This window comes from Ostrea edulis, chromosome 2 (genome assembly GCF_947568905.1).
Source record: "Ostrea edulis chromosome 2, xbOstEdul1.1, whole genome shotgun sequence".
In the NCBI taxonomy this organism is placed as follows: Eukaryota; Metazoa; Mollusca; class Bivalvia; order Ostreida; family Ostreidae; genus Ostrea; species Ostrea edulis.
Window position 1 is genome coordinate 101533640 of NC_079165.1, and position 62082 is coordinate 101595721.

Here is a 62082-nt window from a genome sequence, read left to right on the forward strand (position 1 = left end):
CTATTCCAATAAATGTGTGTCAAAGTGAAAATCAAAAGTTACTTTTTTGGCTTCCTTTGCAAGAATTTCATCATGAAACACAGGCTCTGTCTTTCTTTTCTCTTTGCGTCTTTCTGGCTCAAAAGCTGGCTGAAGTCTCCTGTATGAAAGTTATATTTATAAAGCGTTCATTCCTGCTCATGAAATAAATTTACATATATTTTGTTTTCTTGTTTCTTAACATATCATGTTGTTTTTATCTTTGAATTACTTTTGAAAAAAATACCTTGATGTAACTGACTCTTCAGTTTGAGGGGCTTTCAGTCTTTCTTCTCGTTTGACTGAAATCTCCGCAAGAGACTTTTTTGCCATGTCATCCAGCTCTTTTCGCAGTGTGAGCTCCACTTGCCTATTTGTTCCAAATCTAAATGAACTCGTTCCATTTTTGTTAGTGGGCTGTAACTCTCCTCCTCCAGGCATGATGAAACTGAAACAATATAGTTGGTAGTTTTTAAAAAATATGATTTCCCTTTAGTGAGTTTTTATCAAAGCCTGATTTATCAAGGATAATAAACCAAATAGACCAATATACGTGTTTTTAAAAAGCTGTTTCTATTGCAAAAGTCTTGATTTATGCTTACCAAATTTATGGACGTGCGTTGAGCTTTCACCTCATAACCGCCATATTGTTTACATGTTCGTTGACGACAGGATGCAGATGAAGTCGGAAAAAAATGTAGGAGGATTACGGCTGAGTACAACGTAATAAACAAAACTATATACTATAGAGAATAATTCGGTGTATATCAAAGATAATGTTTCAACAACTTTTTACATCGTTTCTTCAATTTTTTCCACGTCTGCTATTAAACAGGTTGTACATGAAATATTCGTATAAATGTTATAAGTACATTGTATGTATTTCAGGATAATGTATTGCAAAAGTGGTACGATTTTAAGATATAGTTTGTATTTCAAATATGATGGGATTGTAGATATGTTGAAAAGCTAGAAGTACCTGTGTTTGGAAATCTCAGTGAACAAATTATCAAATTCGTGTAACATGTCTGCGCCCTTGCGATAGACCAAGACTCGATAACAATGAGTTCTTCAAGGACTGCAGCGTATATTTTACGGAACAACCGTATCAAGAATATGAGATTTCCCAGAACAAGTATGTGAAATATGTATATATTCTAATTTAATCGCAGTTTGAACGTAACTCGTTTAAACTCGAATAATCTCTGCTGTACGCAGCGCGATGGTCATGGTCAGACTGCCGGTATTCTGTTTTCCAGGGTAATATGTGAGCACTGAACTTCACACTTTGGACATGTAGAGGTCAGATAGTGTAACTATAGCACCTGACACATTGAGTTATTTAACAGCTTCCTACCCCCCCCCCCCCCCCCCCCCCCCAACATGTAACAAGAAATAAGGACTCTGTTTGGGGTGATACTTTCGTACCCAGAAAAAACCTTATTTCAAGTAGTGTTTACAGCTTACCCTGAGCAGTGTTTACACCTTCTTAATTCAGCAGTAGTATGTATAGTATACAATTAAACTGCGTGTGTGTCTACACATTCTTTATAGTGTCTATACCTCCTTACTCTGTACTGTCTTATACCTCCTTACTCTGTACTGTCTATACCTCCTTACTCTGTAATGTCCGTACATTCTTACATAAAAGTGTGTACACCTCCTTTGTCCAAGTAGTGTCTACACATTCTTACTCTGTGTTGTCTACACATTCTTACTCTGTGTTGTCTACACATTCTTACTCTGTGTTGTCTACACATTCTTACTCTGTATTGTCTACACATTCTTACTCTGTGTTGTCTACACATTCTTACTCTGTATTGTCTACACATTCAAGTTAACATGAAATTTAGGTTGTCAGAATGGAAAATGTACTTGTCCGAAACTGACCAACAAAAAACTGTAATGTATATGCATTGCATTCTCATGAGTGTTTTTTTATTAATAGTGTTACCCTGGTTTTCTTGTGATCTCCATGTGAAATCATTAATTAATAATAATGTATTGAATGGTTTCAAAACTCCTGTCACTCAGACAGCAATCTATGTATATACATTTTTACCTTAATGTTTGCAGGCAGAACACTTAGTTACAGACAGAAGTTGAGCCATATTTATGTACTTCCAGATCTGCAGCAAATTGCACAGTGACTTATTGTATTTTTCATTTTGGACATGTTTTTCGTAAAAATTATTCAATTTTAACTTCGGAAAAAGTGTTCTATATCTGTTTGTTCACTTCCAAGAATCACGCGACAATAGAGACATCTGATTGGCGCGATTAAAATACACCGTGAAGCTGATTGGTCGATATTAATGAACAATCTAAATTTAGATCAGGGAAAACCAGAAAAACGCCATATTGATTATCAGATTATTTCTATCGACGAGATGTACTTCAAAAACTTTAAGGACTCTTTTCACGTAGAATTTATTAAAATTTCACGGATACCCTTCATTTATTTTTGGTTGTCCCATCGGACAGGTAAACTACAGAACTTAGTTGTCCGACCACCGTTTTAAGTTGTCCCGGACAATCGGACAGCCGTTAGTGTCAGTCCCTGCACATTCTTACTCTGTGTTGTCTACACATTCTTATTCTGTGTTGTCTACACATTCTTACTCTGTGTTGTCTACACATTCTTACTCTGTATCGTCTATACATTCTTACTCGGTGTTGTCTATACATTCTTACTCGGTGTTGTCTACACATTCTTACTCTGTGTTGTCTACACATTCTTACTCTGTGTTGTCTACACATTCTTACACTGTGTTGTCTACACATTCTTACTCTGTGTTGTCTACACATTCTTACTCTGTGTTGTCTACACATTCTTACTCTGTGTTGTCTACACATTCTTACTCTGTATTGTCTACACATTCTTACTCTGTGTTGTCTACACATTCTTACTCTGTGTTGTCTACACATTCTTACTCTGTATTGTCTACACATTCTTACTCTGTGTTGTCTACACATTCTTACTCTGTATTGTCTACGCATTCTTACTCTGTGTTGTCTACACATTCTTACTCTGTGTATACACATTCTTACTCTGTATTGTCTACACATTCTTACTCTGTATTGTCTACACATTCTTACTCTGTATTGTCTACACATTCTTACTCTGTGTTGTCTACACATTCTTACTCTGTGTTGTCTACACATTCTTACTCTGTGTTGTCTACACATTCTTACTCTGTGTATACACATTCTTACTCTGTGTTGTCTACACATTCTTACTCTGTATTGTCTACACATTCTTACTCTGTGTTGTCTACAAATTCTTACTCTGTATTGTCTACACATTCTTACTCTGTATTGTCTACACATTCTTACTCTGTGTTGTCTACACATTCTTACTGTGTTGTCTACACATTCTTACTCTGTGTTGTCTACACATTCTTACTCTGTATTGTCTACACATTCTTACTCTGTGTTGTCTACACATTCTTACTCTGTATTGTCTACACATTCTTACTCTGTGTTGTCTACACATTCTTACTCTGTGTATACACATTCTTACTCTGTATTGTCTACACATTCTTATTCTGTGTTGTCTACACATTCTTACTCTGTGTTGTCTACACATTCTTACTCTGTATTGTCTACACATTCTTACTCTGTGTTGTCTACACATTCTTACTCTGTATTGTCTACACATTCTTACTCTGTGTTGTCTACACATTCTTACTCTGTATTGTCTACACATTCTTACTCTGTATTGTCTACACATTCTTATTCTGTGTTGTCTACACATTCTTACTCTGTGTTGTCTACACATTCTTACTCTGTATTGTCTACACATTCTTACTCTGTGTTGTCTACACATTCTTACTCTGTATTGTCTACACATTCTTACTCTGTGTTGTCTACACATTCTTACTCTGTATTGTCTACACATTCTTACTCTGTATTGTCTACACATTCTTACTCTGTGTTGTCTACACATTCTTACTCTGTATTGTCTACACATTCTTACTCTGTCTTGTCTACACATTCTTACTCTGTGTATACACATTCTTACTCTGTATTGTCTACACATTCTTATTCTGTGTTGTCTACACATTCTTACTCTGTGTTGTCTACACATTCTTACTCTGTGTTGTCTACACATTCTTACTCTGTGTTGTCTACACATTCTTACTCTGTATTGTCTACACATTCTTACTCTGTGTTGTCTACACATTCTTACTCTGTGTTGTCTACACATTCTTACTCTGTGTTGTCTACACATTCTTACTCTGTATTGTCTACACATTCTTATTCTGTGTTGTCTACACATTCTTATTCTGTGTTGTCTACACATTCTTACTCTGTGTTGTCTACACATTCTTATTCTGTGTTGTCTACACATTCTTACTCTGTGTTGTCTACACATTCTTATTCTGTGTTGTCTACACATTCTTACTCTGTGTTGTCTACACATTCTTACTCTGTGTTGTCTACACATTCTTACTCTGTGTTGTCTACACATTCTTACTCTGTGTTGTCTACACATTCTTATTCTATATTGTTTACACATTCTTATTCTATATTGTTTACACATTCTTATTCTATATTGTTTACACATTCTTACTCTGTGTTGTCTACACATTCTTACTCTGTGTTGTCTACACATTCTTACTCTGTATTGTCTACACATGTATATGTATGTTAATGTTTCATTACAGTTATAAAGATGCTTTGTAAATGTATGTTAATGTTGTAGAAAAAGCAGCCTATAGTTATGTGTGGGATGACAAAGCAGATAAAATTCTGCCTGAACACTACAAGAAGCGATGTTTAGAGTTCATGACTAGTGAACCAACCCCAGTCCATTACGTACCGTCCTCTGGAACATTTGGCATTCACAAACTAACCAAGTTACCGTAAGCTATATTCTATGTAAAGTCAAATATCATGTTTTTTGTTTACAGTTACTAGTATGTCAAAGATTTAATTATTTTAAGTTTAGACAGCATGTATGATTACTCAGTCTTCAATATTTACTGTTACATTGAATGTTAGATGGATCCTACAAATTCGTTGTACATCAAAATGTTTATTATCCTGTCTCCGATAAAAATCCTGAAATTTCTTCGATTGAAATTAATAATATATACAACAATATTATGACTCTTACTAACTTAATATTGCCAATATGCCCCTTTCATGTGGTTTACTGACCACACATGTCATGTGTACTATGATGTCATGAGAATACTTATATCATGTCACTAGAAATTTTTCAGTGCATATTATGATGTCAAAAGTACTGTAAGAACATTTTAAAGTACTATTAACAAATGAATTTATTTGAAAATTTACACTTTCTTGAAAAACTTGTTTTTATCCCTTTGTTGTGGGGTTAAATGTTGCTGTCTTTTTTTCATTCTTATACATTTGATAAAGTATCTCAAGAATTGATATGTTGCAGTCACTGTTATTGTTATACTGTGCATTTAATGAAGCATCAAGACTGAATAAGGTCAACATGCCTTTAATTAATGTATACGTAAAATCATCGACAGGAAAAATTCATTTATGTAGACACTAGAGGGGTAATACAGAAATATATGGGCACCTCGCCCAATATGATTTTTTTCATGGATCCCATGTATTTCTGTATTACCCCTCTAAGTGTCTGCATAACTAATAATATTTTCTCCTTGATTGGTATATGTAATCAGGGTTTGACATTAACTTTTTTGAGTACTAGACCATCAGACTACTTCAAATGATTTTTGCTAGACCTGACCTTACATCCACTAGCCCAGACCAACTTTCCCGAAAAAATCTGATAGATTCTCCGTATCTAAATACTTAATTTAAATGACAAACATTAAGTTTGAACTAAAATGCATTTAATTGTCTCAAAAAAATCTCTAGTCTCATCATTCAATTTGATGCTTTTATTTTCAAACACATTTTCAGTTTCTTTTAAATTCTTACCGGCACAGAAATTCTTTTGTCCATTTAGAATAAAATGACCTCAATCTTTTTTTTAAATTTCTATTTCATAAGCCCTGCTTTGTTTTTCCCAACCTTTTCCTTTTTTTCTTGTCTTTCTTGGAACATCTTTTGCTTTCCTTGAGGACAAGAAGTCGTATTTAAATATAGACATTCCCAAATATATGTAAACACCGAAAAATTGTTGTTTACAACGTAATTTATTAATTTGATAAACACATTTTTATATTCAATTCAAATGAACTGTTTTGTTTTTTTTAAATGAAAATGAATTCTATAAATCTATTTATCGAAAACATAGCCTTAATTAACATTGTGTAGATATCCTAGAACATCACTTCCGACTGCGACTTATTAGAACTGAAAATAGAGATTATATCATCATGCGGTTAAAAAAAAATTTTTTTTTAAAGAATGAAATATCTTACGGTTTAAAGTAAAGTTTCTTAAATTTGTTTATTTTTTTCAACACGACCAGTCGGACTAGTAAATCAACATTTTACCCGACCAGACCTATCATTTACTAGACTCGGTCGGTCGGACGTGCCTTAGTGTCAAACCCTGGTAATTGATACAAGGTGTACAATTTGTTTTCAAGTTACAAAAAACTAGTAGTCTTCTTCAACTCTGCTGGTATGGGACACAGGGGCTAAACCCGTTTTGGGCCCAAATTCTGTGATACCATAAATCCTTTCTATATCTATGGTATCATAGAGTTCAGGCCCAAATTGGGCTTAGCCCCTGTGGTATGGGACTAATATGCTGGTTTTGAGATATGTCTGAGTTATTTCCCTTTAGAGAACTCTCGTACATAATAAGGCACGAAATGATTTGTTTACATGCGGGAAGGTCAAATATTCATCACTGCATAAGTGAATCTGCTCAGTAAGTTTCTCCTATGCAGTTTCATCACCCAAATTTGACTGATACACAAACTAAGTAAGTGATAAGTATTCAGGGAGTAATTAAATACACAGAATTCTTATTATATCATGTTATTTTGTTGCTCATACGTATCATATCCAGGGTATAACTTGTAAATATGACATTGTTTTTATGTTTCCACTTCAGTAAAATATTTCTTTCGATAGTATTTTGCATTTCCAACATTTACATCTTTAAACAGAAGCAGCATTCCATATTTTCATAGTCTTCCTCACTGACTGTAGGTCCACTCTGTCCCACTTAGGCATTCAAAGTTCCACTAAATGCACTTCCTACACAGAAGAGCTCTTATCTTGAAACTGGCGTATTAGCAGGTAGTGTTGACAAAGTAGAGCTGTAATTCAGAATATACAGTGGTATGATTTAGTGTTTCATTGTATGAATTTACATGAAAGCTTCCTGACATAGTACAGATTCAAGTTTATAATAATCATGGCCTCCGGGTAGGATGGGGCCACAATAGGGGATCAAAGTGTTACAAACAAATATAGAGGGAAAATCTTCTTGTGAAGAATCACTTGGCCAGAAAGGTTTACATCTACATGAAAGCTTCCTGACATAGTGCGGATTCAAGTTTGATAAAATTACACCACCACCACCACCCCTTCCTGGGGGTGGGGGGTTGGGGTTGCACAATAAGGGATCAAAGTTTTACATACAAATATACAGGGAAAATCTTTAAAACCTTCTTCTCAAGAACCATTGGACCAAAGAAGTTTACATTTACATGAAAGCTTCCTGACATAGTGCAGATTCAAGTTTGTAAAAATCATGGCCCCAGGGGTAGGTTAAGGCCACAATAGGGATCAAATTTTTACATGCGAATATATAAGGAAAAACTTTAAAATATGGGTCAAGTTGACTCCGGTGAGTGATGTGGCCCATAGGCCTCTTGTTTACCTTAGTTGTTGATTAATTGCAGAAATAAGATACAGAATGTCCCAATTCCTATCGTGTACCCCCAAGAGGCGAATGAAGAGCTCTGGGGTGGAGAAGGAATCATCATGGGCTACAAGATGGACAAGGGTAAACTCCGGATGAAAAACAGGTCTGTGCTTCTTGTTTTTATGGTTCAAATCGAGTCCGACACAACAATTTGGTGAAATGTGAATATAAATGTCATTTTCTTCACAGACTACCAAAGTTGTGGAAGCCATTTATATGTAAACGAGCAGTGTATAGTGAAATCCTTGACAAATGGTTTGAGATCTCCGTGACGATGCGAGTTTTGGATTTAATTGATGAATGTCAAGGCTTTGATAACTACATCCTGAAAGTAAGTAAAATGAATTATTTGGCATTCCTTTTTGAAATATATATAGTAACAGTGTCTGCAGCATACCAAGATCACATATAATTGTAAGCATTCCATATTCACCACAATTATCTAAGATATTCATGTCTGATTTCTCATTTTTACTTCAGACACAAGAACGTGATTTAAACTCTCTGCTAGCCATGAAAATTCGTCGAGAAATGTTGCTAGCACTTGCCAACAAGACATGTTATTCAAATGACAAAGAAAAACAGGAAAAGGTTTTACAAAAGTACAAAGCATTCACCATACCAGTGAGTATGTTTGTGGAATTGTATGGAATTAATTACTAGAGTTATGTCAAAAACACATTGGTGCATCTTGTTTGGCACATCAATTTATGAATTGGAAACTTTTCTTATCATGAAATTATACATGTATATAACATTTCTAAACCCCATTTTATGCCTTGATCTGTTCATCAACTTATAAAGTATAAGCTGTTTTTACTGGTCCCCTACCAGTGAAGTGAAGTGAACAGGGACTACTAGTGTCTTCTCTGTCCGTCTGTCACAACTTAAGTTTTCTAGTTCTTTTTTCACTATGCTTTGATTGAGAAAGCCGAATATTGATACAATGTATATGCTTACAGATCAAGTTCAAGTTTAATCACAGTTGACTCAGTTTTCTGGATTTTTTTCCACTATTCTTTAACTTGGGAAACTGAAATTTGATATTTTTTAATCTAATCAGCAGATGCAGATTAAATTTCACTTTCGTCTCGGTAGACTTATTCTAACAAAAATTGCAAGACTTAGTTTTATTGTTAACTCAACTTCTTTAACTATTTATTGTGTGAGTTAGATCTACATATAATTTACTGAATAAATTATGAAATCATTTTTATGATATTGTTCTTACAAAATATTATGTAAATGAGTTAACTTGGGCAAGTAGGGGGATATGTATTGCTATGCAATACTGACAGAGTGCTTGTTAAACTGTGGAAACTATTCTTAAGTATACAAATGCAAATTATAGTAATCTAATAAGTTTCATGATTTCTTAATACAGTATACAAATTCTGAATGAGATCGTGAATTCAGATACAAATGAATATCATGCTAGTCTGGTTTTAGATGACAGGGCATGAATTTAAATTAAGTGATGGAGAAAAGTCTTTTGGTGCATACATGCATACCATATCGATTCATAGGTGATGAAATTGTTTTTTCTTTAAACTACTATCCTCGCCTCACAGGCTGAAGAGGCAGAGTGGGTGGGGCTGACTGTGTCGGAGGCCTTGGTCAAAGTGAAGCGATCAGTGGAAGCTCAACTGGAAAATCAACCCAAACCACTGAAAGAGATTTATGAGGAAAATTTGGTCCTGAAACTCCATTGTAAGTGACATGATTTTCTCTAAGTACTTGGGGGGGGGGGGGGGGGGGGCAAAATTAGCATGCGTTATGAGAAATAACTGTTTGGGCTGTGTTTTGGTGATTTAGCTTTAAGGTCAGGTGTATGTACAACTGGCTGTAGTGTCTGTCTTGGTTGACATACAATATAAGGAGAATGCTATCTGAGTTTTTTTTAACTTGTGCCTAATCCTTTTATGTTTCAATGTCAATAAGATATGTTCAATTCATAAAGGAGTTAGGACAGTGTGTGTCATTTTTTTTTTCAGTGAAAAAAGAAAATAAATGGGAACAGCTAATGGATGAAATTGATCAGACGAAAGAGGAGGCGAAGGAAGCCCCATCACTGATCGCCAAAATCAACCCCTTCTCAGAGTATAACAGAACTAAAAACAAGAAGTCATGACTGCAGTAGAGATTTCATGTTTACAATACATGAAATATTCTGTGGCATTTTAAAGAAGAAATAGACATTTTTTATGAATGAAAACTGCAACTATTTATGAAAATTGTATGAACTGATATCAACTCTGTCCGTGCTCTGAACTAGATTTCAATCAAGTTTTCGGTTGGAAAGAACAGACCAATAGCTTTCTTCAGAGATATCTTGGGCAATCACATAGTTTGAGTTACTTCCCTTCACATACTACGAATCATGCAAACGCTTTTCAATTACAGTAGAAGGGAGGCCGAGCTGTGTTCCCAGTTACTTACCCAATGTTGTACTGATTTATGTTCAAGTGAACCAAAACTCTCTGACCTGGATGGGCAGGCAGTCACTACTCACTCCCAACCCTCGTTACTTTGGACCAACAGTCCATAGAGGGCTAGTACCCAGCTCATTCAGGCATCATGAGAATAATGTCAGCTGTCATAATTTCATATTTATTGGTATGTTAGGTTTATTTTTTCAATAAAGAAGTACAAAATGTATATATACATTAAATTTGATGTTTCTGTCAGTAGCACCGATCTAGATGTACAACTGACTATTAAGCATTAAAGAAATGCGTTCTATAATTCGTACATGAGTCAGTCGTTTTTGTGTTTCCCTTTCTTTATGCGAGACGTGATAGTTTGTGTCCTTAGTTTCCCTCGTTAATACACACGGTTGTCTCCCCTTCCCCTCAGCAATCAGAATCTACAGGTCACCTATCATTTTCCCCGGTAGAACTCTTTGCAGGAATAACGACTCCATTCCGAAGGTAAATGGTAGAAATGTTTTGCATTTAAAAGATCAAGGCAAGACCACAAAGTATGAAATGTCACATGCTTTAATCCTACAATTTCTGGAAAACAAAATTGAATTTGTGAAATATTTGCTGTTCGAAGATGATATGTTTGATTTTCCCCCCATTATAAATGTGTCTGTCATCGGGCTGGGATGGTCCATGCTGTTGCCGTAATCAGAACTCGAAACATCAAATATGAGAAATTTTTTCAAAGGATAAAAAAAAATTAAATTGAAAAATGGATGTGTGGACGACTCTTGGCGCGTTGGGTATGCAGGGTGGGTCAAAACTAAATGCGTACTTTATGTCGTGAAGAATCTTGAATATGTAGATCTCTGACTCCTGCTTCCGGTTCAGTTCACCTTGAAACTGACGATTCCATAAAGTTATGCAAACAATTTAAATGGAGGTAATTCTTTGTAGGGCTACCCATCATGTTACTGGAGACTCTTGACTTGGGGGGACGTGCACATTCAGCACTTTCACGTAGACATTTACTATAGGCAACACGGGTGTCTTCCTTTGAGTCTGGTGGCGATATTGATGAACTGACACATCGAAAGCGCGTTAACATAGCGACCCATGGTGCATACCCGGCGCGCCAAGAGTCGTCTGAATTATAGACTGCACATTGTTCTAAATCATGCTGTTGTGCAAGAAAAATAATAGACCGCAATTGGTTGTGTTGACTTAGAGCATTAAATTTCATAAGGGCCTTATTTGATTCTTGAAAGTCTTGTGTCATCCACCTGATCTGGTAAGGTTGCTCTGACCCTCGACATACACAGTTTTTGCACTAGCTTTTTCAGTTTAAGAGCCCCTGCGATTTTTCAATCACTTTTTTGAGAGATTTTTTGAAGTATCACCTAGAAGACATTTACATCGTTAAAGTAAGTGAGGAATATCAACTATTCATTGCCGATTAGTAGAGCTGTCCCATGAATCACTTTCAGTACTTAATGAAACTATGGATAATTATATGTAATGAAACACACGGAGCAATTTTCGTCTTGTATTTCCCGTCTCTGTCTCGGAGGGTATTTTTTGCAATGGAATGCAAACAGAAAATAGACATGGGAAGTATATGGAGAAATAGTGTACCAACGTCGCAGAAATTAACATTTTGGTTAATTAATAAGGAAATGCTAATTATAAGAATTAGTATCGTGATAATGAATATTGTTAAAACACACAAATTTTGTTTTCGTGTGAATAATTAAGTTTATTATGCCAAACTACCGTGACAGAATATCTAGACTCGGAGTAGTGACTACGCGATTAGTCTTTAACAAAGTGGACTTGATTATGATATTTGGCAAAAAAGAAAGAAAACTCAATGGCTTTGAGTGTGTTGTTAAAAAGTGTCATTCATTTTAAGACATCGCCTTTCTAACGATCCTCTTACTGATGGGTATAGCCTTTCAGTGTTCAGCTGAAGTCCCATCGGGTATGGCTAAGGCGAATTGTCGAAGATGTTACACGTACTTCAACCAAATTCTATCTATCTACATCTATCGATCTAAATGAGAGAGAGAGAGAGAAATTCTTATTTTCAGTATGAACAATTGGGACTAAGTGAAATTTAAATTATTAGCTCATCTTTCAGCCACATACAGATATCTTTTAGTTTCCAGAACCAATCATCCATGTTTACATTTTAATTGTCACGAACAGACAATGAAATTCTCAGACTTAAATGTAAGGGAGCTGTGTGTGTGTGTAGTGCGTTATCTTGGTTCCTCGTCCATCGTCTTCGCTTCCTCTTTCTATAAACCTTAAATCTCACGACCAATTTTAACTAAATTCGGTATATGGGGGGGGGGGGGGGGGTAAAGAGATGGGTGTGGCCACAGGTCCCAACAACTCCATCAACGTTGGATATGTTAAGCAGAGTCGTAACAATGTCTTTGTGTTGGAGGACATATTAAATGCAGCTCATCATTCTCGGGCCAGGGAAACTATCCTCATCACTCGGGGACATCCACTATAGACAAACGTTGTGTATCGAAGAATCAGCTTGCCGTGACTGTGATGTGACTTTCCTGTCGAGTTTTAGAGTGAAAATCAATTTCTCTTTTCCTGTTCAAGCGAGTATAGAGTTGTTAGAATGGAATTCCACGCCCTCTGGTGTAGGTTGGCCATGTTTGGAATCGCATACAATCTTTTGATATTCCTGTTGTTACTATATGTCACTTGTTTACTGAAATTATGATTTTGGTGTAAAAAGATTTTTGAATTCGGAGTGGGTATGAACATATCGAGTTCAATCCTACATCAAGAAGAGTGTGCCTCTTAATTTAGTTTTGGAAAATATTTCTTCAAGTTTTTCATTATATACCGGGTAACCATTAAGACGTAGTACCTCTCGTTTAATATCCCGAATGGCGAAACTATCTCGATAAAAAAAATCAATCAACACCGAATCATATATATTGACATTTAAAGACAAATTATGGATACTGCGCAACGTTTCAGTATAAAATTTCGGAGTTTATAAAGAACAGTTTGTCTCTGGCTACGAGGTGTTTTCATAAGTTATACGACGTCATCTCCATTAATTGACAATTATACAATTATAAACGTAGAATGTAGAATTTAACTGTCAGTTGATTCATTGGTTAAAATAAAAGCCAAACACTAGTTCATTCGTACTTTGTTGTCTTACGTGTGTTCGTGTGTAATTTGACGGAAATTTCACCGCTGTGGAAGGCTTATACAATGACAGACTACATTATTTATCTATATAGCACACGTTTGTCAAAAATTAACAACTTGTCACAGGAAACTGAAATACGTGTATAAATCATAAATGCACTTTACCAAAATAACGCTGGATTTGAACCTGAACAGTTTCAATGGTTTGATACAAGATCAATCACTCTCACGGTTCCTGGAAGTAAAGTAGAAAGTTCTGATACAGTAACAGTGTGCACTGCAGTGGTGTCGGTGCAATATACGACATGTTTGTTTCCTGCCACGACAGAGATGACTCTTAACTGGAATGTTGGAACCGTCGGAACTTTTCAAAATTTCCTCATTATCCAGAGATATTTACGACAAACAGAACACGAGACTAATACCATGTAGGTTATATTGCCAAATAAGAACCTCGTTAACCGTCACATCGGATGTTTTAGTCTTCTTATTGTTCCAATGATCTCTGTCCACCTCCTGACACTTCTATTCTTTTTAAAAAGTCATTATATTATCATAAGGTGAAGCTTTGTGTGGCCAAAAATTAAAAAGCTGTTTGATGTACTATTTTTCCCAGTCTGTAAAGATTTTTTCATACCTATTTATCACAGTTTTCATTTTCTTTATCATCGTACTGCTAAGTTCTCCAAGACTAAAAAAAGATTTTGCCTACTTCCCTTCCCATACTTCTCGTATAAGGCGAAAGATGGCAAACATATTTTTAAAGGGTATTTTAACGAGAAAGGACAGCTATACAGTGACGGACGCTACCACTGAACAATTGCTGAAAGATGTAAAGGTGGTAAATTCTATGCGATGTAGATATCAACTGTCATTTATGCTGTACGCCCGCATGGGCGGATCCAGGATTTCAGTGTAGGGAATGCTTGATAAACGCTGGGGTATCTAATTCTTGACGAAGCCCTGCTGGGGACACTCGCCCCTAGAAGCTCCGATGTTTTGCTGTATTTTGATGACGAAATCTGGTGTAAAACTGATAGTATTTTTAGTATGAATTATGTTTTGTAAACTCGCTTCGTTGAAATAGTCACTTGTAAGGATACATCACAAAGAAGAAGGAAAAAAAATATGTAGTACATGTATGTACCCGATTAAATAATTACTTTCCGTCACTTACGGTCAGCAGACATAATTGGCATGAAGACATGGCGACTCTATAAATCGACGGGAATGGAACGCTGAAGATTCCATTTTTAGCTCACCTGAGCTGAAAGCTCAAATGAGCTTTTCTGATCACCTGTTGTCTGTCCGTCTGTCTGTAAACTTTTTACATTTTCGACTTCTTCTCCAGAACCACTGGGACTTGGCCAAAAGCAAGCAAACTTTTTTTTTTTTTTTTTTTTTTAGGTTCATACAACATTTATTCACATTATGACAGTCAGGGTTTTAACATCATGCCCTTACAAACCCACCTGACTAGGGGGTACAGGGTATTTTATCTACCATTTACTCACACATCCACTCTAATAGGCATTCATTCAAAGATAGGAAAAAAGGAAGAGAATTAGAAAGGAATGAAATTACTCTGGCTTATCATATGTACACTATACAAAATAATATTAATCTAATAGGTTGTCACAAACTAAAGGTTTTAAATGTATAACAAATGTACTGTTATGACATTGATAATAACTTCCGATGATATACATAGGCTAATTAATATATACAATTACATATTATATATTCTGGATGATCTAAAATCTATAAATCTTTTAATTTATGAAATGTATTCCACTTCTTCTCAAAAACATCTACATAATAATTTTTACATGCTAACTGCCTTTCTACTTTGTACACACTTGTCCAAGTGGTAATAAAGTGGTAATAAAGTTATTTAACAAAGGCGGATTGCCTCTACATTTGCATTTGCAACCATACACAAAGTACTTTAAATAATAATTAATCAAATTGATCATTTCATTTTCTGAGCAAGCAAACTGGACCAAAAGCATCTTTGGGTGAAGGGTTTTCAAGTTTGTTCAAATGAACGGCCATGTCCCTTTTAAAGGGGAGATAATTGCAAAAATAGGGTGCGGTCATTTAAAATCTTCTTCTCAAGAACCACAGTGCCAGAAAAGCTGAAATTTACATGAAAGCTTTCTGACATAGGGCAAATTCACGTTTGTTAAAATCATGCCCCCCGGGGGTTGGATGGAGCCACAATAGGGGATCAAAGTTTTACATACAAATATATCGGGAAAATCTTTTAAAATTTTCTTCTCAAAAACTACTGGGCCAGGAAAGCTGAGATTTACATGAATGCTTCCCAACATAGTGCAGATTCAAGTTTATTAAAATCATGACCCCCGGGGATAAGATGAGGCGACAATAGGGGATCAAAGTTTTACATACAAATATATAGGGAAAATCTTCTGAAAAATCACTGGGCCAGAAAAGTTTACATTCACATGAAAGCTTCATGACATAGTCCAGATTCAATTTTGAAAAAAATCATGGCCCCCGGGAGTAGGTTGGGGCCATAATAGGGATCAAAGTTTTACATGCGAATATATAGAAAAAATCTTTAAATGTGAGCCAAGGTGACTCAAGTGAGCAATGTGGCCCATGGGCCTCTTGTTTATAATCATTTATTTCAAACACCAAAATTCCTGAATTATATATGCATAAGTTGCTTTTAACTACATGTATATACGGTATTTTTGCTTCATTGCATATCGGTTTCAAAAATGACGTTTTAATCAAAAGAAACAAAATATGTGGGGGAAAAACACCCACAATTTTTACAGTCGATATCACTGCTGCAATCTAATTTGGAAATAAAAAGTGTATTTTCTAACTTCATCCAATCGTGTTTGATAATGTTACAGGCTCCCTGTGTCTACCATCTCTTTTTTTTTCATACCTAGATGTGGGAGAATACCGAAAGGTAGACAGGAGAAATAACTGATTTATACACCTCAGCTTGGCATCAAATAAAGTGTTAATCAGGCATGGACGCAAAGTTTGGTCGTCATATTAAACTAACGTAATCGGTCACCTATACATCTACCGAGATTCCATTTCTTCGTGAAATTTTAAACTGTTATCTACATCAGTTTTCACGAAAACTTCTGAGGCACTGTCATACTGGCTAGTTAATCTGACCGATTTACTTACTTACTTAACCCTCTTCGTGCTAGGAAGCACATAAGGCCTTCACTGAGGATCGCCATCTCTGTCTGTCTGCTGCCATGTTCTGAATCCGGCCCCAAGTCCATCCACACTCCTTCATCTCTTTCTCTACTGATCGCCGCCATGTTTCCTTTGGTCTCCCTCTATTTCTCTTTCCTGCTGGTGTCCATCTCATGGCGATCTTTGGGATTGATGTTGCTCCCATCCTGTGGACAGATTTAGTAGCCTGATATTGTTATGAAAATTTAATATTACAAAAACAACGAAGACATAGTTCACCAGGATGAATTTAAAACAGAGATGCCTTAACAGCATTGTGATAAATGGCAAATACAAATCAGATTCAAATGTCGGGAAACCCTAACGTAGATTATTTTCTTAAATCCACGCCATTTATTGATCGAAGATTTTTCAGTGGCCAGATAGGCTAGCACTGAGATATTTTCTACAAGCAATGAGTTCGTGAGTTTTGAGTAGGCTTGCTATATGGTACTGTAGGAATTCATAAAGTTCATCTTTCGTCAGTATTCATGGTTTCTCTTAACTCCCCCACATATACATGTTCTCATATTTTAAATCTTTTGAGAATCGTCAGGAATTTTAATATTTTGTACATGCATGTTATGCTGCATTTTTAAGCAGGTACGTCTAATTGAAACCTAAACCGGCATATTAACAGTGTGATTAAAACTTCCGATTTTGATTGCATTAAACTTTGATTTTTTTTTTTTTTAAAAAGTTTGGTAGTGCGCCCCCCTAAATCCTTCGGTGGCCCTATCCATTCTGATTGAGAAAAGAACTAGATGAGAAACCGATATGGCAAAACTTGGACCTCTTCTGAAATTTATTTTTGAGTGAAATTAATATAATGTATACGGAAACATTTCTAAAAATCCGCATCACATTGTCTCTTGTTTTAAACATATTTTATTGATATAATATATCAAAGGATTGATATATTTGATCCTTTCCTTAGATATAACAAATAGTTTGCAAAATAAAATTATATACACGCGTTTTGTACCAGTGAAGTTTGACAAACTACATGTACTTGAATAACCAGATTCATTATCTGTTAAATTATTTTATAAACTTATCAATTAGTTGTTACTAGTGAGCATTAGGTTTGTTTTTAGAACAAATTGGTGACTTGTAAATTGTTCAGAGGTGTGGTAGTGACGTGTAAAGCGTTCAGATATTTATTAGTGACGTGTAAAGCATTCAGAGATCTATTAGTGACGTGTAAAGCATTCAGAGATCTATTAGTGACGTGTAAAGCATTCAGAGATGTTGTAGTGACGTGTAAAGCGTTCAGAGATGTTGTAGTGACGTGTAAAGCGTTCAGAGATGTTGTAGTGACGTGTAAAGCGTTCAGAGATGTTGTAGTGACGTGTAAAGCGTTCAGAGATGTTGTAGTGACGTGTAAAGCGTTCAGAGATGTTGTAGTGACGTGTAAAGCGTTCAAAGATGTTGTAGTGACGTGTAAAGTGTTCAGAGATCTATTAGTGACGTGTAAAGCGTTCAAAGATGTAGTGACGTGTAAACCATTCAGGGGTGTGGCAGTGATGTATATAAACGGTTTTGAGATATGGCAGTGACGAATAAAGCGTTCAGAGATGTGGTAATGACGTATAAAGCGTTCAGAGTTGTTGTAGTGACGTATAAACCTATCAGATGTGTTACAGTGATGTATATAAACGATTTTAAGGTGTGGTAGTGACGTATAAAGCGTTCAGAGGTGTGGTAGTGACGTATAAAGCGTTCAGAGATGTTACAGTGACGTATAAAGCATTTAGAGGTGTGGTATAAAGCGTTCAGAGGTGTGGCAGTGACGTATAAACCGTTCTGAGGTTTGGCAGTGAGGTATGGTTTGGGTAGATGTATCAATGGCGATACTAGTTACATATAACACATATCATATATGCTCTTTTTAAATTAGAAATATTTTTCATGTAATATTTTACTTAAATCTTTCGAAGGTTGACCCACTTCTATGAGAGTTATGGCCCTTTGCATGAATTCGCTTTCAGCTAGGAAGGGGGCATGCACAGTTTTGCTTAAATAGATATACGTTAATTTGCGTTTCCATATTGTTGCGATGATAATAACGACGATGTCTGATGACAGGTGACACATGTCGTATACAGAATATTGGATATGACATGAAGTTTTACAATTATTTGATGTGAAACTTATCAAAAATTGGTGCTCTACGCACCTGGTTCTGTCGAAATGAGACACAGGTGTTTAAAACTCGTATAAATCATCAGCACGAAATTGATGTGAATACGCGGGACATAGCTTTTGTGACAATTTGTGGGTTTATTATTTGTTAGTAATTAAGTGCACGTTGTATATAAATATGACAATGATCATGAAGGTATTGATATGTTGGGATCAAGCTGATACGGTATAATGGAGATGTTAAAAAGGAATGTACTTTAAATTCGTGTAATGTACAAAAATTACAACAGTGACCCTCGGATCTTTCAGTACTGTTGCAAAACCGTCGCTAGTTTGCATAATACGGAGATAGCACTTTAAAAGAAGTCTTATTGGACCCAAGTAACATTTAATTCAAAGCTTTTATCTTTGCATTTTTTTTGTCGATGTATGCATTAACTGTGAAAAAGAATATAAATAAAAAATAATATAAAAATAACCATGAGCACGTGGAATTTCCTATTTCACATGTTTCTCCCCGTATTAACAGGTTGTCTGAGGCTAAACATCTATTAAATTATCTAAACGCGTGTTGTTATTTATTTCTTAATATATTTTTTTATTTACAGTATTTAATTATTATTATCATTTTTTTTTTTTTTTGCGACGTTAATGACGCCATATAATGTCAAGTGGACACCAGAAAGAGAATCGACACATTCCGCACGGACACAAAAAGAGTAAACCAAACAATAATTATTTAAAAAATAATAATGAATAAATAAAAAAAGCCAGAAACAAAAGCCAACATTATTTTTTTTTAGGTATACACACTACTAGGGCAGAGTATTTACGTTTCTTTATTTGTCCTTCGCTTAATGGACAAGATAGTTGATGTGCCTTTCATGATAAAAAATAAATCATATTATACATTTATTGACCGGGCTGGAGGGTAATATGACTGTGTAAGATTCGTGAACACACATATATATTTTCATACCATTTACACTGTTAGAAAAACATAGATTCAATAACAGTTACTTGTTTTCTCCACGTCGAGTTCGTGAATTTTTGAAGATAAGGAAGTCGGATTGAAAAATAGCTATAGTGTACTCTGGTCTAATATTGTATGGTGTAGCTCTCTATACAAGTTTACATCGCATTAACGAGGTGGTATTGGCAGATGAATTTCATATCTACCGTCCATTATCGAATTAAAACAAGAGGTCTATGAACCACAACGCTTGTCCTAATCAACTTGTACACACAGATATAGAACCTCCAAGTTTGGAATGCTAATATCAATAGTATAGTCCAATAAGCCTATACTCACTGCTGGGCTATATCCAAGGGCGGATCAAGGTTTTCAAGTTAAAGGTGAAACCAGGCCTCGGGATCATAAACTGAAAATATATTAAAGTCAAAATTTTGATTACTTGTATATTTTAAAAGATGTAAGTGTTTACCTTATAATATACTTTCTACCATATATATATCTTGTTGTACATCTCAAAATTCATCGAGTATTATTCTGTTGGGCAGTTGCCCTGGGGTCATCCAAAACCCTATTTCATAATTGTTGAAATATATTTAAAACAGTTGAGGTGATGACCCCTAAACCATATCAAGACGCATTGAGTATTCTGATGGTAAACTGCCCCAGGGTTATCCCAACCCTCATCATTTTTTAATTGTTCAAATATCTTTAAGATGATTGCGATTCGAACCCTTAAAGCAAATACATTCTTGTTGCACATGACACAATGCACTGGGCACCAGGGTTTTGTTTTTCCACCTCATTCCTTCCCCAAGGTGAAAAAGAAAATTCTGAAAACTTATTCAATCTAATGAAAATTAGATCCTATATGATCCGCTCATCTATTATTGTTTCACCTATGTATAGAGATAGTAGATGAGCGGATCATAGGATCTAATTTTAATTAGATTGAAAACTCATTGTACATCTAAAGGACACCGCCAATCATTTTCCAAAAGATGATTTGTCTACTACAATAAATGTAAGAGTTTTGGAAACCAGGAACCCTCATTTGGCCCTCAGGATGAAAATGAAAAGTCCAAATCTACAGGACACCATTAGTCGATGATTTGGCAACAGCGTGAATTATTGGATTCTTGATCACAGGTTTTGTTTGTTTGTTTGTTTTTTATCTTTGTTTTTCGGCCCCCATTTGTGCTCCAAGGTAAAAATGAAATTCCGAAACCTAACTGCACATCTACAGGACACCACCAATTATCTTCCAAACGATGACTTTGCTACTGCGTAAAATTCTAGTAAATTGTGAAATCTACTACTGTTGTGAATTTTAAAAAATTCCAGTATGTGCATATCGCCACATATGTCTTATAGAAAGGAAGTGATGTGAATTGGTTCATGGGTTCTTTAAAAGACTTTTTGGTATACCAATCTTATTTCCTGGGTACCTGCCCTTGATTAGGAACGTGGCCCTTCATTTGAAAAAGCTTCAAGAATTCCCTACACCAGGATAAGGGTATTTTGGGGCAGTCGAAAATGTGAACAGTTAACAAGACAGTCGTGATCGACGACAGACGACGGACAAATTTTTATCAGAAAGGTGATTCAGTGATTTAGGTTTTTAATTAAGGAGGGTCTCTCTAATGGAAACACGGGACTATCAAACGATCTATGTAACGATGTTGGTCATAAATCTTTTCCTTTGTCCGGACGGCTGGTTCAAATAAATCGAAAGGTGATTCACACAATTTGAACTGAAAACGAAAATATTATATTGACTTGTTTACGTTTTTCTTTCATGTAAGTTCATTAACACTTATTTAATGCTCCTTGTGTAAATGTACACCTAACAGACACACCACGCCGTGGTTTTTGATTTGAGTTCTACCTATTAGTGATGGATTTAGATGGGGGTTATGGGGATTGCACCCCATTCCTTTGATTGGAAAATTTTGTTAATACAATCGTAAGGTTATTTTGAGCTTGTTGGCTGCAATCCCGTTTTCGGGGCGGCAAAAGGACTGTATATAAGGTGATGCCCTGGCTCCGTTCCCCGGCCGCTTTCTCTATCCATTTCGTCTATAAGTATGTACCTACAACTACTCCTCAGTCTCACTATCGGTCTTCCCTTACAGAAAACCTGACAACAGGTCTATTATCTCTTTCGTGGTTAGTCACGAGTTTGGTTTCCTATAATTCTTTCTCCGTCAATTTGGATTCCAGGCCTGGGCATCTTTCTACTCCTTTTATAGCAGAACAATATATCGACTTCGACAGTAATGCTAAACGAGTATCGGTGGCACGAATAATGGACCAAATGTAGCAATAAACTGTTGAAAAACATAATCCTTCTGCGCTACCAAGGCTTTGGAATCTTAATACGTGTGTATTTGACGTTTTAGATAAAGCACTGATAGTATTGGATTCGACTTAATTTTAAAAAATCTTTCTATATCCGTTTAGACCAACCCTGGAAAATGTCCTGACTTAAAAGAAAACTTAAAAATATTACTGTTTTCGCAAAAGGAAAATGTTAGATTGCATCATAATAAGGTGTTAAAATTTAATAATATTCCATTCGCTTATTGGATGTTAACATATTTTTCAACACTTTTTGGCCATTTTTTTTTAAAAGTACATTTCTTACGTTCCAGACGTCATTATTGCGGGTCGCAAAGAAGACATATACAACAGTGTAATATAGGAACGATCTCAAAGCCTTAGTCTCTGGTCATTGTCCGACCCACCCACTTTAACGTATCAGGCGCGGATCTAGGGGGAGGATTTGGGATAACCTGCTCAGAACACAGGCACTTATATCGCTTGGGGCCTAATTACTATATATAAGAGTACTCTTATATATAGTAATTAGGCCCCAAGCGATATAAGTGCCTGTGGCTCAGAATGGTCAACGCTAAATCTGACAGAGCGTCCATGTACATACATCAATTGTAAACTGAAGAAAAGCGAAGTTGGCGAACCCATGTTACATTTATTTTCTTAAAAACAGTTTCAGTCAAATTACTATATATATAGATTGGACCCACCCCCTCCTTGGAGAAGTATCGGCCCGGGGGGGGGGATCCACGCATGCGTATTAATATGATGTCGTCACTTGTTGCTCTATATTTGGTTGAATACACCATGTAAATACACTACAAATGCATGATATCCAGATCATTGTCCACTATCCCAGGTTTAGGATGTCTCTTGATTCTCGCAACATCTGTCGGAGTGTCCATAAGTTTCTAGGGTATTACCATTCTATAACGTACTTGAAACAGGTCCATGCTTATATCCATTGGAGCCTTTTTTTATGGAGTCCATTTACTATATAGATTTGAATATCATGATGTTGACAGAGGTAGAGGGGTAACAAAAGGTGGAGAGCATATCGCTTGGATTCATTAAATCCCAGGAAAGTTTTTTTTGGGGGGGGGGGGGGTTGGGTTGATTTTCGCCCCTATTCCTATACAAAAAGTTTCAGTATCCAGATCTAACTTCCATTTATTCCACGTGCTCTGTTACACGAATTTTAAAAATATACCCCCATGATTTTCTTGAGTCGTATTAACCGGCACATAGGATCTCCCCCTTTTTTGAAAACGTTCATTTCCGTTATTTTTGTTTGCAAGGTTAGTTATATTCATATGCAAAGTAAGATATATTTGCCCCCCACCCTTCCACTTTTTATAAAAGCACTGAATGGTAAAAATGTAAAGTGATGAATTTAACCCATGTAGTGAAGGATTAACGCTTCAACTCCCAACCCACCTTCACAATTTGGGATTTTGAAATTTTTGGGTAAGTAGGATAATAGAAAATTTGGTAGTTAGTTGGGTTTTTTTTTTTTTTTACATTGCTTATCAAGGACTTTAGACAATTGTGTAGTCAACTTCTTCTCCAGCCCCCCCCCCTCCCTCCCCTTTGAAAAACGATGCTATATGCCTGGTATATTCGTGTTTGGTTTCCCTGGAATGTCTTCTTAGTAACCGTCACTTCACCTGGAATCTTAGACTACTAACAAAAATTAGTATACATTTTGAAATCAGAATTGAATGCAGAAATTGCATGCCTGTAGCTAGTATAATCTTGCATGTGCAAGAGGTCACAAACGTTTCTTTTGATACATATACATGTATATATAAGAAAACAGAGAAGATACTCTTTACTGAGGAATTTTGTTAAATACTCTGCATCTTCTGGTGTCATTCAGCGCTAACACTGCTTGAGATAGAGGTGACATTTCTGTCTATGTCGGTCTGCGGTAAAGTCAGCGACATTCATGATTAGTGTTTCTCGCCATTATTGCTTCTGGTAAAGTCAGTGGTACGCAGTGATATTTGTCTCTGATAATGTTTCTGGTGCCAAATGAAATGAACGAAAATCTAATCCTTATATAGACGTAATGAAATATAGATCCAACCTCTCTCTCTCGTTGATTCGCCATTTTGGGTGGTGAATTTTCCTTCAACAAAATGCACCAAGATTTGTTTAAGTTTACTGAAATACAAATTGGAAGAAATGTACCATGGCCTTACATTGTCTGGGAGAATGTTCACCCTTCACCGCAAACTTCACCGGAAGTCCCGCTAACTTTATCCCGTGGGAATCCGGGTTAGAATAGATCCTCAGTACCCCCTTGCTTGTCGTAAGAGGCGACTAAATGGGACCTTCGGATGAGACCACAAAAACCGAGGTCTCGTGTCACAGCAGGTGTGGCACGATAAAAATCCCTCCCTGTTCAAAGGCCATAAGCACCGAGCATAGGCCAAATTTTTTTTTTTGCAGTCCTCCACCGGCAGTGGTGACGTCTCCATATGAATGAAATATTCTCGAGAGGGATGTTAAACAATATTTAATCAATCAATCTAAGCGAAATGTCGAATAGTGTCAACGACCTTACAAGATATGCACTACGTAGTAGTAGTTTCTTTATATGCCGCGAAATTTGACGACAAGAACCATTGCTAGTCGGTCCTACTAAATAGAGTACGTTAGAGTACGCTGGTAAAATTTCATGATTTAATGCAATTTAACTGCTGTTCGTAGATGTTTTTACTTTAGTTTAACCTAATAAATGTATATCTGGAATATAGTGTGTTTGTGTTCATTATTTAAGAACATATTTTGACTTGCAGTTTACCGTTTGATCCCGATCAAATTTAACTACATATTTACATAAAGTACCGGCGCATTACATTCAATTTTCCAAGATTGTGCCTTTATCTTATTTTTAAAGTATTAATTCTTTTTAGTCAACTGAACAGTGAATTCCATGAAAATAAATCATTCAGTGGTACATGTATATAGATTTACATAAAAATGAAATGATTACATCTATGAAAATGAGTTCTTTGATGATTGTCGCTGTTGTTGTAAATCAACACTGGGTGTGGGTTTTAAAGGCCAGCAATTATTCAATTGATTTGAATCAATAATTGGCCAGTGGACAAACTGAGAAACAAAATATATAATAAATTGAAAAGGGAGGTTTAAAAAGGCATAGAAATCCCCAAAAGAACCAAAGGGGGGACACAAGAAAATAAAAGATCATGAATTCCGAATAACTATCAATCATACGTAAAATTAATTACTGATGTAAAATGTCACATCGCTCAATTCTTTTTCCAAACAAAATAGTAATAATCGGGATCGTGATGCCATAAATCTTCAATAAATTGAATGTTGTTTTTTGGTCAAAATATCGCTAAAAAAACAAAAACAAATACTTTTCATACCCTTTGCAATATTATTTTATAATCATATTTATTTAAGTGGTATACATACAAATAAACAATTAAATTGCATTAAATTATGAAATTTTACCAGCTAAAGGTACTCTAGCGTACTCTGTTTAGAAGGACCCATTGTTAGTTGTCCCTGACTTGACCATAAACACTGCAGAAAAAACGTCGCTCTCCTAGGCGTGGAAGAAATGTCGTCAAATGCTACTGTATGACTTGACCTATTCTCTTTAGAGAAGTCGAGAGGCATAGCCTTCATCGACTTCTCTTCGCAAGCATTCATGTTTTGATTCTGGAAAACGTGTAAATGCCGGAGTCAGTGACGGTGTATGGTTCGACCGACGTTTCGACTCAGATATGCCTGGATTTACGCAATGACTTGACTTACTTAATTCCTTCTCTCCTCGTGGAGAACAGGGCCATGAACAAGTCCTCTCCATTTACTTCTATCCTGGGCTGATCTTGCTGCCTCTGTCCATGTCCCAAAACCTAGTTATTTCCTCTCTCTTTCTATTGTTCTTCTCCACGTTTCCTTCGGTCTTCCTCTCTTTCTTTTTCCTTCTGGTGTCCAACTAAGGGCTACATATGGGTGTGTTCTTTTATCCATCCGTAGCACATGTCCAATCCACTGCCATCTGCGTGTTTTTATCATAGTGCTGATCTTTGCTACTCCTGCTATCTCTAACTGCTACATTTGATATTTTCATTGGCCAGTAGATCTTTAAGATTTTCCTAAGACATTTGTGCTGGAAGGTATCTACAAGTTTTTCATCCCCTTTTGTCATTTTCCAGGTCTCGCTGTCATACAATAACACAGCTATTACATTTGAGCTGAAGAGCTTCATTTTTGTTTTTCTGGTGAGTTGGTTATTACTCCAGATCTTGCGTAGCTTATGGAATGCTACTCTTGCATGGCCAATTCTTCTTCTTATATCTTCATTAGTACCTCCTGTCTTGCTTACTGTTGCTCCGAGGTAAATGAACTCATCCACATCGTTTATGCTGTTCCCATTGATGGTTATTGGTGTGTTGTTTGCAGCATTTAGACGCATAACTTTGGTTTTTCCTGTATTGATTTTTAAACCTGTTCTAGCTGCGTATCTATTTAGAGAGTTCAGTTTTTGTTGCATTTGATCTTTGCTGCTGGATAATAAAGCGATGTCATCTGCAAAATCTAGATCGTCTAATTTTGTTGTCATATTCCATCTTATGCCTGAGTTGTTATCTGCTGTTGTCTTTTTCATTATCCAGTCAACTACCAGGAGGAACAAGAAACCCGACATGTTGCATCTTTGTTTGACACCAGATTTAACATTAAACCATTCTGTTGTACCATTTCCATCAACAAATGCGCATTCATTGTCGTCATACATTAATTTAACCATACTTATTATTTTGTCTGGTATTCCATAAGATTTCATGATCTTCCAATGGGTTTCCCTGTGTACGATGTCGAAGGCTTTTTCAAAAACGACGAAGCATAGATAGAGGTTGGAGTTCCATTCTATAGCTTGTTCTAGAATATTACGTAGGACAAATATCTGTTCCGTAGTGCCTCTTCCTGCCCTGAATCCAGCTTGTTCCATTCTCAAATGTCTGACTACACCAAGTACAATTCGTTTTATTATTATTTTCCCCATTATTTTGGCAGTTGTTGCTATTAGTGTGATTCCTCTCCAATTTCCACAGTTTGTCAGTTCACCTTTCTTTGCTAACTTTATTATAAGTCCCCTTCTCCAATCTTTGGGAGCTTTTCCAGTTGTCCAGACAATGTTGTATAGTTTGTGTAGTTCCTTGACAGTTGTTTCTATGTCTGATTTCATATTTCTACAGTGATGTTAACTACACCTGGAGCTTTGCCTAACTTCATTTCTTTCAATGTTCTCCTCATCTCATCTTCTGTTGGTGGACCTGTTTCTATATCTAATTCGATGGACTCCCCTGTTAGTATTTCAATAGGGTCTGGTCTATTTAACACTTCGCTGAAGTGTTCTATCAATCTTTTTCTTATATCTTCCTCTTTAGTCAAGAGATTTCCTTCCTTGTTTTTTACTGCCTCAACAGTTTTTGGACGTTCGTTGCACAATAATTTGGTTACATCATATACAGTTTTCATGTTTCCGATGTTTGCTGCCTCTTGTGCCACATTCGCCATGTCATCTACCCATTGTGTTTATCTTTTCTAAAATTTCTTTTCACCTCTTTGTCTTTGTCCTCATACTGTTCTTTTAGTCTAGCTCTTAATCTCTCTGATCTTGCACTTTCTACTTTGCCCTTTAGAACTCGCCTCTCTTCTACCTTTTTCCAACTGCCCTGGCTTATCCATTCCTGGTTTTTCCTTTTTCTATACCCAAGTACGTTCATGGCAGTTTCATTATATGCAGTTTTAATGTTGTTCCATCTTTCCTCTATATCATCAGGATTGGGACCTATGGTGTTGTCTTCACTGAGTGCATTAAATCTATTCCTCAGTTCTATTTGGATTTACGCAATAGACAACTTGTTTTCAAACAATTAACAGTAATGCACAAAACTGTCACAAGGAAATCAACACTTACGTGCTTTTAATCTATTTTCAACATGTCTCCTGTCCCGGGTTTAAATCGTAACTCTGATTACATCAGCCATTTCTTAACTGGTCCCCTATTTTGACAGCTTCTCCCAAGACCAGTTAACGTAATCCCGGGACAGGGGACATGTTGAAAATGGATTTAAAGCAAGTAAATGTTGATTTCTTACGAGTTTTGTTCATTACTGTTAAATATTTGAAAACAACTTGTCTATTGCGTAAATCCAGGCACATCCGAGTCGAAAGGTCGGACGAAGCACAAACCGTCACCGACTCCGGCATTTACACGTTTTCCAGAATCAAAACATGAATGCTTGCGAAGAGAAGTCGATGAAGGTTATGCCTCTCGACTTCTCTAAAGAGAATAGACTTGACCAGAAACGGTGTTCAGATGTTGCTAAATCAATGTACATGGCCCTGACTTCACCAGAGTGAGTGAGAGACATTCTTAGGGAAAGTGTCGGTAAAAGTCGCGACTTGACCAGTAGCTTGGATTATAATATCGCTAAATGCCGTCTAGCTACTTGACCAGTGGCTTGATTAAAATGCCACTAGATATCGCCGACTGACCTGCATCTCGGTTTAAAGTGTCGCTAGGCTATATGTCTCCGACTTGACCAGTAGCTCGGTTTAGAATGTCGCTAAAGTTCTGTCGCCGACTTGACCAATAGATCGGAGGCCCATGGGCCACATCGCTCACCTGACTGAGTCACCTTGGCCCATATCTGAAGACTTTCCATTACATGTAAAACCTTAGTGCCTACTGTGGTCCCAATTTACCCCAGGAGGCCATGATTTTTACAAACTTGAATCTGCACTATGTCAGAATTTCGTGTAAATGTCAACTTCTTTAATCCAGTGGTTCTTGAGAAGGAGATTTTTAAGGATTTTCTCTATTTATTCCCATGTAAAACTTTGATCCCCTATTGTGACCCCATCTTACCCCCGGGGGCCATGATTTGAACAAATTTGAATCTGCACTATGTCAGGAAGCTTTCATGTAAATCTTAGCTCTTCTGGCTCAGTGGTTCTTGAGAAGAAGATTTTTAAATGATTTTCCTTATATATTTCTATGTAAAACTTTGATCCCCTATCGTGGCCCCATCCTACCCCCAGGGGCCACGATTTGAACAAACTTAAATCTGCAGTATGTCAGAAAGCTTTCATGTACAAATGTCAGCTCCTCTGACCCGTTGGTTCTTAAGAAGATTTTTAAATGACCCTACCCTATTTTTGTGATTATCTCCCCTTTGAAGGGAGCATGGCCCTTCATTTGAACAAACTTGTTGGCACAAAGGATGCTTTGTGCCAAGTTTGGTTATAATTGGCCCAGTGGTTCTGGAGAAAAAGATGAAAATGTGAAAAGCTTACAACTTCGATGACACCGACGTCGACGACAGACAACGGACAAATTTTGATCAGAAAAGTTCAACAGTCACTTGAGCCTTCGCCTCAGGCGAGCTAATAATTACATTGCCACCCAAACTCTCTTGTCCTGTTGTCATGACTTCTTACATGAAGGATGAACCCTGTAGTTCTCGGAGTACAGTAATCGCCAACGCGAAAATATAATTAACATACACATGTAGGCGAATTATTGAGAAAAAAAGTCGATTCATGGTAAAGGATTGTATTACGCACAATGTATATAGGTTTCCACCGAGGCAAAATAATTTGCAATAACAATTATGATGTTCCTTCATCGGTGAGTACTTTAGCTACTGCACCTCTCAAGGGGGAAAAAGTGGGACAGACCAGAGGTTGTGTGAAGAGAAAATCACATTATACAATTTCCCGTAACATTTCAATAATTGCATGTATACACGAGATGAAGTTAACGTCATCGTATGACTATATATGTGACAGTTGAAGGAAGTGGAAATGAGTTTAAAATGAAGTTAGAAAGGGAAGTTCAACTCTAGAATGTACTAACACTGCTAGAATTCAAGTTCATGCACTTTCGTTTTCTTAACCTTTGGTGAAAATACGAATGACTTTCATGTAGACTGAAGTGTCGACTTAGTCACGTGGAATGTTTAATCTTGTAATTGACCCACACTTTGTTTCTTTCCATATTTGTTGATTTTTTTTTTACACTGTTAGTGATTTGGGTGAATTTTTAAATCCACCTTGGGCTGAACAATGACGCGCTGAAGTCATTCAATACCTTTTCTATTATCCGTGATATCCCTTTTACCTATACTAATCACTGAACCATGACCACAGCCGATCTTTGATGCGTCATAATAAGTAAATAAATGCCCACATATTAGCAATTTGCTCACATAAGAAATTAGACAAAGGGTCTTGGTATAAATAAAGTGTCCTAATTTCTACATTAACAAAAATCAAAACGCTTCATGTGAACACGCTAGCCGCGTGACCTGTCTGATAGCGAGCTAGTCAATGGTTTACCAAACTAAGGCTGTTCCCCCCTGAAAAGTTACAATGGATTAGCCCGAAATAGAAAAAAGCGTATCATAAATACAACTTATTTCGGCACATTTCGGATCATTTGCACTTCATTGGAAAGGGGAAGTGAGGTAGATTTGTTTATAAATGGGATGCCCAAAGATGTGATCGGGACTGTTTCCGGAAACGCTGAAAACACCAGAATCAACACTCCATGCACATTGTTTTTGTTCTGTGATAGGCGCACGGATCTGTGATTTCAATATAATGGGAGACACTGAGTTGTTCTGATGCTGCGAATGTTTACGAGACACGCTTGTCTCAGTTCATCCCGAGTTTGGAAAGGATAGCATGGGTGATTTTCCCTCTTCTAAAAAACGAGATGTTTTTAATCGGTTAAAACGTCGTTTTGAAGAATACAGACGCCATCAGAATACTTGCAACAACTACTACGACAATACCATTAATAATATTTACGAGCATCAGTCGCTCGACACTCGGAACCAACGTCAAAGGTGGCTGGATTCTAAAGCTAAGAAAGCGTCCAAGCAATCCAAGGCCAGTCGAGATTCCGCGGGGAGCCAGGGAAATCTAATTGTAAGTAGGTGCATAATACACAGGTAGAATATCAAAGATTGTCCAGAGATAACGAGATTGTCCCGGGGCACGGGGCCTACGCAGTGTCATTAAGTCACACCGCGGTCATTGGTGTGTGTGTGTGTAGTGTAGGCTTCATCCCTTCAAAATAATAGTATTGCAAGACGGAAGTGATTAATTTGAAGAAAATGCACACACCATTGTTTGTTTTTAGTGTAAGTGTTATCGATGTGTGAGAAGCCGTGTTTACCCCAGTAATTTCTCAAGAGTGGGTCTCAAAGCAAACGACACATTCTGTGATCCTTACCTTACCCCAGACACAATTTAAAAGTCACAAATTGATTAAACGACTCTTCTGCTCATTTCATTATGGTCTGTACATAGGCAGCGATTTGTTTGTCCAGTATAAATGGACCAGGGTCAGTTAGTAAGTTTGTACTACTTGAGTACTTCTAACTAGTTTGAACAAGTGCTCTGCGGAAATTGCACTTCAATTCGTTGGACAGTTTTTTTAGTAAGGGGTTTTTCAGTGCAAGAACTCAAAGTCATGTCTTACACTCAAATTATAATTGACCTAAATTTGGAGATATTAATTAATTGATGTCATTTAATCTAAACCTTTGTTCGTTAAATGCTCAAGGGTAATTTAATTAGCAAACAACTGTAGAATCCTTTTGTGCCCAGACTGGCCAAACTATTGTGCAATCATAATATACCAATTACATCTGGTGTTTGACATGAGAGTATTCTATGACAGAGACACTGGAATTCAATATAAAAGCTCATGAGTGAATGAAGTCCTACACATGATGTACAGCTCTAAAACATTAACCTTCCCACAATGTATTGTAATCAAGACAAAACACAGTGCAGTTTGTTAGCGCAAAAAAAGTGTCCTGAAATGGTATGTGACTGGGCTTTTGAGGGAAATGGGGGAAATGCACAGAGTAACAATTTAAGATAGATGATTTTTGTTGTTGGTGTTTTTACTGAGTGCACATATTTTTTTGATAACTTTTGATTTAAAATTCCATTTAACTATGTTTGATAATGTCAATTTAGAAATTTATGGGTGAAATTATTGAATTAGATAACAGTTGTCAGTTACATTTGTGCATAATTTACAGTTTACATGAAAAAAGTCACAACTGAATAAACATTTCATAGTGTCGTAGTATTTTCAAAATATAAATTTTATTATTCTATAAAGTCTAAAACGTGATAAACCTGACAGTGGGAAGTAATACGTGTATGAAGAAATAAACATCTTTCTTTCTTGGAATAATGTAAGAAAGAATAATTTTAAGTAATGAGAAAGTTTGAAGATTATATTGAGTATTGCTGTGTAAATGCTGTAGCTAATATTGAAAGTTCTCAAGGCACATATCAAATTTACATATAATGAACAGAAAACTGTATTGAAAGTATATTAGAATTTTGATGGTAAGGGCACTATTTGCTAATGTGACATTTAAGAAATTGAGAAGTTTACTGTAAAAAATTCCACCAGTAAGAAAAAATTATAAATCTTTGGGTTATTATTTCATACTTTCAGAAACGTGTTTTGCCCAAAGTGATAAGAAAGTAAAATTTCCAACTCAGAATGCCTTTATTATTAGTGATAGTAAACATCTTTTTACAAATGATAAGTAAATGAAAATTATTTATAGATTCTAATATATATATATATATTGATAACAAACTGTTGAATGAATGAAAAATCTTTTTCTATTAGAAAGTATTTTGGTTGCTTTGGTGACTGGGGGGGTTAATGTAGGTATATAGTAGTTTCGTTTAATGGTAAATTTTTCAAATTTGGAAGAAATGCACCTTGTGACGATCTCTAAGGCAGCATTGCTTTTGAAAAGAGGAAAACAAGCAGAGTTTATCATTTTGGCAAAATAAGCAAGACGAATGGCACAAGCAGCTCTGGATTTTAATTGCCACGAGATAAAACTAGGTTGTCTTCAATATCATACCACCAATTAGGGCTGTAGAGCAGTGAGCTTCTTTCTCCCTCAGCATGCTGAGTTTTGATGACCTAAGTTTGCTTATCAGGGACAAATATGTGGCCAAAGATTGCACAATGGCTCACAAACATGTCTTCAGATACCTCAGTAATCATCAGAAACAGATATTTAGACAAGTAGATATGGGAAATAATACAGTTTAAATGCATCTTGCTGGTTTTTTTACTATAATTTTCATGAATGTTTAAATATACATGTTTTCAAAGTTACCGTGTGCAAGTGCAATGATGATGTATCAAAATTTTATCAACTGAGTAATGGGTATATAGTGAGTGGTTACTGCTGTATTTTGGCCCAAAGAAATGGTGGAAATATTGAAGTGTTTTTTACATGATAAAGAATCTAGTGCATTTTTGGACTATAATTACAAGGTAATTTGATCAAAATTGATGGAAGACGGGTCTTTGCAGGGTGTTTTTGGATTAGAAATTATGAAGTGCAGGCATTAAACAAAACGATCATGATGCTCAACACCTGTGCCCATCTTTTTCTGAAGTAAATGATACATTCAAACTGCTCATTTCACTTGCACTTTTAAACAAATGGGAAATTCAGCTGAATTATGACATCATATACACACCATGCATGACTTTGACTGTGTACTTTAAAGTCTTTGTACTGTATTTTGTTGCAGAAGTACTCATACCAAGCCATTCTGAATTTAGGGTTATATGTAGACCCAATCCCACTCTGGTCTTTTTAATACATGCTTGTGAAACAGAAACCCCTTCAAACATGTAGATATATATACAATGTACATGTGTCTTTGTAAATGACTCGGTGACATTTCTTGATGTAGCAGTGCCATGTGATCTTGGGTGAAGGGGACCCGGGGACTGTAACAAATTATCATAGTTCAACCTTGTTAGAAGTATTCACAGTGAAGGAGTAGACAGAAGTAGATTGTATAGACAATAGTTCATAAGAACACAGGGTTATGATTTGCTTATCATTTGACATTTGCATTATCGTTCTTAATCATGGGCTGTTGAGCTTTTCACTGATCTGCTGGCCTCAAGACCATAAACTGAGAAAGTCTAAATTTCTAATCCAGCTAACTTTGGAAATAATTTTTCATAAGCAAAGAAAATTTTCAGTATGTTTTTTTTATAAACCAGCAGTTTTTAAATATTTATGCTAGATAAATCAAAATTTTGACTTAAGTCTATTCTGAGTTAAAGGTCTTGACTCTTGAGGCATTTAGCTGATCCCTTTTATTGTGTTGGACACAGGGGAAGTTTATTGTGAGGCTTGTATTGACTTAAATGATCTTCACAATCTCTCCCCATGGAGTACCTCTGCATCACAACTTTCATTTATGAAGTGGTCACAATATATTTCTTCTCAAATGCTGTGTCAGAACAGGTGGCTTAGCTAAGTTTTTCTTTGAGATATTTTTGTTTTTATACTTATTATAAATGTTTATATTTTAAAAGTAAATATATTTTTTACTCTGAGAACCTCTTCCTCATTACATTGAGGTACATTTGTAGATATATTACATTATTTGATTTTAAACAGAAAACTGTTCATACAAAGTAGTCTGGATAATTGTTTTGAATCATTTCTATTTTAGTCATCGGACATGCTTTTTTGAATTAGCAGACATTTGATTTACTTTAGGATGAATTTTCATCATTAGTAGCATACTGATAAAATCTACACTACTAGTATAACAAACTCTTTCATTTCAAATTTCTCTCTCTCTCTCTCTCTCTCTCTCTCTCTCTCTCTCTCTCTCTCTCTCTCTCTCTCTCTCTCTCTCTCTCATTCGAGATAGTGACATGCACCCTACTTGTGGTTGGAGTAAATTTATTTGACCCAAAATTTCTTCAGGAGAGGATTATTGCTTATGTTGACATAGTTACTGAACAGATAAATATAGACACATGCCCACTGGATTTCACATTTAGCGAGGAATCCTTGTGTTGGGGACTGATAAAAGTTTATGTGATGTTTTGCCAAGTATTACCTCATAACAACACTCATGCTAAATTTACATGTACATGTAGATATTTTCCTTTAAATTGCTGAGCGAAGGGTGGCATAAATCAAAAAGCATCTTTGACAACGTTGTCAGAATTTTCATGACCTAGATTTACGAAGATAATTGTCCGTTTCCTCTCCTCACAATAAATTATTTAAATATAATTCAAATATATGTATATTTAAAAGTAATGCGATTAATTATTTTTATTAAAAAACGATATTTGTATCGAATTCGAAAAGATACAAACTTAAAGTTCTGAACTGTGATAGATTGACCGCAAATGACTGCATCTTATGAAATTATGTTTTTCTCTCTTTTACAGCCACGCCTAAAGAGAAGATTAGACGGAAATCAAGGCGAGGGTTCGACGACAGAGGGCGCTGAAGAAGGGCCTTCGGCAAAACAGGCGAATACAGGGACCACGAGTGAAATCAACTTCTCTGTGCGAATCGAACAACAGGACAACAACGTAAAACTTGACGTTCATGCCACCGTCGGTTCAAAGGGAGAATCTAGCGTCGAAACCACTACCAGTGTCAAATGTGAACAAAAACCCAGTCCCGAAGACTGCAACAATGAAAATGAGAACCTCAGTCCATCTGATGATATAAGTATCAACGACGAAGACATTGACTTTATTTTGAGGTCTATGGTGGAAAATAACCAAGACGAGAATTTGCTAGAGGAAATTAACAAGTTTGAAAAAATTTGTCAAAGTAAATTTTCTGATGACAGTAATAATAGTAATGACACAAAAATGTATCCTTTAATGAAGTCGCCAGGACTTGCTAGTACTAAATTAGAATCAAACTCGCCGATATTTAATGGGAATCAGAAGTATCCGGTGAATTCACCGCACTTGCAAAACTATAGAGCACCATCAGTGAGCATGGCAGAAAATACACTTCCGGCTGCAGAGACTTTAAAACAATTAGCAGCCAACCACCAGAGCCAGAGCACGAGCAGTTTCCAGCCATATCCTGGCCACCAAATGTCCCCCGATACTGGGCAATACCCACCGAATTCAGGATATCCACAAAATTATGATCCATCCACCCAATCTCATTACAATACCAACCAGGGACCATATATGAATAACAATATGCACGGGCATGTGCCATTTAACCAACCAAAGTCCGAGGCTGGGTTAACGTATAATGGAACCAAGCCCATCACTCATTATCAACCAAGTGTTCCCGTTTCTGTGCAACAAACACAACCACCGTCGTCATTGCAACAACTTCAGAATCAAGTCCAATCACATTTCAGTCAGTCTCCGCAGATGGAAATCACGCAGACACAGCATGTTCAAGTGACGGACGGAGCCAGCAGAATGCAAATGTCTCAGACCCAACAGGTCCACATGAGGCAACCACCGCAACAGATGTCGATATCGCAGCAACAGTCGTTCAATGTGCCAGGAGCTAATATGGGACCAACCAATCAAAACTCCCAATATATGAATGAACAAATGAAAATGCAGATGATGCAAGAGAAACTTCGTCGTGAACGACAAGCCCAAGCTCGTTCACTGTTAGAGAGCCAAAGGCAGCAACAGCAGCAGTACATGAATCGTCCGCCGCCAGAGTACAAAATGCAGCAATCAGCACCCGAAGGATACCCAGGGGCCGATATGGGCCCAAATCCACTTCAGACCATGCAGAACATGGTCAACCAAACTAATGGTATGCCATCAGCACAATACAGTCATATCAAATCAGAAAGTGCTAGTGTACAAATGCCAAACGGCATGATGCAGGCACACCAGGTAACGGCAATGCAGCAGAGGGTTGGTAACGGGCACATGCCTGACATGCCACAAGGCGGCCAGCCGTATCCGATCCAACGACAGCAGTCGTATCCAGGAGCCCAGCCTCATGGAGCCCAACCTCATCAGCTTCGTCCCCAGAGACTTCCACCAGAGTCCACATACACGAGTTCGATCATGCGAAACCAACGACCACCAAACGTCAACGTAGGACCAGATGGCTTAAATATTTCTCAACCTCGCAGTGATTGGCCAAGACCAATGATGAATCAACAAATGCCTAGACAACAAATGTCATCCGGCATGACGCATATGGGCGCCCAGGTTGGAATGATGCAATATCAATATTCAAATCAAAATGGCATGGGAGGGTCTAATATGCCAGGTATGCAGGGACCGCCATCTCGACCTATGCAGATGGGTTCTATGCAATCACAACCTATGATGCCGCAATCTCATCAAATGATGATGCACCAAAGTATGCAAATGTCACAGAGGATGGCAATGAGAGCAAGACCCATGGAGTCGGCCAATCAAATGCCAAATGGATCAAATCACGAGGACATTATAAATCTGTTAGACAGTGCAGGACCAAGTAACAATCCCGAACTTTTGGATTCAATGACGGTGCAGAGCTCCGACCCTAATAACGACGCCGCGTGGCTCGACGAGATTCTTGGCGGGAAATGATTGTCAGAAGACAACCGTTGATTTATCGAGATAATTGAAGATGCATCGATTTCCTTTTAGATATGAAGTTGAAATGATACAAGATGCAGCTTGATGCAAGTGATATTTACATAATCGATACGATGAAACAGAGATTGCACGGCTCTGTGTCCTGCAGTGTTAAGTGCCGTCATGATTTTCTTTGACATCAATATATGAGATGATGGGATATTGGACCAGTAGTCAAACAGGAGTCTGTAGACCCTGTAGTTTCCGGCGCTTCCTAACTCTGGAAAGGAGACGTCGAATGTAAATTTAACTCGAGTGCTTATATTAATTAGATCTGTTACTTGTATCCCCCCAAAAACACTACCTCCAGGACGAAAAGACTGAATCAGCTTCCTAATTTAACTTTTTATTGGTTATGCATTTTTTTAAACTTCGGTTGAGCCAGATACCAAAAAGTGCAAGATACGTTTTTGATTTAGATATTGTTTGGATATAATTGAGAGGATCAGTATTGATCGCTTTCTATTGATGTTGGTTATGTTTATCAGATCTGCGAGTTTTATGTTGGAACCGTCACAGGGTTCTTGTGTAATAATTACGATTAATGTTTCAATTGTCAAACCTGTAGCGATATAGTGTTTAGCATTTCATTCTCTGCATTGTATATTTTGTATTGCATGTTGCCATTGTTTTGTTTACGCCTTTGGTTGACCTTGCGACATATGGCTAGAGAAACATGGCGGACACTTGTCCCACCCCGATTGTACACGAAACACATCGTAAAACCAGCTTTAATTGAAGTATGTGTGACAGAGAGGAGTTGAAATGAGATTTTTAAGCATTAACCAATGGGGGACACATTGACCAAATAGCTTTCTATTTATTGTCTTTCTCTATTATTAGCCTAACGCTGAAGGCGCCGGGCCCAAGCTCTTTTGTAAGGAGATAACGGGGGCCAGTCTCCTCTCGCATCATTTTGTATTAGCATTTCATTCGATGCCCGACAGTTGAAATTTATTGCAATTAATTTATTCCCACCGATTTGCTGAATATTCTTGACACATTCGCATTTAATTAAAAGAAATTCGAGCGGCTTGTCCTGACATCACACATGACATTGAGACAAATCAGAATGTTTTTCTTTTGTTTTATATTTGTAAATCATTGCAACAGATTCACACCATGTTTTGGTTTTGTATTAACAAAAATCAATTTGTATTATTGTAAGGTATTTTTCATATCGATTGTTTACAATGTTTTTATTGAATAAATCTATTTTAAAATTAGTCTTCGATGTTACGTTAGTATTTGTAGTAGTAATCAAGACAATGAGGAACTGAATGGAGAGGTACTAGCTTGCATCATTTGATGGGAAATTAATGACTATTTCAATTCGATACAGTATGGTCTTGTGTTTGAATGCTTTCCAGATTTATCTTCACTACAATGTAGTTGATTTCACGTTTAACCTACATGTGTAGAACATGGTCACTGAGCGATCGAGGCATTGACATTGCTTGTGTTCTCACCTTCCCAAAATGTCGAGTCAATGTTCTGTATATAACGCTAATCTCTTAAAGATAGAATGCTTTATGAAGTGGTGGATCCAGGATATCTACTTCTCAAGGTCCGCCACTCTTCTGTATGCAGTGTGCCAAACACGTGCATGTTGCATAGAAACGGAAACGTATCTTCTTTTTATTGATAAACGGCATCTTAGAATTCGACGGGCCTCCTTCGCTGGTGTTATCACAAAATCTTGTTATCTGGGGGGAAAATTCGACTGTTGGTGTAATTGATGCAGCGTGATAGGATTGGACATGATAGCTCTGTCCATCAACCGTTACAGGAGACGACCACGTATACTTTCTTGCAGCTTTCTATTAAAAAAGAAATATTTCTTTTTATAAAACCATGCTGTCGATAAAGAGACCAAAATTTGTGAACGGACAGGACAGGTGAATACACAGAGTTAAAATACATCGCCGAATTGAAACCGTACTGGAGCGGGGTTGCCTTTGTCAAAGAGTAATGAAGATAGCGGCATTTTCAGATATTCAACAATTCAATTTAAATAACAAGAAAGGGGAATCACACGGAGATGTAGCCACACTGAGTACAATGCTTCGATATGTGTCCTTGCAGTCTGTCTACAGCGAGTGGGAACTGTTCAACACTTTCAGGACAATTTATTCTGTCGGAATCAATCATTTTCATTTGTAGTTTTGGTACAGTAATTAGAATGTGTCTGAATTAGTAACAGAACCTACATTGACGTAGATCATGATCGCGGTACTGGAAAACGTTCGAGTTGTGGACTTCTACGTAAAGAAACACCATACCTATTGTCCGAATATCTACTTTTCTCATTTCCTTCGTATTTTATAACTGATAGCTGTCGCTATTCTCGGAAACATTCGGGAGTTTACAATAGTAATAATTATACAAGTAGCTGGAAAACTTCTTTTTTCTCTCTCTCCCTATTTCATAAAAACATCCAAGTAGTGTGAATGTCTGCGGTATGTATTATGGGGGTAAATAAACAATGGAGGCAGGAGGAACGAAGCCGATTAAATCGCCCCTTATTTCCACAGTTTTGATATCCCTATTTAATGTAAACCATCTTGACATTTTATTCCTAATATTTTGTAACTATACCGATTGTTGTATCAAGTTGAAAAGGGTCAGCGATATAGTGATAATATATGGAACAGCATAGGTCTGAAACAACATAGTGACAAAATATTGGTAAAAATGATTTTTTGTGAATAATATCTGAAGGAACGGTAAGGATAAATTCAAACACGCTATATATTTACTTGTGCTACTCCAACCCTCTACAACATTTGGTTTGGATCTTTATTGCAGTATGTTTTATTATACATCAAATATACCCCCCAGAATCTCCCATTATGCAAAGTTTTGATATCCCCAGCATAGGCGGATCCAGGAATTAGTGAAAGGGCAAGAGCACTTGATCTTTTCGGTATTTTTCGCAATCTCCACCCCACCCCATTTAAACCTATTGCTTGTGTTCATAACATCTTGGGGAGATCTCAAGACAGTTTTGTACATGAAAATGTTTTGATTATTTATTAGTTGTCTCCCCAAATTCTAGTCATTGTTATCGCCATACTCAAATCTGATTTTAAATACTAAAATAGGCTGATTTAAAGGTTACTCCCAATAGGCCCCCAGCAGCTATGTGGTAAATGGTGCAAAATCCTATATTCTGAGCATTTCCTGGCACTTCTTTTTCACTTTTAAATTGTCTGCTTCTTAACCAAAACTTTTAAGTTACTTATGCTTTTTAAGAATTCTTAAGTCATACTTGTATCTGACGAAAATATCGTAAATATATATCAGTGTTTCGTCTTATTTATCCTAGAATTAAATGATATACTGGTGTTGATAAATTTGAATGATGCAATTACATGCAAGTATCCACCTTTCATATCATTTTGACTCAAACTTTCTTTAAAATTGATAACTGGAATTTTTTGGTCCGCAAAGATCCGCCCTTGCCCAGACCTGTAGCGAATAGAGGGAATTTTTAAAATTAAAACACAAAATATGTATAAGAATAAACTCCCCTCCACGTTTCGTTGGCCTTTTCAAATTGCTTCCTACGAGCCTGCCACCTCCCAGGCCAAAGAAAAGTTGAATGGTTGCTACCGGGAGGTAGTTTCCCAGGTTTCGTTATTTGCGTGATGTTTGTAAACCCAAAAATTCTTGTTTGTGCGATTTCTAGTGTCTTAAATGAAACCTTTCAAGTTAAATCCAAAGCAGGTTGATATCCTGATGCCATTGTAGTCGTAAAAGTGGCGGCTTTGACACTGGCCATTCATATTTAGAACCTCATCAAAACTTCACGTGACTCTTCCTTTCTAATACCGAAACCCTGAATGAAGTTGATTGGCTTTCATCTTTTTAAAAACCTATATATTAGTAGTGAACATGGATTAGAGTCGCATCTCGCAAGGGACTTCGTGTAAAAGTGATTAACCTGTTTTGCACCAAAGCAACGTAGTCGAATTTGCGTATATGATCAGTCATGTTATCAATTATAATATTGAAAACCTCGTGACATTTATGGCGGCCTTAAAATCTGGAGGCGATACGAGCGAACTGTACAATCTTAATTAATGAAAACCGTTCTCCAGGACGTGGAATATTATATTATGTTTGTTTTATCGAATGGTATTTTAGCTTGTAACAAAGTAGATATGTAACCTTTGGGAAGATCATTATCAATGACTTCGTGGGTCTTTGAAAACTTGTGATAAACCAAAAATAGTAAATGTCACCTCTGCCTCCACAGCTTCAGCATCAGAAAGATAAACCGGTGAACAACAGCATCAGCCTGCTTTTAGCGGTTTTTTTTTCATAAATGATTTTATATTAACCATTCTCATTGATCTTGCGAAGGACTAACATACTCATTAAGTTTCATACGTAAACAACAGAAATAGTTTTTTCTTCGTTCTTATGTCTAGCAATTACTTGAAAGAATGATATTTGCTTTAAAAACTGTTATTTCGTATTTTACTTTTATCATAGCTGACTAAAATGAGGGGTGGATCAGAAAATTTTCATGAGGGATGTGCGATCCAAATTTGTACCTTTACCGCCCCAAAAAGTGGGAGGACCCCAAAATGATCTTTTTTGATAAAAATATTCAACCAAGGGAATGGAAGCAACCCCCATAACACACTCTCTAGATCCGCTACTGGGAAATATTTATGCCGAGAAATGTCATGTACTGTTGCCGATAATCAGATATATTGTATTTGTTTACTTGTGCTTCAAAAATGACGTTCTACGGAATTGATTAAAATCACAGTAGTTAATTAGCCAACCTACTAATAACTAATCTATGAATTTGATGGATATGATAAAAATCGATGCAGATGTCAGCAAAATAATAGCCCACCTACAAGATGTATTGGCATTGTTTAGTTAGTTACTTATTAATCTTCTTATCAGCCATCTTAGTTCAGTTATCTTTTATCAAGTTTCACACATGTATTCAATCTTTATGTTTTCCATGCGTTTCTAAACCACAACGTAGTAGGAAATATCTGTTGTATAACTATTCAGGAGTGGATCCAGCAATATTTTGTAAGAGAAGTATTCGTGTCATGCATATGGAACTATGAACATATTTGTAAATATGATAACGATACACATTGTACGTGTAAATAACAGATATTATGATTTCATGGTCATTAGAAATAAAATTGATTGTTTATTTGCTCAAATAATGGGATGTCGTTTTACTGTGTGTTGATTAGTTATTGAAATCAAGAATTTGAATTTCTGACATCAATAATTCAGTTATAGGTCTCTGTCGAAAACTATAGTTTAATAATCATTTGTTGATATAAAACTTCAAATTCATAACATGAATAACTGTGTGCTATTTTTGATAATGATAAATGAAAATTTATATCCTTATCATTCGATTTTTTAATTTTTAATATCAATATCTAGAATTATTGATATTAAAAATTTCTTGATATCAATAATTCTAATTCTTCATACAATTATTAATATCACTATCAATGATTCAGTTGAAAATGTATGTCATGGTACATTCTGCACTTTGGAAAGTAATTCGAATTAAAAATTTCTTTTCCTTCGATTGTTTTGTTTATTCATATAATTTATTATCTGAATTTAGTTTGTTTTTTGAAGAGGTAATCAATACAGAAAAGGCTCTTGGTTTTTGTAGTTGTAAGGTTTATGAATAAATTGCAATATTTCAGAAAATTGATTACGATCGTGTATTGCATTCGAAACCAAATACAGAAGGAACCATTGCTCTAGTACTGGTTTCTCTCCCGAGATCTGATGAACCTTCTTGCTTTGCGTAAAACGGTAAAAATGACACCACAATCAAGGCATTCCCCTTCAAAATATCTTGTAAACATGTTTCAATTTAAGCCTCTAAAAGCCATCTTAAATTCATTTTCTCATCTCCTGAAATATTGATTTCAGAAATGTGATTCATTAATATGAGAAGAACCCTTTATTATTCTTTATGTCGATAAATCGTTGTTTATTTTAACATCAATAATTTAAATCATTGATATTAGGAATACCACTGATGGTATCTGAAATCTTTACACCAAGAAATATATATTGGTATCAATAAATAGTGATGCGACAACCCCCATACAAAACGATACCCCAAGGTCCGTTCAGTGTTCACAACCCATCTCTTTTAGTGCTACACATTATACACACACACACACACCCCTCTAATGCCACACATTGTTTACAACCCATCCTTTCTAGTGCCGCCCATTGTTCCCAACCCACCCTTTCTAGGTCCACATATTGTTCACAATTCGCTCTCTCTAGTGCCGTACATTGTTTACAATTTATCACCTCTAGGTCCGCACATTGGTCATAGCCCATCCCCTCTAATGCCACACATTTTTCACAACCCACCCTATCTAGGTCCACATATTGTTCACAACCCATCCATTCTAGTGTCGCAAATTGTTCATAACGTCGGCACATTGTTCATAACCCACCCCCTCTAGGCCCGCACTTTGTTCACAGCCCATCGTTATATACGTCTTCGCATTAGTTTACTGTGGTCAGTTGAAGTTTAGTCGTACCATAAGTATAATGATATTCCTGAACACAATAGAAATACATGTCTGTGCCTTGTATTCTGTATTGAAGGTGGGATATGTACAAAGTTTTCTTAAAATATCACGTTTCAAACATTCAGAACGCCGGTTTATAACAGAATCCGTAGAGTGTCACCATATACTAGTATATAATATGGCAGTAAAACTATCACACTGAATAGAAGTATTCACAATTATTGTAAAAAGGCATATGAATGGCATACTATGACCTTTTCCATATACGCGTATTTCGTTTCATAGTTAGTAATCATCATCTATTTGCATGCCAAATTTACCAACATCCCATAACTCTCACAGTTCTACAGCAATTTAAGCATCAAAACATAGCATCAGTTGATAAACCATTGTAAAGCGTCTACTTCTGTGTCATTATCTATATTCGAGAAAAATAATCGAATTGTTCAACATTTTTCAGTACGAACTGTCAGATGCTTACTGTATTTACATGGGGAAATGCAGGTATACTGGGTTGGTTGTATGTTGTTTAACGTCTCACTCGAGAATCTTTCACTCGTATTCAGACGTCACCATTGCCGGAGAAGGGCTGTAAAATCTAGGCCTGTGCTCGGCGCTTATCGCCTTTGAGCAGGGAGGGATCTTTATCGTGCAACACCTACTGTGACAAGAGGCCTCGGTTTTTGCGGTCTCATCTGAAGGACCGCCCCATTTAGTCGGTTCTTGCGACAAGGAAGGGGTACTGAGGACTTATTCTAACTTGGATCCCCACGGGTCTACTGGGTATGACAATAACTGATGCATTATGGTTTCCTTAACATATCCAATTACAATGAAGTTTGAATATGACGTGGAGCAACGAGCAAAGATCGCCAAATGCGATGCTGCTTTTAAATCATAAAAACTTCATATGATTTCTTTTTCGAACACGACCACAAGTATCAAGTATGCATTTTACCCATTTCATTACGCATTTTAAGCGACTAATTGCAGTGATACGTTACATGGCAGCCAGAATTGATACCGTATAGTTGTGGAGATGAGCGCGAATATTTCCCTGCTGAATTTAATACAACACGACCGACTTCACCTAAAAGATGTTATCACCATCTTGCTCAATAAAGGGGTGCTTTGTACGGGAGATGGCGCGCGTGTAAGTTTCCGGCGATCGGGGTGGTTACTGTCTCGTGTTGTATATTGCCCCCTATAGCCGAGACGTTTCTATTATGGGTGAAGTAGAAGGATCAGTTATTTTTGTTGCTGCATAAACTCATTCATAAATTTTACTCTTTTGTGCAGGTGTGAAGAATATCCAGGTGTTATATAATACCATCTTGTACTTGCAACGGGGATTCAAGAATAATATTATGTATTCATTACTTGTAAGAGAACACTTCGAGGTAAATCCCTTTTTCTGATGAATTTATGTTGTCCATATTTTTTTCTTCTAACAAAGTACATGCATGTAATGGTTCAACTGCCAGTCTCTGGTTACCCACAGTTCCCAGCGTTCATTACGTCATCAAACTGATGTCTGGTTAAGTGTATTGATTGACTTTTGAAAAATACCTTTGTAAAGACCTTTTCTTGAGAGTCGCCTTTGCCTTTGGATTTAAATCTGTTGTTTACTTAATTGCCTCTTGGAAAAATTTACTTTCTTAAATCGATATTGAAGTCTTATTTGCCGATTGATCTATGTGTATTAAGTATACATTGTACAAGAATTACGATAAGATTTGCGTGGATAGAAATTAAATAAAAAGCGGCCTTTGTTATGCGAGGAATCCAATATGAAAAATCAATTTAAAATTTAAACTCCCTGTTTTGTAGTTAGCGGAGTGAACATGAAATCTGAAATCATACAATGTTAGCATGATACTTGCAACAAAAGTCAAACGTTGGCATATATCAAGTTACACACGAGTGAAACACGTTGGGGTGACTTCTTTCACGATGACTAGCGACGTGTACACAGGTAACGATTGTACTTTACAGACCAGCCACCTATAGTACCTCAACCTGATGTCCATATATTGTATATATATATAAAAAAAAATCGTATGTCGTCACTTATATCTTGATTTCGACACCTTCACCATATCTCCCAGAGTTTCAGCCTGAAATGATGACTCCATATTGATTGAAATAGGAGGATAACGTTCAGTAAGATATAGTATCCGTCCAGCATCTCATGCAGCGATATGACAGGTAAAAAATGATACATGTCGATAAAATATTGTCGACGACTCATCACGTCTATAAGATATATGTTTTAAGTGGTGTTTCATGAAGATAAAAATATGAACAATATAATGGAAGGATAGTGTCCTTAGAGAAAAAGCTCAATAAGTCAATCTAAGAGAGTGGACACTGGGAATCCAATGTCCGAGAAGGACACAGTCTTTCACTAAGATTGAGCGATTCAGCTGATTACTTTGACCGGAGAAGCTTAGCCAAACTGAACTCCCATCGATTTACCGATAATTAGTCTTGCCGTTTAATTCTTACTTTCTGTTCCTTTGAATTATTTACTACCTCTGTCGATAAATTTTCATTGCCTCCTCTCTGAACTTTTTTTTAATAATAAAGCACATTGTTATACAAACAGATGTTTTCTCAGGGTGTTTATTGATCTCAAAACTCACCACTCAAGCCCATTTTTAGAACAAATGTCAAATAATTGGAAAATTAATTTTCTTGCTTCTGTTCTTCATTATCATAATTCTAAATAAGGCATAGAGAAAATTACAGGAAATACCGATATCTTAGTGCGGAAAAGTTACGAATGCAAGTCTGTCAGTCATAGTCTTTTCGCTTCCTTCGGGTATCAGTGTGTTTTTATGTTGAGGCCTCACAACTCCATCGTTTATATTTAAAAAAAAGAAGAAGAAGAGAACTTGCACACCAGCGAAAACAACGCTTATAAAACTAATTTGTTCTCACTGCTATTTTGAACGCCAGAGGTATTGTTACCTGATGTTAATGGTTTTAGTCACGAAAGTTTACTTATAATACAGAAATACCTGTACCGTTTATTAATATGTCTTTTGATCTTTTAAACGCCGGTGAATTACGGTTGTTCGGCGTTTATCGGAGGCGTGAGTCAACGCGTAGATATTCAAGACGACTTCAATTTTTTGAAGATGACATTAACCACAATATTTGTTTAAAGTCTCCGTAAGAAAATATTTTCAAATTAGGATACGGCTGAATGTTTAAAAATGTTGATCATACATTTTCCTCTCAAGAGTGTATAGAATTGCTAAGCCTATATAAATGTTGGCAGTATTAAGGTCCTAGGCTAGGCGTCTTCATCTTTCTGAAGTGAAAAAGAAAGAATCTGAATTCTTTTTTTGGGGAGGGGGGATTTCTCAAGATATATTGTCAATATCTTTGTCTTTTAAATGCTTATCTGCACATGACACATACAGACCGGAAGTCTCTTAAACACACAACCACTTTTAGAATGGAGGTATGCGAGACAAATACATGTCATGCGTTAACGTTGTCCTATAAGCTAGTACTTCATCCATGAATACATATTATAGGTATGATTAGATTAATTTATAGTAACAAGTAACAATGAAAAATGTATGAAAAGAACATAATATGGTTATATTACATTATGATTAAACCAAAATGAATACAATTTTTTTTTGCAGCATTGTCAAAAATCGCAGCATATAAGCCAAAAGTTAATGAAAAGAACAGAAAAGAGTGGGGGGGGGGGGTATCACAGAAAATTACACACGTAAATAGTACATGATGTTCTTGGATATAATAATGAACTGCATTTTATATAACACCACAGGGTTTACATCGACAAGTGTAGAGGTTTTCACGTCAAGGTGTGAAGAGTTCATCCTGAAATTCTTGGCACACCTTTTCACATAGATAAGGGAAACGAACTTCCGCCTTTGTTCATTTTATTTCTTTTAAAATATTTTAATTTATTTACATTTCAAATGTTTTTTGTATTTCAATAGGTCTGCAAATTGTAATGATATTCATTTCCCCATGAATGCGATGTAGCTGTGAACACTGCGCGTATGAATCTTGATAGATATAGTTCGTCTATTTTAGCGGCTAGGAATTCTGACAGAACTGAAAGTAGAAAATAAATGTACGAAATAAAATTCATTTCTGAAAATACCTGAGGGTATAAACTACAACGCTTTGTTAACGACATTTGAACGAGCTTCAAGAAGTACGCCGGCGTGAAGCGTCGCATCTTCGCTAGCCAAGGGTGACGCTCCACGGTGTGAAGAGAGAAACACCGTGGTGCGTCACCCTTGGCTTGCGAAGATGGAAGCGTCGCAGCTCATAACATCATGTGTTTTCAATCTTAACCGCATCATGTACATGTACAAGGAACTATACATAGTATACGGAATATAACTGATTTTGGATGGTTGACTGGTATGAATTCGAACAACAGTAAAAAGACGTAAAATTGGGACTTTGTCATAACATAGTTTAATTTCATGGCTTTAAGACCATAAACTGAAAATAGACTTACGTCAAAATGTCGATGACTTTTACCTTAAGATTTTTCTAACACAGATGTTTAAAAAAAGAACTGCTGGAGTATAAAAAAAAAATCAAATATAACCATATTCTGAAAATATTGTGTTTATGATTATTATTTCAAAAGTTAGTTGGATTGAAAATTTAGACACGAGTTCGTTCTCAGTTTATAGTCTGATGGCATGAACTCTCAACAGTTTTAAATGAAGAAAGAAATTTTAGGACTTGACGTTTCTACAGGAAGGATAATTTACATTTGTTATACTTTCAGGTAAATTAAACGAATTTGATTGCTTCAGAAACATTTGTTAAAAAGTACCGGTACCCCACTGCGTGCATAAACCACGCCCTCCGGGTACCAGTACACATAAACCACGCCCTCCGGGTACCAGTACACAGCAATGGTTGACAATACATGGCGATAGGTACATTGTACCAGTATAAAATTTGTGAACCTGCGCAGAACGTTTGCACACACGGTTCACCGTACTTATATGCATTCTTAGAACATTCAGTATAACAAAAAATATTACGTGTTTTGTAGGGTAACATGTGAAATGGTCACCCCTTGAAAAACCATTCTTGACCGATCGAGGCGAAACAATGATTTTTCACTCGGCTTCGCCTCGGTCAACAATGATTTTTCGCGGGGTGACAATTTTACATGTTACTCTACAAAATATGTAATAATTTTATAATGTTGCCCTACAAAACATGTAAATATTTTTGTATTACAAAAATTACTTTAATCTTCGGACGAATTCAAAAGGAGTTTCTGCAATATTACATTTGTTAAGTAGATTTTCGTACGTCAAACTCTGCACCGTAATTTCCTGTAAAAAAGAAAAAAATAGCGTGAATCAGATATGCCTATGTTTCACTCGATGTGCAATGAGTGTGATATTATATGACCTGATTTTTAAAATCAAAATATTGTTGTTGGTGTTTATCATAATCTATTTACCTCGATAGCCTGTGCAATATATCTTTATATTACCCTGTTCCTTGCTCTCTTACAATCAGTTCGACTTTCCAAGTGCTTTATCGGTTTTCATTAGGTGATCTTTCATGAATTTTAAAACTGCTCTTTATCGTATTAGACACCATGTTTTCGGCGACAAAATGTTGTTAACGAAATGTTTACCGAAAGAGAAAGAAACCGATGTGTATAATAGATAAAAAACGTGATAAATAGACTCTCCCATATTTTGTAATTGGATATGAATTTCATCCAACCCGTTGTGTATTTTTATTCTACCAGAAACAAGTTCTGTGGAAGCGGGGATAGAAAACAAGATCTTTGGATGAAAATCTTATCCAATCACATTTATATTTCATAACAACAAAAATTTCTAGGGAATTGTATGTAAGATAACACGGTTGATTATAAGGACGCAGTTAAACCGAAGTTAGCTTAACTTTGTGCAACTAGATCCAGAAGTTTGAAAGACCGGGAAACCCTCACTCTATCCGACTTGATGTTCGTTCCCCAGGTTTTATAATGTATATATTGTGTTTGTCAGAATTAGATAATTTTTGTACTTCCTGCTGCATGATTTCAAATTCTATATATACATGTACAGTACTTTAAATGGACTATTTTGTGGCGAATGTTTATTTCTTTTGGTGGTGGTGGTGGTGGTGGTGGTAGCAGCTGAAAATCAGAACAATTTTCTTTCAAAATGCTCTCTATTTGTGATTCATTGTTTATATTACAAACAAGATATTTATCAAACTCTACAAAATTATACAAGAGAATTCTAGATTTTCAATATTATCTGATGAACAACATTTAAAGAAGTGTTCAATAACACCAAGTAAATATATTTGAGAAATCTTTGTAAGCTTCGTGTAAAAATCACCCATAATTGTCCTTGCACCTCTCTATCTCAGTAATTTCAAACCGGGACTCCGTACTTTCTGTTTTGATTTAAGATTTTAGGCTGTAACGATGGCAGCTACAGAAGTTTCAAAATAAGTTCATAACCTTGGAAATTTTCAAAGCAAGACAGAGCTATATATGATAAGTAAAACTCATTAACATATTGAGTGCAAAAATGTCACGACTAATACATAAAAATACTTTTGTCATTAGGTTTGTTAGATTAAACTGTTCATTTTTTTTGTGTGGTACATTTATTGCGGAGATTCAGTCATGCAAAAAGTGCAAAAATGGCTATGTGGCTCATCATAAAAGGCACATAGAACCCCAATTTTTCTCTCTGATGAAATATACTCTGCTTTTTTTTTTTTATGACTTTGGTACTGATGAGCGAACATCCTTCACGTACTTGCCAAACGCAATTTTACTCAGGAATTCAATAAGGATTGTATTGTGTACGTAATTTAGTATCAAACTTGATGTGCGTATTTATACACGGACAAAGTAACATGTATCGGAAGAAGAAATCTCTGGTGCATTGATTAGTTTCTCATGGAAAAAAGTTGATAAATATGTCTAGGAGACGATCGAAGACTTCGGGGGCCCCGACAGTGGACATTAGTCAAAGGAAACATCATTCCCACCAAGTCGTTGATCGTCTGCTGATCGATACGGTGTCCGTGGTCAGTGATTACTTGAGCGTTCGGAACTCCCTTCAGGAGACGCGGTGTCCGTGTAAACAGTTCTGTAGGGAGCAGCTCGGAATAAATAGGATGACAGCTCATTTGTTCTTCAATCTTTTCCTACTTTCAAATTAACACCGTCATGATTGCAATAGTGATTCGCGGAGAGAAACAACGGTGGGTTTTGTCTTTTCCCGTATATTATAATCACAGTCTGGCATCTTTGAAATATTGAGAGCAAAATGCAAAATTGAGTCCAAATTGACAAACACATGAAACATTTGCTGCTTGGTTTGTATATGTTTTTATTGTCAAAATTTAATTCATGATACTGAATTGCAATGTAGTTAAATGGGGGGGAAAATACATTGAAACGATAGGGTGTACCTCAGAGAAATTCAACTGTTCTTAAGGAGGTATGCTACACCAGAGAAATTTGATATGGATGAAAATACCGGTACAACAATATTTTGAAATTGAAATTTAATTTTTCTACAAGCAGATTTGATCATATTCTAATGCATAATGTTTACGCGGCCTTCACGTTATAAACGTGTACACCAATGGATAACCATGCAGTGTTATTTTAAAAAAAAAAAATGCATTCTAAATATAAAAATATATACATGTATACATTATTTTATGAGGTATCATCAAAATCTAACAGAATATGCAGTGGCATAAATTTTCAAATTTAAGTTAAATCGCGGTATCTTGTTTCGGAAAATGTACTAAACGATAAAAGAAGGAATAATTTCTTCCACTCCCGGGGAAATAAATGACAAAATCTTTTGATTTCTTGAATTACTTTATTGGGAGAACTTAATTTTTTCCAAAACACCCTTAAAATTTGGGTCATTTTATTAATTTCACCTTATTAAAATGATAGAAAATTGTACAAATGACTTAATACGAGAAATATTTCAAGCCCCATAAAATCTGTAATATCCAGAGGTTCCCGGGACTTCGCCCCCTGGACCCCCACCAGGGTTTCGCCCTGCACTCACTGCCTCATAAAGTGGCGCCCCCCGTAACCACAATTCCTGGATCCGCCCCTGATATGTATCTATGTACAGAAGAGAAAATATGGGTATTTTTATCACTGGCCAGCGTTTCATCAATCGGCAGAAGATAACTATCAATAATAGATGATAGCCAGGGCTGTCGATATTATTGCAGCTAAACAATTTACTTTCTCAGAAAAAAGAAAAGAAAATAGGGAAGAGGACAATATTTAGCACTCTTTGATATGCTCAATGATATCTTTTTTAGAAACTTGCGTAGAGTTTCATAAAAGATCTTATACAATTTTTTTTAATGAAAAAAAGTCCAGCCTGTTACTTGTAATGCACTGCAGAAAACATGTTTTGACGTGGTTTAACGAGATTTTTATTTATAGAATCAAAAGTACAAGATTGTGTACATTCTTGTTATCAAATTCACGATATTTAAGTTACAAAATATGATTAATAATATTTCGAGGCGGAGCACGAAACTCAACGCATAGCGACGTTTCTGATGAATCTGGCAGTCACCTCGGGCTCGGGCTTGACGTTACATAACGCTATACTTCTGACTTTTGTAGATGTAGAAATATATATGGCGATTGGCGACCTAACAGTAGCATGGCCTTTTTTCTTTTTACCGTGTGTCACAACAGCGACGCTCACAGCCATATTAGAAGCACTTGGCATTTTTTGTTTATTAGTAAGTTTAAAAGACATAAACAAATGAAACAATGCTCCTTTCATATGTCATTGTGGAAGAAAATGTATCGCTCGTCTCTGCACGTAATTTCTGTGCGATTACACTTTTCTTCGTTACGCCTACATTTTAAGACCCACATGAAAAATTGTACGTATCTGCAATAATGTAGAGGGAGATGATGGGGTTTTACACATATAATTCTTACATAATGAAAAGCAATCGTATAGGTTGTAAAGATATTAGATAAAAAAGATTTTTTGGTATCTCGTTGAACTATGAATTATGAGTTTATCAGAAATGTTCAATGTTGTCGAATATCTCCTTTCTCATTTTTCCTGTACAACAGTTAAGAGTTGTGATGTTTTTTTTTTATAGGAAATTTATTCCTACCTTTACCTTTAGTAACTTTTTCGTTTTAATCTCTTGACAGGTTTCAACCGGAACTGTTTACAGAAAGTAATAATTATGGTCTTTACGAGTTATTAATCACATTTCATTTCCATGAATTCATATTCTATTTTGTTTTTCAGGTGATGATATCAGAAAAAGGTAAACTTAAAAGTTCCTGAAGTTTTCGAGAAATAGACTCGAAAAAATGCCGTTACAAACACATGGTCAAAAATAAAACTATACATAAGCCAATATCAATTATTCTTCTGTAGAAAAGCTTTTATTCTTATTTACGATTTTTCCATTTTTTTTATATTGTAAAATACATTTTAAGATATAAAAAGATAGTATATTTGGTTGATAATCAGTGTGTACTGTGAAATTGAACAGCTGTAGCGTATAATGTACTTTACGAAATATCATTGAGATATCCCTAACGCGGACTGATCAGAAAAATCATTGAGATATCCGTCCTGCGGAGTGATTAGAAATATAGAGATATCCCCACAGCTATCATAGAGACATCCCTACTACGGACTGATAAGAATTATCATAGAGACATCCCCGCTGCGGAGTGATCAGAATTATCATAGAGATATCCCTACCGCGGAGTGATCAGAATTATCATAAAAACATCCCTACTGCGGGCTGATCAGAATTATCATAGAGACATCCCTACTGCGGAGTGATCAGAAAAATCATTGAGATGACTGATCGGAATTAAGCGCTGAATAATACATGCATTGAGTAATTAATAGTTATTTTCCCAAGTTTTTGCCTTCGTTACAAATTGTAATGGTAACCAGTTCCTCAGGAATGAGATACTTTTGTGAATCTAGATAAATACATTATATGTATCTAGATAAATACATTATATGTATCTAGATAAATACACATTATGTGTATCTAGATAAATACATTAAGTGTATTTAGATAAATACATTAAGTGTATCTAGATAAATACATTATGTGTATCTAGATAAATACATTATGTGTATCTAGATAAATACATTATGTGTATCTAGATAAATACATTAAGTGTACCTAGATAAATACATTATGTGTATCTAGATAAATACATTATATGTGTCTAGATAAATACATTAAGTGTATCTAGATAAATGCATTATGTGTATCTAGATAAATACATTAAGTGTATCTAGATAAATACATTAAGTGTATCTAGATAAATACATTATGTGTATCTAGATAAATACATTATGTGTGTGTAGATAAATACATTATGTGTATCTAGATAAATACATTATGTATCTAGATAAATACATTATGTGTGTCTAGATAAATACATTATGTGTGTGTAGATAAATACATTATGTGTGTCTAGATAAATACATTATGTGTGCCTAGATAAATACATTATGTGTGTCTAGATAAATACATTAAGTGTGTGTAGATAAATACATTAAGTGTGTGTAGATAAATACATTAAGTGTGTGTAGATAAATACATTAAGTGTGTGTAGATAAATACATTAAGTGTGTGTAGATAAATACATTAAGTGTGTGTAGATAAATACATTAAGTGTGTGTAGATAAATACATTATGTGTGTGTAGATAAATACATTATGTGTGTCTAGATAAATACATTATGTGTGTGTCTAGATAAATACATTAAGTGTGTGTAGATAAATACATTATGTGTGTGTAGATAAATACATTATTTGTGTCTAGATAAATACATTAAGTGTGTGTAGATAAATACATTAAGTGTGTGTAGATAAATACATTATGTGTGTGTAGATAAATACATTAAGTGTGTGTAGATAAATACATTATGTGTGTCTAGATAAATACATTATGTGTATCTAGATAAATACATTATGTGTGTCTAGATGGGTGAGGATTCCGACAGAAATAAAGGTAGAATGTATGCTTGTTGAAGAATCCAGAATAGTGATGAATGCATGTCATATATTATACTCCAATATCATATGCACACAGTCAGCAATGCATGCATTTCCATGCACATTAACGTATGTTTGTGATGTCTAGTTGGCTCCTGCCCGGTATCTTTGTCACTTAACTTTAACATTGAAAATAAGTGAACCATTGTTACAGAATTTGTTTTTCTTTGATATTACCATTAAAAAGTGTTTCAAAACCGTAAAAAGTTTTTTTCTTCGAGTAAATGCATTAATCTTTGTTCTCGTTGGACGCCTCAATTGGGGGCCGATCGAGGTAGGCCAGTGGTAGAGCGTTCGTTTCGTAACCGGGAGGTCGCGAGTTCGAACCCCACTCGTGCCAAGGCCGCGTCAAACCTACGACGTTAAAATAGGTAATGATTGCTCCTTCGCCAAACGCTCGGCATTTAGAAGTGAGAATCACGGGTCTTTTAGATATTATAGATCTTTAAAAATGAAGGTCCCGTGTCGTGGTAGGCGTTGGCACACCAAAGAGCTACTGCTCCTCTAAGCATAGGTCTAAATGCAGTACTTCCCCTACAGGTGACTTCTCGATGTGGCTGAACGTCTTGACAGGACGTAAAACAATCAATCTTTAACTCCTCCATGAATCTCCTTTTTCTTGCTATAAGAACGATGTGTTGTCTCCGTTCCTTTGTGAGTCACAGTGATATTTTCTTGTCATCGGAACTTTTCTTACAATAGTAAAGAACAAGTAAAATTATTCTTTGTATATTTGATTGCGGGGCATATGTTGCAGGTGTTCAGCTTATAAATATTTGATAAGGTTTCCGATACTAGAATTGATTTGTATATTTTCCACATGAGAATTTTGGAAGGCATGTTGAATCCCAGGTACATGCATTTATATGTTCTAGAATTATAAACAAAAATTATGCCAGCGCAAATGCACAAGATCAAACGATTCAGATGCCTAACCTGCATGTCATTCAATCAGACTTACTTCAGGTGCAGCAATTTGCCTACATTTTCCAGATGAGTGACCACGTTTAATTCTAGTAACTACTTATACATTTATAGAACTTGCATGTATGACACCTGTAAGGATACTGTGAATAGACTTGCTTCGGATGCTGCAGTCGGCCTGTATTTTCCGAATGAGTGACCAAGCTAAATTATAAATTCTGTACAGCGATTTCTCTCGAATTAGTGATACTTTTAAGATTAACCTCATTCTGCATGCTTCAGCTGTTGCATTAAACTTTTTTTTTTAGATGAGTGTCATTGGATTTGTTGGGCTAATGAGGTGATCCAATAATCGCGAACTATTTGAATAACTTACTAATGAAAACTTTTATTTTTCAAAGTAAACGTCCCCAGCTTTTTTGTGCACTTCTGGCATTGTTCTGCCCATGTTTGAAACACTTGCTCCAATTTAGGATTTCCATATACCCGATGCTTTGATGGTTTCCATCACAACCAAACTCTTGTGGTTTGGTGTGTTGTTTAGGTACAATATGAATCCGAAGTGAAACAAGTCTGGGTGCTTTCTAGTTACATCCCACATTAAATATTACTTGGTAACCTGTGCATAGAGGTCACCAATAACTACAATCGTAACTACTCGGTTATTTCCGTAACAGTAAATTTTTCGGTTACGGAAAAAGACCAGAGTGACCCGATTGCAATGACTGAAGTTTCTGAGGAACCACGTGATTTAGCATCCCAAAAGACAATGAATATAACCTGCCGACCTTGTTTTACACACCATTATTCAATGGACAACCGGAACAAGCATCACCTTTAATACGCAACTTCCGAGATATCAGCTCTTCTGTAATAGAAGTACGTTCAGTGTTCTGTTGAACGCTTGGGTGGGTACAAGATTTATACATATACTATAGACCAGCTATGTAAATATGGATAAAAATAATGGAAGCGTAAATTTTGTTTATTTGTACATTAAACTGACCATATCAAGAATAATATTTGATTGAATTAGGCCATTAAATTAAATATGAAATTATTTTTTATTTCCTCCTCTGCACGAGTGATATTTTAATCAAAGAAAAATGGTGATTATCATTTTTTGTTTGAGCTATTTTATTATCAAATACTAATAAACTTACTAATATTGTGTGTCCCTGCAGTTTGAGTGGTTGCATGATGTCGTCTGATAATAGGACTTTAGGCAATATATGAAGGCAGCGATAAGCATTTGTACCCACCGCGTTTGGACGATAGTATGTTTTGCGTTTCACTGTGTAAGAGTTCCACAAAGGGAAAGAACTATTGAGCAACTCGGAAAATGCGTATTGTGTCTCTCCCATTACTAAAACCCATTAACTAATTGAACTTTTAGCAATTGATTATTCCTTTGTCGTCATAAACTTTTTGAAAATCCCGATATAATTATTTCGATATATTTTCTAGTATTTCGATTTACAACATATGTCTTAAGTAGAACAGTACTAGGACTAACAGTTCTTTGCTCCAATACAAATGATTCATCCATCATTTAACACGCTTCATGAGGTATACCGACGAAAGGCGTCGCAGTTCATACCCTCATGAACATTTACAAAAATTAAGTTTATTTCTTCTATTTACTTTAGAATATGTTTTGATATCATCATACAGTGTACATGATGTCAAATAACTTACCGTTCTACGATAGGTACATGTATATGACAATATATGCCTAGATATAAAAAAAAAATCATTATAATTATCGAGATACGGAGATCTTTATAATCACCCCATATGTATTTGTAACTTGATGAGTGATGATGATAATATATTACCATTATATTTTGAGGCAAACATCAGCATGCGGGCCAAATGGACATCCTGGGATTTTTCCGGCAAGCGGGAAAACAACCTCAACTATATAACGGTATATCAAGGCGAAATACAACGATAAACAATTATTTACTGTCTTTTTTTATTATAATAAATACATGTATTTGCTAGAAACTATGAGATCTTTCCACATTAAATCTAAAAACATGTTGATTACCGTCTTCCTTGGAAGATGGTATATATATATAGTTGAAGTATTTTCTATTTTCACATTCTTGGGATAATGCACTTCCTCTCATTGCAATTGGTAGAAAATGCATGATGTGAAAATTCTAATTTATTTCATTGGCTGAAATTCTGTTCAACTTAGGGGGATAATTTGCTCGTGATCTGATTTACGTACGACTTAACAATTTTACAAGTTTTTTTAATCTGAAAAAAAAAGAGAGAGAAAACGAAGAGAAGAAACATTGCAATGTAATGAAACTGACACTTTAATCTTATTTATAGCAACTATCCAAAAACGTTTCTATAATTCAATAAATAATAGAAATGGTCTTTTTCCACATAACCCTCAAAAGTGTTCTCGAGAAAATTTGGGCAATTCACAGCTATTTAGTATATTTTGCTTCTTACTTACTTACTTATCCTCTTCGTCCCCGGTGGGACATAAGGCTTCAACAAGTTGTCTCCATCTAGCTCTGTCCTTAGCAATATACTGTGCCTGTCCCCATGAGTAGCCCATTTCCTCAAGTTCTGATGTCACGGTTCTCCTCCATGTGGTACGTGGTCTGCCTCTTTTCCTCTTTCCAGGTGGTGTCCAGTGTAGAGCTACTTTGGGAATCCTGTTCTGGGGCATTCTCATTACGTGACCAAGCCATCTCATTCTTCTTTGTTTTATCTCTGTGCTGATGTTCTTGCTTTTGCACTTTTGGTGTAGGTTTTTATTACTGATTCAGACCCATACAGGAGGACTGATTTAACATTGCTGTTATAAAGTTGGACTTTGGTCCTCAGACTGTAGCTGTTTGATTTCCAGATGGTTTGGAGTTGGGCGAATGCTGCACGTGTTGTTGAGTCTTGCCTTTATGTCTTTCCCGGCACCGTTGTTCTCGCTAAGTATGCTTCCTAGGTAGGTGAAGTCCTCTACCTCCTCCAGCGGTTCTCCATTTAAAACCACAGGTTCCACCGGAGCATTTATTGTCATCACCTTGGTCTTTTTGGTGTTGATGTTAAGACCAGTTTGTTTGGCACAGCTGATCTGTTTCTTCTTGTAGATGGGTCTTGTTCCCTGAGATCTCTGCAAGGTTGTCTGCAAAGTCTAGGTGTTCCTCATTGTGTGAAAAATGAATAACACACTGAACATCTGCTTTTCACTCTTTTCTTGAGGTTGAGAAGAAACAATGATCTCTATTTTTAGGACAAATACCATGTCTACTTCAAGGTCATTATAGAAAAAGTATTATACAGTAGTTTCTATCGGGTGTTTTTAAAAACGTTATCTAATATGAGATTTACCATTGTAAAAAAAGCTTGATTGTGTGGTTATTTAAATAAAATTATACTTAAAGCATATTATACATTTATATCACTTTACTGTATAAGGTTGTTCCTAAAGACAGTAAGGCTTGTTAAAAAAACTACACTTAAAATAATTGACCTACACAAGGGTTAGAAGCATCCATTTTATACAAATTTCGTACTTCCGGTGAACGTATCACCTTTGAGACGCCTTTTCCGAGATTGCCGGGAAAAAAAACACGCCTGAGAAGTTGCGATTGGGTGTGGGCGTTATTGTCTTATTGACAGCATTTAGTTTCGATATATTAGTTTTTTTTTTTCTTGTTTGGTTTTCCTTTGTGGTACCTGTCCAAAATTTAAAGTCAGATTCAGAATCCCTTTTTTATGTATTCTGACATTTATTGAATCTAAAACAACAATAACAATGTACTGTCATAGAACAACGGCATATTGTTATAGAATAAAAATGATTATGAAATTGATAAATGAAAAAAGATAAGTTTTTATTTACGTAATGCACGAGATTCTAAGCGTGTCTTGAGGGCTAGTTCATATGAAGACAAATCTGTGATTTATGTGATCGAAGCAAAGCACCGGATTTCACAAATTGTGGCATAATAAGCAATAATAGGTAATTTGACAATTTACATGGACAGTTATGTAAATCAGGAGCAATATTCGAACGGACTTGAAATACGCAATGACTTTACCATACAGCTCAGAACGTGTCGAGTTGTCACTTTCGCGTGTATATTTATCATAATTTCAAACAACCTTGAAGAAACGCACTTGTATATTTCGATGCTCATCTGAAAAATATTTTACACACGAGAACTGCAAAATTGATTGAAGCACTCTTTGTAATTTCTTTGAAAATGAAGAAATTAATTTACATAAAGATGAAATGGATTTAATGACTTGATATATATGTAAAGAATGTATGGTGTTAGCACTTTAATGGCGTATTGTCCTACATTAGAACGTGTTCAGCTAGCCAGTCTGAAAGCGTGATTAATGAGTAATCAACACATGCATACATAATTATACATCTACAAATAATGTTGCCATTAAGATATTAAAGAAATGTTGAAATCTTTAACTCACAACACCGATGGTTTTGGTATGATGTAAACAATGTGAATATGTACCACTGCATTTCTGTTTCTGTGTGTCTCGGTGTCTGCACAATAGTATAGATGTAGCTCTTTGACTCCATAAAAATCGTTCATGTGAAAAGATAGCAACAAGAATTCTCAAACACGTGTCACAAACCGTGTCCCAAGTGACCAACAAATCAAAGTGTCTCATGAAACATTGAGATACGTACCAAAGAGGTGGTATTAACCCCTCCTTAACAACAGATGACATTATATGTGACATCCAAAATTCAAGAAAACTCTTTTTACCGCTGAGACGTCTGTAAAAATAATCAATGCCCTATATTTTTTAGAAGTATGATGTATTTCATCTCTGTAATTATCTAATTAATGTGGTATGTCTAACATATTTCAGGATTAATTGTCACGGAGTGTTCACTGTTGTGGTTTCAAATTCCTAGTCAGAGAATTTGACTTTTAATTTGATAAGTCAGTCTTAGATATGAAATAAAATGATTTTTTTTCCCAATTAAACTAAAGCCCAGTAAACATAACATTTTATACTTATGCATACAATGATATTCTGTGGCACACAGATGTTTGTTTTCCTAGGTTTGTTTGTTCTTTTTCTTAGATTTAATAAACACACTTTCGTTCAATTAATCACAAAACGGTGCATACTTCTTATCCCCTCTGATCAATATGACAATTTGAATCACTATAGTTTAATTGTATAAATGTTCTACAAAGTCCATGAAAATATGCTAGCATCTTTTGAAATAATTGATCCATGCTATTATTGATATCCTATAGGTTGAAACTAACGAGTACAATGAATAAAAGCCCCTGAAAATAACGGCATCGGGGACATTTTTTGGGACATTTAAACATCCATTGAAAACATTGATTTAAGACACACGGTGGTCGTTCTTGGCGTTGATTCTGTTGAAGCAGAATGAAATGAATTCCACTTATTATCAAAGTTGGACGGAGGTTATAAATTCACCTATGTTCGTCCGTTATTCATTTATATCTCTGAATTCGATCTCTAATCAAGGTGCATCTGGTTTTAGAAGAAATTCTACAGAGAATGACAATATCTAATGAACATTCAACCAATAAGTTTAAAGAGAACTATCTCTAATCTCTCCAAGTAAGAAAATGAATAACTGAATAACTTGAAAAATTGAGGAAGAGATAATAGCCTTTCTCTTAGATAAATTTATTTTACCTTAAATAAAATTTTACATCTTTAACATGGGAAGCAAGACATCCAAAAACCAAGTTCCAAGATTTTTGTTATCAGATTCTAAGAAACTTAGCAATGGTTCGGGTTTCCGGTTAGCGCTTCCTCGTTACCG

General features: G+C 35.9%; 3 protein-coding genes and 1 long non-coding RNA gene across 11 annotated transcripts in view; 2 read left to right on the plus strand and 2 right to left on the minus strand.

Annotated features, from left to right (window-relative positions):
* The window catches only part of LOC125682590 (uncharacterized), a 43803-nt gene extending 42946 nt beyond the window's left edge, over positions 1-857 (minus strand). For all 8 annotated transcript variants that reach the window (XM_056155771.1, XM_056155769.1, XM_056155765.1 and 5 more), the window contains exons 1-3: positions 621-857; positions 266-466; positions 43-139 (exon numbers count right to left, since the gene is read on the minus strand). In XM_056155771.1, the coding sequence (XP_056011746.1) occupies positions 43-139; positions 266-459 (291 nt within the window). In that variant the 5' untranslated portion in view covers positions 460-466; positions 621-857. The remainder of the gene's footprint in view (positions 1-42; positions 140-265; positions 467-620) is intronic.
* An 8-nt stretch (positions 858-865) lies between these two features.
* LOC125682592 (39S ribosomal protein L28, mitochondrial-like) lies at positions 866-10606 on the plus strand. Its single transcript, XM_048923258.2, has 7 exons — positions 866-1153; positions 4727-4886; positions 7835-7960; positions 8047-8188; positions 8338-8481; positions 9429-9567; positions 9852-10606. The coding sequence occupies exons 1-7, from the start codon at positions 1081-1083 to the stop codon at positions 9986-9988; spliced, it is 921 nt and encodes a 306-aa protein (XP_048779215.2). The 5' UTR covers positions 866-1080; the 3' UTR covers positions 9989-10606.
* A 19868-nt stretch (positions 10607-30474) lies between these two features.
* On the plus strand, positions 30475-38896 carry LOC125681018 (mastermind-like protein 1). The gene is given in 3 exon segments (XM_048920900.2): positions 30475-31143; positions 35486-37447; positions 37449-38896. Coding segments are annotated over 3 exon segments (2262 nt in total). The 5' UTR covers positions 30475-30897; the 3' UTR covers positions 37503-38896.
* Positions 38897-48972: 10076 nt separating this feature from the next.
* On the minus strand, positions 48973-53565 carry LOC130052024 (uncharacterized). The gene is made up of 2 exons (XR_008800338.1): positions 49721-53565; positions 48973-49589 (listed from the first exon to the last, which is right to left on the minus strand). It is a non-coding gene; the product is annotated as an uncharacterized LOC130052024 (long non-coding RNA).
* Between the last annotated feature and the right edge of the window lie 8517 nt (positions 53566-62082).

Coding starts and splice junctions, on each gene's coding strand:
- LOC125682592 (XM_048923258.2), top strand. CDS start 1,081: ATGAGTTCTTCAAGGACTGCAGCGTATATTTTACGGAACAACCGTATC. Junction 4,887..7,834: donor CACAAACTAACCAAGTTACC/GTAAGCTATATT, acceptor GATTAATTGCAG/AAATAAGATACAGAATGTCC. Junction 9,568..9,851: donor TTTGGTCCTGAAACTCCATT/GTAAGTGACATG, acceptor TTTTTTTTTCAG/TGAAAAAAGAAAATAAATGG.